This window comes from Peromyscus eremicus, chromosome 12 (genome assembly GCF_949786415.1).
Source record: "Peromyscus eremicus chromosome 12, PerEre_H2_v1, whole genome shotgun sequence".
Classification (NCBI taxonomy): Eukaryota; Metazoa; Chordata; class Mammalia; order Rodentia; family Cricetidae; genus Peromyscus; species Peromyscus eremicus.
The window spans coordinates 15,722,317-15,794,405 of NC_081428.1; positions in this window are offsets into that span (position 1 = coordinate 15,722,317).

The following is a 72,089-nucleotide window of genomic DNA, read 5'->3' on the forward strand; positions in this document are numbered from 1 at the left end:
GTTTTTTTTTTTTTTTTTTTTTTAATAGAAATAAAGACTGATTTTACTTTCTCATATTTTCTAATTTTTTTATCACAAGAAAATTTAGGACATCTCTGATTAAAGTACTGTGTAAATAAAAGGATTACATTTGATAATGAATTTGTAGGGAGTTTCCAAACAAAGACATCATTTTGTTTCTTTGTAATTGCTTTAGATTATATACGGTGATCATTGTTATTTTTTCATTATGATTTCAAGTCAATGTCTCAAATTTATACTCTTTAATAAAATGCATGTTAACAAGTTGTCACCAAAAGAAGAAGATGGATGAGGAAGAGAGTAGGGAGAGGGAGAGGAAGAAGATGATGTAGAACCAGGGCTGATATTTAGTTCTCAATGAGGAAGGGTAGCCCACATTAATGTGGAATTTTTTGTAGAGTGTTGATTTTTAGATACTTAAGTTTGTGAGCTTAGCTATAAACTCTGTTTTCCCATCATTTGAATTGTAAATCTTATATTAAGTCAATAATAAACACAGTGCTTACCTGTTAAAATCTATCTTATTGTATGATGCTCCTTGCCAGAATGAACCCTGTGGTTCATCCGGCTGTGATGATTACAAGGCACCAAAAATGCAAGCATGTTCCTTCGAGACACAGTTAAAAACTCTCTTCTTCAGATAGGAGTCATCCCTGACTTATCTTTGTGTTTTCATAAAAGGTATCTTTTAAAGTCAGAATTATATACTTTTACATTTTAAGGTAAATAGAATGAATTATTTTGCAAGGTGTATGGGGGAAATGATGATCTGAGATTTAGTAATATTTGTTGTCTTCATATTATCATGTGCTGTTAAACTTTTAAGAGAAAACATAGCTATACACAGTTTCAAAGAGCAAAATAGAGAGGGAAGAGGTGGGTTGGAAAAGGTGTTTGAATGTTTGATGTCCATTGTTGATGCTGTGTGTTGGCTTCAAAAGCAGTCACGTATATTTCTGTATAAACTAGGATATTCTACTTCAATTTCCTTAAAACTCACTATTAGAGATATTGTCTCTGAGATTTATGTTTAGGAGTTTTGTTTTGTGTTTATATGGAGTATTCATTTGTTTGTATGTTTGTGTGCACATGTGCATGTAGGTGAACTTGCCTCCTGTGTGTGTGTGTGTGTGTGTGTGTGTGTGTGTGTGTGTGTGTGTGTGGTTGTCTGTCTGTCTGTCTGTCTGTCTGTCTGTGTAGCTAGAGTTTTCTCTCCTGGTTCTGCCAAGCCTTGGCAGTCCCTTAGGCCACTTATAAAATAAACATACAGACGCTTATATTATTTAAACTGCTTGGCCATTAGCTCAGGCCTATCATTGTCTAGCTTTTACTCTTATATTCAGCCCATTTCTATTAATCTATAATTTGCCACATGGCTCATGGCTTACTGGTACCTTATATCTTCCTTGTCCTGGCAGTGGCTGCAGGCAGTCTCCTCCTTCCCTTCCTGTTTCCTCAGTTCTCCTCTCTGTTAGTCCTGCCTATACTTCCTGTCTGGCTACTGGCCAATCAGTGTTTTATTTATTAACACATTTGCCATATAGAACATCCCACAGAAGTCTGTCTCTCTGTCTGTCTGTGTGCAGGCTTTAGGTCAATGTTTGCCTTCCCCTTCAATCCTTATTTTTGAGATAAGGTCTCTAGCAGTCTCCTCATTAATGGAAATCTTTATGGCCTGTCTTTGCGATAGTGTCAACCACTTTGGAATTGAATACTTTGCTTTTACTGACAATGTAAAATATTTATGAAAGTAATTTCTACAACAATTCCTTGCCTTCCATTTCTGCTTGTCTAAATGTTGTTATATTGCTACAAAAGGACCATGTAAGTACAATAAAGGAAGCATGCTCTGTGAAGACAACACATCAAATAGTTACTAAGAGATGTGGAAAGTTTGGTTAGCTAACCAAACAGAAGAGATGAACACTGGGAGTCCATAGTAACCCCAGCTTGTTGTGTGATTCCATCTTGACTCAAGGTCAGAGAGTTCATGCTTCTCTTTGGTCCTTTAGGCTGGATAACAGGGTGTTTGGCAAAAGGTGTGCTTACCAGATGTCTTGAGACTTAAGAAGGTGTTTCCACTTGTTTGTTCCTTGAACCGTGGTATCCTTGAGAGGGGAGAAGTCTTTTGCTACAGCCCTCACCCTTGCTTTGGCTATAAAAAAGCTATGAGAAAAAAACTCGGGACTGCTGTGGTATTGACTCAGAACCATCCTGACTCTATTTTTCTGTCTCTGTCTATTTTTTTTGTCTCTGTTTTTTTTCTCAATTCTCACTCACTATTCAGGACTGTTCAACTGGTTCAGCACTACCCAACTATGAACTGAGTGGCAAACAACTTATAGAAAGGAAAAGTTTTCTTATTATTCAAATTAGGAATGTAAAATCAACTGTCTTTCCTCTGCATGTTCTCATGGCTTAGCAATAGGGCTGATGAACTGAAAAGAGGGGGACTTTGCTAGAATAAAGCAGCTCAGACACCCAAGTTAGAGTTTTCTGAGGAAATCCTTGTTCCTTCTCAAAGCAAACTGCATCTCTATTGTTTCAAAGAAGATTTCAAACATTTGAACCAAAGAATCCTCATGAAATTTTTTCTCAAATATATACAGTTTGTTTTAGCTTTATACTCTCTAATCATTGATTTCTTGCTTACTTCATTAAAATTGTAGGGAACATGGCCCCCTTTTCTACCTTTAGGCTTAAACTCATTTTTGGAGTCCAGCAGGAACTAATTCTAGAAAAGGGTCATGTCAATTTGAGAACACACATACTGTGGCCATTATGCCAAAGGATAATGTCCCACCCTTGCCAAGGCATCTGCTCACTTTATTAGAAATTTATCTCTCCCTTGCCATGTTAATAGTCTCTCACTTCTGATCAGTACACACTGCAGGTCCAGCCTCCTCAATTTATGCCCAAGCCTCATGACTCCCATGGTAGTGCCTTGGCTGCCTTCCCAGACTGTGTTACTGGTGACTCTGTTGTTCTCTTCTTTAAACACAAAGTTAATTATGACTTATTGGAAAGTCTAATGATATTTGATGATCTTGAGACATCATACACTCCCTCCCTAATCTTCTAACAAGTACATCAGAGTCTATGAGATATTATGTCCTCTGCAAAATTTGCTAAATCAAACTTGAGAAAAGCTAAATAGGGTGATGACATGAGCCTGGAGGTAGCACATTTATGAGGGGTCACATGAGTAGAGTAAGAGGATGGCTCATCCACTTCCACATCTCTACTTAGTATTTGCTAAGCTAACTATAGATTACAGTAATAAGCCTTACTGAAGAGGGTCCTACAATATTCCCTAGTTTCTTCTCTAGTTGCTAGGTTACAAACAGATCTATAAAAGATCCCATTCTAGAGCTACAAAAAGATTTATGTATTCATTTGACATAATTTACATCCATGTATGTTATACGTCAGCAAAAATTTGTAATCGAATTTTTACATTTAAAATGTTCCATGAGTATACCTTAAATTTCAGTTAAGATCCCATTCTCCAGTTAGAAAAATAAATTTTAGCAAATTTTCTTATTTGGTCCTAATAATAGCATATAAGTAATGTGTTGCTACCTGGGTGAGGAATAGAGGGACAAAGAGTATTAAGTGATTTCCTTAATATCATTCAATGTGTAATAATGGAAGATTGATCAATCAAGACTGATTGATTCAATATCAGTTCTTTCTATTCAATTTCTGTTTATGTCTTTTTTCTTCGTAAAATGTTTTATTATTATTTTACATCCTGAAATGCAATAAGTATATTCGTTTATGAAAAAAATTTTTTTTACTGTTTATGTGTTGTAGAATGTATGTTGGGGTTATAATAAAACCAGGTTTCTGTTGTGTTCTGTCTTTGTTTCTCAGATCTATGAATTGTAGCAACAACCAATTACATAGGAAATTCTAATAGAAAGAAATAGTAATTACAAATACCCTGTAACTGGGAACTGGACATTAACACCTGAAGAGCCTGCTGTATTATATTTCTCCAATTATTATGGTCATAGTTCTTATTTCTAAAGTTCATCTACTAAATGCTCTATGCCTAACAGGGAAATAATAAACTACTAAATTTACTTACAAACAGATAAATAGATTTATAATCCTAATATGCTACTAACTCAAGAACATGGTTCTTAAATATTCTGCACAAAACATATTTTTCTGATTATTTGCATTTTTAAATTGTGGTTTCTATTACTGATAGTATATATCATCATTCAAGTTTTAAAATAGTAGCTGTGGTGCATATTTGTGAAATGGGAATAAAAGAATAATGATATAATTCATTCATTGCAAACAAGGTGTTGTTTACTTAAAACTTAAAATATAAAATACTAATTCTAAAATAAACTGAAATAAATTTAATAGTGCATGTAAAATGTGATACATCTCCTTGCACACCATTACAGATTAATAGTAATTTAGAGAAATAGATATAACTCTCTTGAAGAATTTCTAGTTTATTTTTCAAATAAAAGTAGGAAAAAAAGAACTAGATTGTACTAAACTAGCAAAATGAAAGGCATGTCAATTTAAGAACATGTGTATGTATTGTAGCCAGTAAGATGAAAGGCTCATATTCCAGGCTTTATAAACCTGGAACCATAAAATTATCAAAATAATAAATAAAAACAGAGTACTATATTTTAAGTGGGAGTTACATTTGCCACCAAATGTAACAGTAATAGTTTCACATCATTTCTGTAAGACATACCAGCAAATAGGTCCACAACAGTAGAAATACATTATTCTGTACGGATGTCATTGTCTTAAAATTAAGCCTTGCTAGTGTCTCAGGTATTTTCCTATCACCCTGGTGGAATATGCTGACAAAAATAACTTAAGGTTCTAATGATTGCCTGTGGCTCAAAGTTCAAGAGTACTGTTCATCACAGTGCTGAAGTCATGGCAGCAGGAATTTGAGATGCCTGGACACGTTTGTTCTCTGTTCACTTTTCCATTTTTTTTTATTCAATCCAAGACCCCATTCTGTTTAATGATCTTCCCATAATGTGCAGGCTTTTTCTCATCAACTTCCCAAATCAAGATAATGCCTCCATAAGCAAGCCACAGAGACCTGTATCCTAGGTGATTCTGGAGCTCAAGCAGCAGCTGAGACTAATCATCCTAGGTAGAAACCATATCCTTTTGGAGATTCAGGGAGACATGGTGTCCCCTTCTGCACATACCCTCTATCCATTTCTTTACTCATTCACTTTTCCAATCTTCAAAGCCCCCATCCTCAAATCTATTATCCACCTATCAATTTGTCATATTTAATAATTCTTGTGATTACAAGGGGGGCCATGGATAACACAGAACAATCTCACCATCTCAACATTCATAACAAAATACACATTCAAAAGTCTATTCACAAAACAAAATTATGCATTTATTGTACAAAAATGAGAACCTGGAACTTTGGGGTACTCCTTATTCTGCTTACCAGAGTGCCATTATTTACTTCAAAATATTCATATTTTCCAGAAATAAATACTATCAAATTTCAAGAATATATTTTTTCAGCATAAAACGTGTAGAACCCAAATCAATCATTTCACATGTCTTAAAATCTTTAATATCAGAATCTGAAAAATGAAAATGTCAGGAAAATTGGAACAAAAGTATGACGCATGAATTAATATAAAGCATAATTTTCTGTGAATATATTTTCACAATTCAATTAGTTCACCATTTCATGCATATTTATTTGCATTCCTATTGGGACATACTGGCAAAAATATTGTTATGAACAAAACCACTATTGCTGACAACTTATCCTGAGCTCTAAGTTCTTTAAAGTTTTTCTTGAGGAAAAGTACCATATCCTTTCATTCCAGATTACTATTTGATTGATTTTTTTAATGTTTATATGAAATATGAAAGACTAAAATAAACAAGATTTGGCACTTACGATAATGTTATTTTTATTATTCAAATTTGGAACATAAAAGAGAGTTCAAGATGTCGAAATTAAACATAAAATAAAGAGTTTTTTGTTGTGTTTTAGAAATAAGAAAATTATGATTTGATGGCAATCAGAAAATGCTATGTGATTTGTCCAGTGAAAGGTAAACCATGAAAATGCTAGGCATATTATGGCCTTTGAAATGATGATTAACCATGAAAAAGCTAATCAAAGACATGAAAATATTTATGAATGCAAGTAAAAATTCAAATGTAATAGAAGAATTTAAAAGTCTGTTCATTAGTATTCACTTTTTTATAATCTTTTACATATCTTTGTCACATTCACCACCATCCTCTAGTTCATCCAAGATACTAACTAACCCTTCCTTAACCACCAAATTTTTTTTTTTTTTTTTGTGTGTGTGTGTGTGTGTGTGTGTGTGTGTGTGTGTGTGAGAGTGTGTTTGCTGTTGTTTCATTTATTTGTTTGTTTTTCAAGACAGGACTTCTCTTTGAATTCCTGACTGTCGTGGAACTAGCTCTGTAGACCAGGCTGGCCTCTAGCTCATGAGATTCACCTGCTTGTGCTTCCCAAGTGTTGTGATTAAAGATGTGCACCACCACCGTCTGGCACTTTATGTCCTTTTTAAAAGATCCTTCAAGCACAATTATGGTGCTCAAATATTCTTGGATATTTAATCTTCCACTCTTCCAGTTAATGGTGATTCTTTTATTATTATTATTCTCTCATATATTACATCCAAACTGCAATTTCCCATCCCTCAGTCTCTCCCCTGCACTTCTCCTCTTGCCCAGATCCACTCTCTGCCTTCTCTCAAAAAACAGCGGGCCTCAAATGGACATCAACTAAACACTGCATGACAAGCTACAATAAGACCAGGCACATATCCTCTCATCAAGGCTAGACAAGGCAACACAATAGGAGGAAAAGGGTCCCACTAGCAATTGCCAATAGGTCTCTGGCTAAGGCTGAGATAATGTGCCCTATTACCTTCTCCAAGCTGCAGTTTAGTCTAGCTTGGCTTTGCACAGGTTTTCTGTATGCTGTTGCAATCTCTGTACATAGATAAATAGGTACTTAGATAGATAAATAAATAGATAAATAGATAGATATAAATATATATTATACAAGTATCATATATATTACATACATATATGTAGCAATATATATGTATATCTGTATGTAATATACATGTTTGTATGTATGTATGTATGTATGTATGAACATATATATGTTCCCTTTAGGAAAATGCATTTCAGAATCTCATATGCTCTGAAGGTAGAATGGTTGTATTTCTCTGTGTTAATCACAATCATCTTTACAAAGAAGTTTCTCAGATAATGAAAGTTAAGAAGTGAATTAATCTATGGGTATAACTATATGTTATTTACATATGCATTTATCAGATTAAAAGTTGTAGGTTCTCTGCTGTTTTCTGAGTAGGCTTACTTTGCTGTGGATATTGCGCTGTATAAATAAAATGCTGATTGGCCAGTAGCCATGCAGGCAGGAAGTATAGGCGGGACAAGCAGAGAAGAGAATTCTGGGATCAGGAAGGCTGAGGCAGAGAGACTCTGCCAGCCACCGCCATGACAAGCAACATGTAAAGATACCGGTAAGCCATAAGCCATGTGTCAACTTATAGATTAATAGAAATGGGTTAATTTAGGATAGAAGAACTAGATAGCAAGAAGCCTGCCATGGCCATACAGTTTGTAAGCAATATAAGTCTCTGTGTGTTTACATGGTTGGGTTTGAGTGGCTGCAGGACTGGCAGGTGAGAGAGATTTGTCCTGACCGTGGGCCAGGCAGGACCAAGAAAACTCTAGCTACATTACTTTGTGTTAGAATTCCCAAAGATTGCTTGACCTTGGTTCACTAGAACATCGTGATTGTGGAGAGATGGAATTTTTTAGGTTGCAATCTGAAATGATCTTGCACTACTACTTAAGTTATTTAATAGCCAATTATTTTGTATCTGCCCTAACATCTTCTGGCTAATAAACTTTTTAGAATATATTGTTAAGCTTAACTAACAATTTTTGCTAGGCTTTCTATTGCTATGAGTAGACACCGTGACCAAGGCAACTCTTACAAAGGAAAACATTTAATTGAGGGGGCAGCTTACACTTTCAGAGGTTTAGTCTATTATCATCATGGTGGGAAGCATGGCTATGTGCAAAAAGACATGTTGCTGGCTACATCTTGGCTTGTAGGCAACAGGAAGCTTGAGCAAAAGAGACCTCAAAGCCTGCACCCACATTGACACACTTCCTTGAAAAGGCCACACCTCCTAATATTTCCATTCCCTTTGGGGGCCATTTTCTTTCAAATCACCACACTGACCTAGAACCTCCCCCAACCCTTCAGCTAAAAACACTACAAAATACCATCTGAAACCTGTAAATAGCCCATCTATCCTGAAGCCCACCTTACTAAGTGCTTTGCCCTATGGCTTTCTTTTATTCTGTGACTATAAAGCCCAGGCATGTGCTCCTACAGTGTAATATACTACTCTGAGAACCCTAAATGCATGTTTTGGGTTATGATGATTCATTTTAATGGTCAATGTGATGAGATTTAGAATTACTGAGAAGACAAATGTCTGGGCTTGTCTTTGAGGGATTGTCAAGATTTGGTTAGTTGAGATGGAGATACTCACCCAAAATGTAGATGGCATCATTCCAAGGTCTAGAGACCAGGACTGAGTATAAAAGGAGAAAGCAAGCTGATCATCATTTGTATTTACGTCTTTCTGCCTCCTGACTGTGGAGGAAACGTGCCCAGTTGCTTCAAGCTCCTGCCACAATAACTTTCCCATTATGAGCCTCAAACTATGAGCCAAAATAAACCCCTTTCTTCATTTTGTTTTTTTAAGTTTTAGGTTCTCTATTACATTAATATTTGGAGCTGGTAAACTCTATAAAATTCTGTCAGAAGAAGTTCCCTTTTACACTTTATAAGACTAATTTGACAGATACAGACCTTTAGTTTCAAATGAAAAAATTATTAATATTCTAAAATGCCATATGGCTCCAGTTTTCAAAGTTTGTAAGATCCACTGAATACCTACTCTGATTCCACTCCAGCTGTTTTTCTTTTCTTTTTTTTGTGATTCTCAAACTTGCAAGTTTGTCTCAGTCATATGTTAATTCATGCATAGATTAAATATACTTTAGGAAAACAATGTTCAGTATTCTAAGCTCACTGAGAGGTCAGAAATACCAGAAATAAACCCCCACTGCCTTCCTATGGAGTCTAGCAACAAAAACTAATTTTCAGTCTTACACACTAAAGAAAGTTCAAAGTGATTGCCTTTACCTAGTATAGAAATACAAATCAAGCAAAAGATGAGATTAACTTCTTTTCCAGTCAGAATGGAAAAATCCACCAAGAGCAAATGTTGAAAGGGGCACGAGGAAAAGACATCCCTATCTCACTCTTGGTTGAAGTAAAAATTAGTTTATTTTAGTTATTACCACGGAATATAGTGTAGAGAACTTTCAAAAAGATAAAAATAATTCTACTCTATGACTCATCTACACCATCCCTTGGAATATGACCAAAGACTCAACATTCTATTTCACAGATACTTGTTCAGCTCTATTTAATTTTGCTCTATCCACCAAAGGTAGGAAATTAATATAACCTAAACATGCTTCAACCAATGAATGGATAATAAAAATTTGGAATGTTATATATCTATAAAGAAAAATGAACTCATAAACTTTGCAGAGCTGGGCGGTGGTAATGTACGCCTTTAATCCCAGCACTTAGGAGGCAGAGCCAGGCAGATGTTTGTGAGTTCAAGGCCAGCCATTCTACAGAGTGAGATACAGGAAGGGCACAAAGCTACACAGAAAAACCCTGTCTCAAAAAACAAACAAACAAACAAATAAAAATAAATAAATAAATAAACTTTGCAGGTAATTGGGTGGAACTAGAAAATATCATATTAAAGGAGGTAATCCACACCTTGGAAGAAAATAAATGCATTATCTCTCATTCAAATACAAAGAAAGTAGAAGGGACCATTGCTGGCATGGGGATTTGGGGAACAATAGAGAGGGGAATAGCAGAATACAAGTGATTTGATTAGTGAAATAGGAAAATTAGAAACTCTAATTAGTGAGGAGGTCAGGAAATATAGAAGAAAGAAGAGGAGGATAATATTGAAATAATATTTGTATACACACATATATTTTAATGAAATTTTCTTATCTAGACCTACACTTGAAATGTTTGTTCTTGTACACACAAAAATGTGTAGTCCTAATGTTTCTTTGTAGAGACATCTGTTAGAGACAATAGTGAGACTATTACAGACAACCATAATAAAGCAAAGTGCAGAGACTGTAGAGTCCAGATATAATAGATAGAGCTCCCTCATGTAATCCTCAGGGAAAATTGTGAAAAATGAGTCAGTCATATTATGAGAGCTAAAAAATCAGGGAGTTTGCTGTGAGTCTAAACCCTACACAAATTATTGTAGGTAACTAGGTATGTTGAGGAGCGTGCACACATGTGTGTCTGTGTGTGCCTGTGTACATAAACACAATATGTATACAAGTGCCTGTGGAGGCCAGAAGAGGTAACTAGGAGACCTGGAGGTACAGTTGATTGTTAGCTATCTAATGTAGTCTGTGATGCTCTAGGAGCAGCAAATCTCTTAATTGCCGTCTCTTTTCTAGCCTTTTAAGTTCTTTTACTCTCTGAGGTAAATAAGATAGGAATTCATACTGCCTCATCTAACTGCCAGAATTTAATTGTAATTAGAAGAAAATAATAGTTGGTTTAAAATATAACTGAGTATATTATAACCTAGAGAATCTCCAAATTCCCCACCATCTCTACCAGAAGATAGCAAAGAGGCACTTTCCAAATAAAAGTTTTACTTAAAAAAATGGATAAAAATAAATCAAGTCACTTACCAATTCCAGGCAATTTTTGTTGATGAAGATGTCACTTCAGTTAGACACCTCCTTTACAAATGTGGCCCTATCAGGACACCATTTGACCAACATCAAATAAAGACATTTAGGAATCTAGAATAGACTGATAAATAATGTTTCTGCAAAACAAAATATGATGTAAATAAAATGACAGTTGTGAGGAAAGTGAGCTATTCTATAGCCTTAGTCATCTGAAAATAAAGAAACTGAAAATATGAACTTTCAAGGCAGAAATATTAATGTGACATTTCTGAGTGGAAACACAGCAAAAATAGACACAACACAAATCATACACTTCAGTTCTGACTTCGAGATGAATGTTGGCAAGTCATTAATCCTTTTAAACTCTCTTTGAAAAGAAATGACATTATCATGTGTAGTCGCTTCACTACATGTTTCTGCAGTGACCCACTGTTAATACAGTCTGCAATGGATTTGTTCTTCCCCTCAGCACCTTTAATGGCTGCTTCTGATTTTTCTACTGTGTCTGAAGCCAGTGTCCTGAGAAATGTATTATTATATGAAAGGTTTCTTTATGTACAGAAATGACAAATTGCCCTAATATCTTACCACAATCCACCCTACTGTAGGTTAACATTAGTTATGGCCATAAATAAAATCACATCTTGCTAAAAAGGAAGAACAATGATGACATTCACTGTCCAGTTGGAAAAATAAATGAGCATTCCCAAAGGACATCTGAGATGATAGGAACAAGAAGGCCAGCTGCTTCTCACAGTCCATGCCATGAATTCAAAATGCATCAGTACAATTGCAAGGACAACTCACTCTATGTAGGTCCCTAGTTTAGAAACTATAAGTGATGAATCACAGCATTTGCATGTGATTTCTTAAACTGTGACATGTACTTCAGAGAGCTCTGTTCCTAAGCTTAAAACCACATAGAGTTTGACAAATTAAATATGTTCTATTCTAAACTAATTTCTCTGTAAATTATACTTGCCAAGGTTAAAAGAAAGTTGATATTAATTATATTATCTTTCTTGTTACATTCAAGAATGTAATTTTCTAAGAGAGGAATTTAAGGAGTTTTAATATTGGAGAGATACAATAAGTACTAAATGGCAATTTAAAATGCCTTGTACTTAAGTTTTTCAAGTGATAAGCATACAAATACAATAAAAGACAATTTTTAATTAATTGTAGGCAATATATTGTAAATCAAATTACAGTCTCATTGCAGTGATTTTAAATTCACTAAGTATGAGCAAACACCCAAAAACATACACACACACACACACACACACACACACACACACACAAACACACACAGAGGGAGAGAGAAACAGATACAGAGACATAAACGGGGAACAGAGATAGAGACAGATAGAACCCTAAAATTAAAATGAAAAGAAAATTGAACAAGTATAGGAGTCTAGGAATTCAAAGACTTGGGAAATTTACAATCAACAATTTTAAATTTTGATTCAATTAAGGCTTCAGTTTGACTGACGTCCATAAACACCGAAGTGAAATCGAGGCTCCTTTTAGTTTTATTTTGCTGCAGTAACAAATATCACTGGAAGCAGCTCAGAATAAAGAAGAATTTCAAAGAGTTACTTTGTCTCAGCCTTCCAGTGGTTCACGTCCATGGTCAGCTTGCTTTTCATCTGTGGGGATGTTCTTAGCTGGAACATCATGTGAACAAAAGTATATGGTGGAGAAACCCCCACATGTCATGGTCAAGAGCAGGTACAGAAAAGAAAACTAGCTCTCCTGTGCTTCCTCTTCTTTCCTTTTGTTTCTAAATTTGTCAACATAGGGCATGTAAATTAATTAGAACATGTACTGTTAAAATTATGTTTAGAGGAAGGGAAAATAGATTAGGAAATATAAGAAAATGTCAAAAATGTACTAATTGAATTGCTATAAGGTAGACACAGACTATATATTGTGTATAACACTTATAGAGGCAGATTTTACACAGCATCTTGACAATCCATATTCAAAAACAGGCAATGCAGAGTGAGAGTCAAGAAAGCCAGTTACTATTACTGATACAGCACCCGTGTGTCATAAGTGTTAAAAGAAATGTTCTTATTTTAGATTTAAAGATAAATCTGAAGGTAGAAGCAAACTATCCTATAGTTTCTACCTTGCAAAAAAAAATGCCAGATGCATTCTTTCATGTCTTATGCATACCTACCGATCTTATTAATATGTGCTACCAATTGTGTACCATGACATAAATTCAAGATCAGTGTTAAGAAATATGGAGCTTATTAAATAGTTCCAGTAATGTAAGCTTTTTTATACATACTTTTTTTTCTCTCTGACTAGTAGATGCATGAGCAAAACCTGTCCAAACTTTGTAGATGCCAAGTGTGAGTTAAACTTGCCAGCAGGCCATATCTGTCAACGTGTTTCTGGCAACCACTTATAATCAATCATTGGACAAAAATTTCAATTAATACAATACAAATTTAAATTAATTAAAATTTATTTTTTGTGTGAGTCTGACTTGCATCTTCAAAGGATATTGTGTGCTAATTTTGTTTTTGTGATAGATAATTGTAAGCACGTACTTAACATTTATAACTATACCCTGGTAATTCTTGATATAAGTCATATGAGAAACAGGACTACCTTGCTGTCCTCCACCCTTGCTGGGTCTGAACAGTAAAGAACAATAATGCTACTTCACCTCAGTGACAATTAGAAACTCCATGTACATCTATAAGTTTTATGACCATTGTCACTATATCTACTGAAAACTATTAACAGTTTACAACTAACAAATAAGTTCCCCTGGTTAATAGATTACATTAAATAGCTAAAAGTGCCTCCAATTAATCTCTTATCTTAACAGATAGTTTCTGATGAAAACATTCGGGTCTTTTGAGTCTTAGTTATGTACAATTAAGGAAAACCAGAGTACAAAATTTTAAAAGCATTCATTTCTCTTTTCTCTTAATAATTATACTTAGCACTTCCTTTTAGGTTATACTTAAAATTTAAGTGTCAAAGTCATTCAGCCAAAACCTAGTTCCGCATCTAAGTATTGCTTTTAAAGTACGATGTGCAGTGGTGACTGCATTTGCACAACTCACTGAGATTATATTACATAAAACACTTAGAACCCCAAAAGTTATAGGTATTGATTTCTGTAAGTAAATTAGTTTTTCTAGTGCAAAGTGTTTATCCATGTGACTGCTCAGGCATTTAGCAAATGGTGTCTTGTATACAAAAATGAAATACACTAGTGGCTGCCTTGGTTAATTCAGCTCATGTAGTTATGCTGTTAACTACCAAAAGAAACTAAGTGAAGTGGAGGACATAATTGCATCTTAAAAATGTAAATATAGTCTCCTGAATCATCCCAAATTTCCATTAGTATATCCAAAGGAAGCACATAAGACCTGATATCTCTGAAGCTATACAGCTGTGTTCTGATAATATTTTCATATGTTTCAACAAATTTCAAGAAAACGTGTGTGTGTGTGTGTGTGTGTGTGTATGCATATACAATTGAATGCAGTCAACCTTTGTTTCATTAGTAATAGACACAAGCAAGCAAATACTTCAACATGAACATTCAAAGTTGTGTTGTGCCATAATTTTGCACCTTTGAATAATAGATACAGATATGACTGTGGGTGTCATTGCTTTAATCAGTATCTTATACTCTATTCACTAGAAAAGAATCACAAGCAACACTTTCCAGATAAAATGTGAAATGTCGACAAAACATACAAGAGTCACAGATCATGATAATAAATAAGTTAAGATAACAGAAGTGGCTACTAAAGACAAATACATTTCAATGTTCATCAGCAATACAAGGGTGCTCCTGATCAGCTCTTTATAGGCTTAGAGAAGTGAAGGCTTTCACTACTGTTGTGGGGTTAAAGTTTGATGCCAGAAAAAGTGAGAGGACTGGAAATAAAAGGCTTTTCCATTTTCTTTGCAAGTCTGGATTGGACTAGAAGTCACATACTTCTTTCCATTAGCATTCTGTGGATAAGATGTAATCAGTTGACCAACCTTCGACGTAGAATAGGATAGGAAGTAGAGAGTAGCTGAGAAGAGAGAGACTGCACAGAATTAAGTCACAGATTATATACAATTCTTTATGAATTTGTTCTGTGTTAAAACTAAAAATAGTTAAGGACTCACACAGCTGTAAGCAATAGGAGATTGTAGAGGAGGTTGAATCAGAAGAGTAGCGTGATCATTTGTGCATTTTAGTTAGATTACTCTGACACCTGTGTGTAGGAAGAAATTTGGGGGTGGCATATTTCTGGAAAATTGCACTTTCAGTCATGGACTAATAGCAAGTCTGAGCAAAGAGAAATTAAGCATAGCATGACTGTTCTCATCTGAATATCCTTGCATTGAAGAAGTGGGGTGAACAGTGGGAAAAAAAAATTGGAGGTCAGACATTTATATCAAACTTGGCAGCTGACATTTGTGTCGAGTATTAACTTTCTGAGACTCACATAAATGAGAAAGCTTAGATCAGGGTTGTTCCCAAATCCCTTATAATCCTACTATTCCAGTGAGTCTTCAGAAGTATCATCCAGGACAAATGAGGGCAGTTCTAACATTGCCCTCTTGACTTTATGAGAAACACATAAAGCAGTCACCCTAGCTCTGAAATGACAATCAAGTTTACAAGACCTGTTACAACCAGAGGTGGATATATAATGAAAGAATAAATTTTTAATTTGATTTTAATATACGAAAAACTAAGAAAGAAAACAAACTGCTATATGATGTTACACATGTAATTTAACATGATATCCTATCTAATTTTTCTTCTAGATCTGGAAGTTGCACTAGTACTTGCAATATGGATTAGTTCTTCTGTCTAATTAAATATCCCATGCTAAGCAGAAATTCTGGGAATATAGTAACCAGTCAATATAGATTCATAACTATTTTTATAAAGTAGATAAGACCATCTCTATTTTCCACATCCCCAATGGAAAGATGTCCAATATATTCAATATATTTTGTAGGTGTTTATATATATATATATATATATATAATTTTTTATTAAAAAATGTTTCCTTTTACATACGAACCCATGTCATCCTGAGTGAGGTAACCCAGACCCAGAAAGACAAACACAAACCTACATTTAGTGACTGATGGAAACAGATGCAGAGATCCACAGCCAAGTACTTGGCCAAGATCCTGGAGTTCAGCTGAAGAGAGGGAGGAAGGATTATAAGAGCAAGGGGGGTCAGAATCATGATGGGAAAAACCACAGAAATAGCTAACCCAAGCTAATGGGAGCTTATGAACTCTGGACTGACAGCTGGGGGGCCTACATGGGACCACACTAGGTCCTCTGAATGTGGGTGAAAGTTGCATGGCTTAATGTGTTTGTGGGTCCCCTGGCAATGCAACCAGAACTTATCCCGGGTACATGAACTGGCTTTTTAGGCCCTATTCCCTATGGTGCAATGCCTTACTCAATCTTGATGCAGGGGAGAAGGGCTAGGTCTAGCCCCAACATGGTATGACAGCCTGTGTTGACTACCCAAGGGAGACCTACCTCTATGAGGAGGGGATTGGGGTGGGATGGGGGTAGGTTTGGGGGGAACAGGTTATCGGTGTTTCTTAAAGAAATGTGGATGAGAGCTACTTATGGGAGAAGAAATGACCCAAAAATAATGGCATAACCGAAGCCCACCCAGAACAGGTGACAGCTCACCAAATTGTGAAAGCTATAGCACACTGTATAGCCTGCAGGCAGCTGATCAGGTTGGAGAATATCCTTTCTATGTTGCTCAGCTGGCCTGAGCTTCTCCCAAGGAACTCATTTGGTCGCTAGGCACTTAGACTTCAGCTTATTCCAGGCTGTTCTGATTGAAAATCTTCTTTACAACTTGGCTTATCTGACAGTAAGTCTCCATAGTCTTTCCTGTTTATATACTCTGGAGGAAAAGATGGCCCTAGTGAACTGAGTTAGTTTCCAGGTCTTCTAATTGCTATTTCAAATGACTTACTTTCTGTCTTATTGGTGATTCCAAGCAAAATGGAGTGTTTCACCTCCCGCTAGAACATCCTATTATTTCATATTTTTGTAAATATCCTGTCCTAAAGCATCCTCTCATTTCACTTTCCCTTTAAATCCTATGTCTTAAGAAAGTTTCCCTCTGAGATAGAAGGTTTCAACCTCAGAGGAATCCGTTACACAACACCAAACACCATTATTTTCCAATAACACCCCATGTTGCTCCCATCCTATTTCCCACTGTACTTCATATCCTCATTTTTATTGTTTTTAATAACCTCTGAGTCAAACTGTTGTTGTCCATACCCACATAAGTTAGATAGAGTCATCCACCAAGGCATGGACCACCTACCAATGACCACATCAACAAAAAGAGTGATTCTTTCTCTAGCAGCAGACACCAACTGCTAATAACTCCATTGCCAAGAGTCATGTCTGGGGCCCTTCTCTATTCCATGCTAGGATTTTTATTGGTTTGATCTTGTATAATTAACCATAGTTAGTGTGAGTTAATCTGGCCATGCCATATCCAAAAGTGAACATTTCATAATTCTCTTTTCCATCTACCATACCTCACATCCTTTCTTCTTCCTCTTCTACAATATTCCCTGAGCTTTTGATTGTGAGAGTTTGTTATCTATTATCAATTCATGTCTGAGCACTCACAATTGTTTATACTTATGACTTTGAGCAGTTATGAGTCCTTTGATTAACAACTATCTATTACAAAAAGAAGCTTCTCTAACAGAAGCTGAGATAAAAATATATATATATATCCAAGGGTATAACCATAAGGCAGTTTGATAGCATGACCAATTATCAAAGTCAAAACAGTAACTTTCTCTCCACTCTACTGCTGTCCTGGGAGCAGCATGTAATAGCACACAGGTAAAGCCAGGGAAAATGTGGTGACATATAGATTAACAGAAAGGGGCTGAGTGTAATTGTAATTAATATAAGCCTCTGTATGTTTACTTGGGTCTGAGCAGTTGCAGACAGGGTGGGACACAGGAAAACTTCCAGATACAAGTACCCATGATCTTTCCAGTCATGGGAGTTGACCAGGTTTGTAGTACCACATATACACTTTAAAAAGTGCTTTGTTACTCCCATTACCATTATGCCACTATTTTAACAATAACCATATATTTCCAGTCAGATTAGTATTGTATCATTGAGGGTTTAGTTGTAAGTTAAGATCACTCATGTCTTTTCTGCCCCAGCAACCTGTATAGCACCCTTCAGCACTCTACATGATAGCCAGCAGGGATAAAAATAATGATAAATTCTATAGATTCAGTAAAGGTCTTTGATAAAATTGAACATTCTTTCACAATAAAAGTTACAGTGTATAAGAAAAGGGTGAGCATAACATAACACCATAGAGGTTATATAAAACAAGTATATATCTCACATCAAGCTAAATGTAGAGAAACTCAAAATATGCCCACTAAGGGCAGACACAAGTCAGGGGTGATAATTTCTATTAAGTATAGTGCTTGAAAGTTTATGTGGAATAATAAGACAATAGAGGGAAATTAAAGGATACAAGTAGGAAAAGAAGAAGTCAAAGCATTTCTTTACTCAGATATGATTCTGTATATAGGTCTTGTAAATTTTCCAAAACAAAACAAACAAACAAACAACTAAAAACTTTTAGAGCTGATAAGGATATTTAACAAAATAGCAGAATATAAAATAAATGAACACAAGACAGCAATAAAAAATACTGAAAATAAAATCAGGGAAGCAATTCCATTCATAGTAGCCTAAAAAAAAACGTACTTAGTCAACCAAATAAAGGGAGTGAAAGAAGTCTATGATGAAAACTTTAGAACACTGTAGGAAGAAATGGGGAAGAAAGAATATGAAAAGGTCTCCAATATTCAAGTATTTGTAGAATTAATCTTACGAAAATTGTAATACTACTAAAATCTATCTGTAGATACAATGTAAATCCAGTAAAAATTGGAGGGCCATCTTTTAAAGACAAAGAAATATTAATTTCAGTATTTAAATGCAGGATTACACATGAAGCAACCTTAAACCAAAATAATATTGCAAAACATACAATCATACTTAATTTTTAAATGTTTTATATAAAATAGTATGTTACTTTTCATCTTTCATCCCTATAAAGTTTCCCATCTATCCTTCTCTTAAGCCCTCCCATACTCTCTACTCTCAAGTTGATAACTTCTTTTAACTATATATATATGCAAATATATTAATATACATCTTATATATTTATCTTCTATATATAAATATATTAATACAGTATTAATATATTTTATGTCTAGCAATCACCCACTATATATTAATATATATTTATATATTAATAAATAAATTATAATGATTGTTAAATAGAAGATAGATAAATGATAAACAGATAAACACAATTGTCCACAATTGTATATAAATATAACCCAGAGTCAATTATTTTGCTGTTGCTGTGAATATAGTTTCAAAGATGATAACTCTACATGGAATAACCAATAAGAGGACTCATTCATCAAAAGACTAACTCTCCTTCTTCTAGAAGTCATTAGGTGATAGGTGAATATGTCTCTTTTTCTAAGGACAGGAACCCATGAAATCTTCCTTTCAACATTAATATATGCACTGTTCTTTTCATTGTTCTTTGTTATGCAGCCTTTTCTAGGATAGATTGTTTGGCGGTTTGAAGGAAAATGACCATCAAAAGGAGTAGCACCATTAGGAAGTGTGGCCTTGCTGGAGTAGGTGTGATTTTATTGGTGGAATTGTGTCAATGTGTGGGTGGGCTTTGAGGTCCTATGCTCAAGCTACTCCCAGTGAGACAATCTGCTTCCTTTGCCTGCATATCAACAAAACAGCAGCTCCTTCTCCAGCAACATGTCTGCCTGCATACCACGATGCTCCCTGCCATGATGAAAACTGCTTAAACCTCTAAAACTGTAAGCTGCCACTTCAACTAATTGTTTTCCTTTTGAAGAGTTCTGTAGTCATGGTGTCTCTTTATAGCATTAGAAAACCTAACTAGACAGAGTGTTTCACAATAGAATACCTAGTACTGTGGTTCTTACCATCTTGTTACCTCCTCCTCTATGATGTTCACTGAGCCATCAGTGCAGGACCTGTGGCTGTGCTCCTCATGATCTGTTGATATCTGCCATGTGTCCTTGTGGTTTTCACTTATCTTACATACCCATAGTAGTACAAACAGCATGGTATTGGCACAAGAACAAATACCTAGATAAAAGGAAAATTGATTCCTCTGATATAAATCTCAGAGCTACAGGTAACTGAGGTTAGCTAAATATTCCAAAGACTAAACAGGAGAAAACAGAACATTATCAAGAAATGATATAGGAAAAAGTACATTTCAGCATAGAAAAAAAGAAAGGAAGAAAGGAAGAAAGAAAGAAAGAAAGAAAGAAAGAAAGAAAGAAAGAAAGAAAGAAAGAAAGAAAGGAAGAAAGGAAGGAAGGAAGGAGGAAGGAAGGAAGGAAGAAAGAAAGAAAGAAAGAAAGAAAGAAAGAAAGAAAGAAAGAAAGGAGGAAGGGAGAAAGGGAGGGAGGGAGGAAGAAAGAAAGAATGAGAAGGAAGGAAAGGAGGAAGAAAGAAAGAAAGAAAGAAAGAGAAGGGAAAGAAGGAAGGAGGGAGGGGAAGGAGTAAAGCAGCAAGGAAGAAAGGACAGAGGGAGAAAGAAAGAATTTTCTCTTTATTTATCAACCTGCTCAAAATATTATTAAGACCTGATTCTGCAAATCCGGAAGGATAACAAGTAGGAAGTAGACTTCAGCTTATTGGCACTCCTGGAGACTTCCTGAAAAGGACTCTGAAGACAGGAAATAAACCACATGATGAACAAATAGGATCTCACAAAATTAAAACATTTCTGTACAGCCAAAGAAAAATCCATGAAGTGAATGGGCAGCCCACAGAATGGAGAAAAATCTGTGTGAGTTATATATCTTTTAGAGAATTGGGGTTAGCATATACAAAGGACTGACAAACTAAATAACAAGAAAATAAATGAACCATTTTTAATGAGCTATGAATCTGAACAGAAAGTTATGAAAAGGAGAGACACACATAGTCAACAGTTGTCAACATCTTTAGCTATCAGGAAAACGTAGCTTAAAAAACCTTAAAATTTCATCTTATGCTAGTCAGAATGGCCATCATCAAATGATGGCCAGAGCTGGAGTGGATGTGTTGAAAGGGGAATCATTATACACATTTATCACAAATCCAAACTAGTGGAGTGACTTTGGAGTGCTCTCTTGGGGGTTCCCACAACCTAGAATTATAACTACCATATGAGGCAGCCTAGACCATTTCTGAGCATATCCCTTAAGGAATCATAATAATTTTGCAGGGAAATGTATAGATATGGAAAAAGTTAATCTGGGTTAAGTAATTCTGGCTCTAATGCTTTGTGCTCTATCTTATATATGTCTTCTAGCTTCAAATCCCTCTTATCTTTAAAATGCAGCATATGTGGAATCCAGGGTGAGACACAATAAGGGAGTTGGAACTATAAAATATATGCAGAATGAAAAGAGAGATGTGTGGATATTAAGGGTAGAAAGTTAAAGCATGGGAGGAAGGAGGAGAATTGTGTAAGGAAGAAGATGATGGAAAGCTTAGCCAAAATGAACTGTGTATGAAATGATGTATTGAAACCTACAGTCTTCAAACCTAAGAAAAATAGATCATAGAACACACTCAACATGAATGGAAGCTGAAGAGATACTCAGCATTTAAGGTCTAAATGGTGACAGGGGGATTTGGATATGGAGATGTGGGAGCTTAGTCAAACTATGAAGAAGCCAGTTGTTTGTAAGCAAATTCAAATACATAACATATAGAATGGAATTTAACACAAGGTCACCACATGAGTGCACAATACTATTCCTTGAGGATGTGGCTTATTAAATCAAAATCTCAGTATTTTCAAAACCTTTCAAAAAAGGTTATTGCTGTTAATGGACAATTTTATTGCACAGTAATATTTATAGAGGCATCATTCATTTTGAATGCTGGACATATTGAGTGTTTTAGTGCTGGCTCAATTGTCTCCCACAACTACTTGGATATTATCCTTAGTACTCCAGTACTTGATTAGCTAATGTCTTGGGTTTCATGCATTTGCTATAATTAACAAGTTATATTTTCAGTACACTTTCTGAAACATTTCCATTAGCCTGCACAAGGATAGACTATCATTCGCACCTGTAAAGTCTCTATTGACTCTTGCTCAGCCATCCCTCTCAGAGGTCAATACTTGTTGGGTTTCCCAGCTCCTTTTCAGTAATGTTTGTGCTTCAATATTCTCCTGTAACTATATTGCACCAAAATTGCCTTTTCACTATCTTTCATCCCTATCAGGAATTCAGTTTCTTCTTCCCCAGTTTAAATCCTACATTTTATTTTGTCTTTACAAACATTCAGTTCCTTTGCTTCAATTTATTTTATCAAGCAAGCATGGAAGAAACCCAGTAAATACTAAATACCTAGTCATAGTGTGTACCTCATTTCCCAAACAACTTACAGTTGAGGATAAATAGAAGCCCACTCGCTGCTTGTGGAGTTTAGAGCTATATGATTTTAAAGCCTATTGACTTGTAAAATGTGTTATAATAGGAGCTATAGCTATTTCAATATTCTATGCATTTTTATATTCTTTCATTAGTTTTCTCTTGCCAAATAGCAAGTCTATCACAAATTTAGCAGTTCAAAATAATACCCATAATGTCTCTGAGTTTTTTGGGTCAGAAGTTAAGACACAGATAAACAAGATAGAATTTTATATATACTTATAACATAATAGTATAATTAATAATTAATTTAGCTTCAATAAAAGTGATGACCAGGAGTGTGTGTGGTGCTGTGGGATGTTCTGTATGTCAAATGTGTTGCTAATTAGTCAATAAATAAAACACTGATTGGCCATTGGCTAGGCAGGAAGTGTAGGCGGGACAAGGAGGAGAATAAAGCTGAGAAGTGGAAGCCTGAGTCAGAGAGACACTGCTAGCCGCCAAGATGACAAACAGCATGTGAAGATGCCAGTAAGCCACGAGCTATGTGGCAAGGTATAGATTAATGGAAATGGATTAATTTAAGCTGTAAGAACAGTTAGCAAGAAGCCTGCCACGGCCATACAGTTTGTAACCAATATAAGTCTCTGTGTTTACTTGGTTGGGTCTGACAGCTGTGGGACTGGCAGGTGAGAGAGATTTGTCCTGACTGTGGCCCAGGCAGGAAAACTCTAGCTACAGTGTGGTGTCCTCTGAGGCTCATCAGGGGAAGAGGCTTCTTTCCAGGCATTTTTTGAAAGACTCAGTTCATTTTGGAATTTCAAATTGAGGTCATCAATTTCAGGAGCACTGGAAGATAATGTGCATGATTATCCCATTTGCCGGTGCAAATTTTAACACTGACTTACTTTTTTAGGGACAGTAAATAAGGAAGACTCTTAGCACAAGAAGGATGTTGTCATGTGTATGAAGTAACTATTCATCATATAAAGTAATCATACACATACTTTGCTTGATTTTGATGGTGAATAGCCTATACTTCCAGGTGTCACAAACTCTTACAGTGTATGTGGTCAAGCAAAGTTGGTTAAGCTGTTGCAATTCGAACAACATATGGGAAGAGGGGTGAAGGACAAAACCTACCCTTCAGTGTCAAGCTTCCAATGTTAGTTTCCCCAACAAGGCTCTACCTGTAAATAGAACATTAAGTTATGAAGAAATCAATGGAATAATTCATTGAAAAAGTTAGAGACTCTAGATTCAATCATTTCCCTGTGGCACATCGCTTAACACTTCTGCCTTGGGGACCAAAAATTCAACACAGGAGCCTGAGGACGATTTCTTGTTCCAAATAATAATAATAATGAAAACTTATATGCTCTATTCTACTTTTAAAGTTAGAATTATGTATATAGGGTATTTTGTTACATTTTATTATAATACATGTAAATAATTACACTAGATAATACTTATATAAATATATTAATAACTATATTTAGATATACTAGAATTACTTTCTATACTGTCATAGATTTGTGATTAGTTTATGTATTCAGTTAGTATAAATTGTATATTGTTAATGCATTGATCAACAAGAGTATCAGAGACAACTCTTTGCAGTATCAGGAGAATAACAACTTTTGATTTTTGAAGAAAAATTAAGTACCATAAAAGATTACATTTCCCAGTATTCTGTAAAATTAATTGTCACCTCTGACTTACTTCTAACTTGTGAGTTGTCAGAATTTTTCAGTATATACTTTTTTGGAATGCAATTATTTAAAAAGAGGAAAAAAAGAGAATTTAGTCTTATCATCACTGCTCTTTCTCCCTGTTGCTGATTGTAATGGAGAAATGACAGTCCAAAAGGAGTAAACATATTATGGCGTGAACTGGAAGCCTCATATTTTGGATGATGCCCCAGGAAAAATGAAAACAAATGTGTCTGAGGTTTGTGGATGTACATAGCACCTCTGGCTTCCACTGGTGACAGAAACACTTTAATTTCAAATGATATGCTTTGTTGACTCCCCATGGCAGGCCTTACCCTCTCTCTGGAGTTGATGAGGGGTGGGGGAGCATTGGGGGGTCAGCAGGAGGAGGGGATTGAGGGGGAACTGTGGTCAGTACGTAAAATTTAAAAAAAATTAAATAAAATATAAAAATTACATTCACTAAACATTTGTCTTCCAGTTAAAGCAAAAATAAGTTCAGACAGATAGCATAAAATGAAAAGTAATGTGAAACATTCAGTGTGATCCTAATGCTCAAGTACCTGTTAGCTGTCATCTATAATATAAAAAATATTGCTTAAAATTATAAAAAAAAATCTATTTTGGACCTCATCAAAGAATAGGTAAAACTACTTTACATTTTATCCTAACCTTGAGGTTATTACTAGATCCTTCAGGGAAAGAAAAACTCCATTGTTTAGGACCTTAATATATTTGTCTATGCTTTAATAACAATAATTCTTTATTTAAAGTCTATTTTAGGTAAATGTTTGTATGTAAAACATATTTTCAAAATAATATTGACTCTTTTCACTGGATAGTTAATTATATGACTTGTTGAGTAATTTATCATTATAAAATGAACTACAGATATATCCTACAAAGCAGTCAAGCAAAAATTCATCTTTCTAAAACCACTACAAATAGCAATTCATACTAATAGCTTGTATCTGTAAACTGAACACAAAATTAATTTAGTATCAGAAAATGACTGTATTCAGCGAGTTATTCAATTCATAAACCATGTAATTGTCTTGCTTTTGGTCTATGCTTTCTTTCAAATAGAGGTAATGAAGATAACTAAAGATGTAATGCAGGGGAAAATGTTATCTGTTGAGTGAATTGCACTTTACACGTAGCTGGCTTGAAAATTAGCAGGTCCTATTTTCCGTGATAATAAATTATAATATTTAAAGAAAGTAAGTGCAGATAAATTACTAGTCCGTTGCTAAATGCCACAGCACAATGAAGTTGTTACTTTTATTCTAGGCAATGCAGTCTTTATACTACCAGTGTAGTGACATTTTAATGTAGAGTAACTTCACTGTTTATAATCTGTTGTCATGCTCATCCAGAGTTTAACACAGTGAAGTTATTGGCCTTCTAGATGAAGTTTCAACTCTAAATAATTGAAACAGTGTTGATATGGGAGTGGTGTAAATGGTTTTAAAAAGTATAATTAAGAACATTAAATATGTTTCTAGCACATGCACATGAAAAATCATAGAAATAGCATGAAAAGGCAAAGTTGTCTGTGTCAAGAAAAATTTCTGTGGATGGTAATTATGAGAGAAAATGAAGAATCATTCTGAAAATGCTGCCCTAACTTACAAAATTATACTGCTCAGTTGGCCATCTCAAAAACTTTGATATTAAAATTAGTTTAATCTTTAAAACAGATATAGTTATTCAAATAAGTTTTCAGCCTAAGACTCCTATTCAAATCAGTTTTTAAAAGTTAATCACAAGCATTTGATCATTTAAGGTATAAAATAATTAAACCCACTAGAGATTAGAGTAAATCATGCTGCATTCACAGGATCTATTACCTACTTATGTGTATTATGTTTTATTTACATGTGGAAAGTGGGTTTTCTGTTGTGAAGATGCATTTGTTTATATAAGCTGTTTTTAATAATGTGTAGCACATGTAGATATCTAACTTCATTATCCCATGGATCTTATCAATTTTTCTAAAGCTAGTGATTTGGATGTTAAGATGGATGTAGCATCTAATATGAAATTCTGCTCTTGCAACTCCTTCCAGAGATTAATGCACACCCTATCTGTCCCTCTGTCTCTCTGTCTCTGTCTCTCTCTCTCTCTCTCTCTCTCTCTCTCTCTCTCTCTCTCTCTCTCTCTCTCTCTCTCTCTCCTCCTTCCATCCCTCCCTCTGGTTCACTTTTTTTTTATTCCTCCAGTTTCTCTGACATCTTCTCCCCCATCGATTACTTTCTTTCCTAACCCATTTATTCTACGTATCAAATCTCAGATCGTCTCTCTATCCGCAGCAACACGTCCTTAGAGGATCTCTTCTCACCTTCTGAACAGCGATCCTTGATGTCTCTTTCATCTTTCCATCCTTCCATCTTTTGTTGTTCACACACTGCTGCCATCTGCCTTGTTCATACATCTCAGGACATCTGCTGTCTATCAGATTCTTTGTTTGCGGCTTTGGGTTCTGTTTTTATTTCTAGCTCATTGTGGAAGGAATTATGGAAATCTATTGTATTACACCACTAAAAATATAGACCCACAGTACTCAGTGTTCTGGGCCAGAGGATGGGCAGCGTCTCTGTCTCTATCTTTGCACCACAGATGTTGGGTGACTTGGTTTCAGTATTGTTTCTTTCTCAAGCGACTTAATCAGTTAAGCATTTTGATTGACAAAATTATGGTCTCATTTATGGTTAGAACCTATCATTTCTTTTTTGTAAATACAGAAAACATCTGTAAACAATCCGTCATACATTCTGTTTTGTTGGAACATGGTGTTTCCAGGAAGTGATTTTTTTCCCTTGAATATTCTAGCCCTTCTCTGCTTTTGTTTGTTTGTTTTTTGTTTTATTTTTATATTTTTGTTTTGATTTTGTTTCTGTTTTTCTCTTGTTTTGGCGTGCCTTACCCAGTTTACTTAGTTAATATTTCATGTTTGGTGGTGTGATATTCCAAATTGTTCTTTGAAGGTCCCCAAGATATGGTTTGTTGAACTTCTGATTTTCCCTTGTTCTCATCCACCGTTGATGAAAATGAGCAGAGGGATTTGTTAATTGAGTCTCGGTTATTTGATGCTTCAGAAATCATGCTTTGAAAACCAGCACCAGTGTTGTTTGTTTTAAAGAATACAGTCATTAATGACACATCATCTCTCAGTCACAAATACCAGAAGTCAGTCTCAGCCCTCTGGCCCAGGGTGGTGATTAGAGATTATAATAATACTGTTGTCCCTATAAATCGCATTTTCAAATCAATATTCCACAGTTCATCTAATGCTCTTTAGGTGTCCACCGCAAGAAGGGCAGTGAGGAAGAGGAAAATGATGCAGTAATCAAACAATGTATGCAGGGAATATCACAGGATCCATGTTATTTGAAATTCAAGAATAATACCTTTATACTTTTGTCATTATTTCAAGCATTTTATGAAAGTTTATATGATCTAAGTCTTCAAATTTTATTGTGAGATTTTTTACGAAATATCTTTAAGTATAATAATCTAAAAAAATAAATATGAATGTGAGCATAGTGGAATGTAGGTTTAACACCAAAACTCAGGACTGAGACAGAAAGATTATTCAAGGTTGAGGCCAGCCTGAGTTCCATAGTTTGTAAACTTGAGCTAATAGGGATACACAATCTCAAAAAAAAAAAAAAAGAGCAATAAATGAGTACTTAAATGCAAAGTAAATGTAAATATAAATATGAAATTTTCTCTATGAGGAAGATGATATTGATCATCTAAAATGCACAGTGTCTTTATCCTTACTTATCACTGGCTTTGTGTAGTACTCTGATATGGCTAAGCAAAGAAAGCCAAAAGGGAAAAAATACATCAGCCTCTATTTCAAAAGTCACTCTATCAAAAGCTTGTATTAAAAAAGACCCTTTAGTTATGTTAGTATTATTATTATTATTTTTATGTTCTTGGATGTTTTGCCAGCATGAATTTCTGTGAACCACATGTGTACACTTCCTGAAGAGACCAGAAGAGGCCATTGTTTACCCTGGAACTGACATTATAACAAGCTAGAGCCTTGTGGTTACAGGGACTCCAACAGAGGACTACATGGAAGAGCAGCCAGTGCTCTTAACTGCTAAGCCAACTCACTAGTCCCCAAAGGAACAATTTACGACAAATAATCATAGTAGCTGTATTTTAAAGTTCTACTTATTTTTGAGAATTTTATGTATATGTATATGTATAATAAAATAGTCCTTAACTGCCCGTTTGACACCATAGATGTCCTTTCCTGGAGCTAGCTTTATAGGCCATTGTCAGCATCCTGAAGTGAAAGGGATTAAAGAATAGAATGTAATGCACAAATCACATTATTTATAGTGTGTGTGTGTGTGTGTGTGTGTGTGTGTGTGTGTGTGTGTGTTTATGTGTGTACTATTAGGGATGTTGCTAGTCACTGAGACCAGAGCTTCAACTTTAGCCACACTAGTCAAATATTCTGTAACATACTTTTTGTTTTGTTTGGAAAAGTACTGTTACTAGTTTGAAAATAAAATAATTTCTTTTAATTTTTAGGTTACACAGTGAATACCAGGTTAAGTAAGGCCTGTTTAAAAAATAACTCTCCCACATCTCTCTCCCTCTGTAGGTATGCACACACACACACACACACACACACACACACACACACACACACGTACACACATTTAAAAGAGGAGATCTGCATTTAGATATAAATTATTTTCAAGACAGGCTATCCATGGCTGTCCTGGAACTTGATCTTTAGAGCAGGTTGGATTTGAACTAACAAAGATCTGCCTACCTTTGAATCCTGAGTGCTGAGATTAAAGCGATGCACCACCACCAGCTAGCTAAATTAAAAATTTAAATGTTGGAAAATAGGCTTTTTCTTTTATGTTCCTTAAAATACCAACTTTTGTAAAGTAAAAAAGAAAATACTTTTTAAATTGACCAAAATGTCTACTAATGATTTAGAAATTATAGCAAGTAAATAGTTTCTAAAATTTCACTTTGTATTCCTCAGGATATTATGAAGTTTTCACTAGAATATTTAAAAAGTTTGGAACTGTTTATTTTCAATTTGCAACAATTATTGCATTTTACTTAAATGCAGTAAAGTAGAATACTGAAATATGTTTCTACAAAAATAAAGTAAAAGTGAATTTCTTAGCTTTGGGTGAAAATTGCTGGCTGGGGCTGCGTTTTCTTCAGGATTTGTTTATTCATTGCTTGAGAAGAAACAACACTGGGAACCATTACGAGCATAATTATTTGGCAGAGTATTTAAACTGCCGATAGAAATTATTTGAGAATTCTTTTCTTGAAAATTTGTTTCTCGAAAATTGAAAATACAAATACAGCCAAATGGCCTACTTCCTATAATATTTTAACTGAACTGTTGATATTGCAAACTTTTAAAATTTAGAGCAGTCTGTTTCCTCTGGCAGAGTTTGCTCTGACATTAGCAGATGTTGAAATCCCTCAGAGGATAATTTTTCAATTATATTTGTTATTTTACAGACAGTAAAATCAATTAAGTGGAATAATTTGAATCTATTCACCATGAAACTGTAACTTTGGACCATATTGTAGTGAATTTTATGAAAATAAAATAAAGATCCCTATTTTTAGGTGACTTTTCCTCAAAAAAATAGAGATAATATGCTATTAGCAAAATATGTATATTAAAACTTATTGATATACACAATGATGCATTTGAAACAATTATGCAACTTTCGTTATATCACTGTTATGAAAACATATATATATATACATGTATGAAAACATATTTGTATATATGTGTATATGTATATATATAGAGAGAGAGACTTTTAATCTTAAAATTATAGTTTTCATATTTATTTATAATAAATTATTTATAGGGAATTTAACTTTAAAAATTGATATATATTATATGCACACTATTACAGAGTGAATGTCAGTATTTTGTTTATATTTTCATTCTGTTTTAATATTTAATGCTTTTGGCATGCGTTTTTATTATATTTTTAAGTTATTTTAAATTTTTCATAAAATGTATTTTGATAATATCTTCACTGTCTGCCAAGTCCTCCCATAACTTCTCGTCCTCACTACCCACTCAACATCCTGATACTTTTCTCTATGAAAACAAAGACCAAAAACATAATGAAAAACAAAAAAAATCAAAACAATACAAGCAAATTTAAAAAAATAACAATACCAACCAAAACCACATAAACGCAGAGTGATGTGTTTGCCAACTTCTCTTGACCTTGTGTCCTGTCTTGGAGTATGGTTGATATATACTCAGTGTCATCCCTTTGAGAAGGCTGATTTTCCCTCCCCCAGCAGTTATCAATTTCAAATACCTTCTTGTTCTATTCAGTACTAGGACTTTATCCCCTTTTCATTCTCCAACTGGGTTTTGTTTTGTTTTGTTTTGTTTTGGTTTGGTTTGGTTTGGTTTGTTTTGTTTTGGTTTGGTTTGGTTTGGTTTGGTTTGGTTTGGTTTGGTTTGGTTTTTCGAGACAGGGTTTCTCTGTGTAGCTTTGAGCCTTCCCTGGAACTCACTCTGTAGACCAGGCTGGCCTCGAACTCACAAAGATCCACCTGGCTCTGCCTCCCGAGTGCTGGGATTAAAGGCGTGCGCCACCACCTCCCGGCTCAACTGGGGGTTTTGTCTGATTTAATTTGTGCATTTTTTTTGTGTGTGAATGCCCCTGCATGTATATTTTAATCACATGAGCTTTGTGTATGTTTTATCCTTTCTGTGGAAATTTTGGATTTTCCTCCATGAAAAAAAAAATCCTTTTGTCTCAAATCCCAATATCTACAGACTTCTGTTCATCTTCACTGCTGTCCTCGTCCAAATCTAAACTCCTATATTCTTTATCCTAACATTGGTTTGAAAATTTTTTTTTAAACTCTTTTCTGAGTATTGAATCTAGGATAATACTTTGTAATCATCAACCTTCCTGGAAAGATGTTTGAGACCCTCATGAATGCATATATATCAAGCATACAAAAAGAACAGTCAGAGGCATGTATGTGGTTTACATATAACTATGCTAATGGTGATGTTCAAGGAAAATGTTCAAAATTGTTTATATCCAGAGTTGAGATTTTGCACATATAATAAACCATTTTCTTGACCATATTACACACACAAAAAAAAATCAGGTTTTTTCTTTCTATAATCTCTTCTATTAGTGTGAACTATTTTAACTTTTCTCAGTTCTTCCCTTTCCCAGGCTGGGATACAAGAACTACCTTCAATATGTCCTGAGCAATAGATCTGTTTTAAAATGTGTAACAAATGCTAATTGGTTCATTTGAAAGAGCTACAAGCATTGTGTTCTCATTAGAAGACAATTTCAGCTTTCCCAAGTGCATACTAATCTCAGGGAGGTCTCTCACTTGTCCTCTGGCATTAAAAAAAAAAAAGTCCTCTTAATGATACCAATTAAGAGGTGTGAATGTCATCTCTACATCCTTGTTCTGTTTTAGGTCAATAAGTCCAGGGCTCAAAACAAAGTCATGACCTGGTTCAAGAGTATATACTATTGTAATATTACATAGAAAAGGCAGATACTTCAATATATCTTAAATATTTTGCAATATTATCAATAAGAATTAACACATTACTGTACCATTTTAATTAATACTATGTCTTCCCTGTTAAAGAAAGCATGTTTTTTTCCCTCAAATCATCTTTCTTTGATGTCCATAGTTAGTCAATTGTGAGTTTAATGCTGAGATATTAACTTTTTTCAAATCCATTTAAACAGGCAATGTGATTCTTGTAACAGTCTTTGATTAATCTTGTAAGTAATGCCACAGACAGCCATTTATTTGTACTTTTCTTCTGACCTCCCATCTAAAAGAGTCGATTCCTCCCTCCTTACTGTTTACATGTACTCATTCAGCAAGAGTTTGTCACCTCTGTTTGGATCAACTTGTGCCATAGTGCCATTCAAAATCGGTTCTGCTCAATGAGGCAGTAAAGATCTATGGCTGGGGAGTGTACTTAAGTGAGAGCTGAGCTGGAGTATGCAGCATCAGAAGCAGAATCATTTTGTAGGAAGTGTTCTAAACCTTCAGCTTTCGTAAGAAGTATACCCTCCTTCTGGGAAGACCCACAATGACTTTGATCATAAAATTAGTGTCCTAGTGATGCTTGAGCACGAACAAATATAGCACAAGTTTTTACAATTAGTTTTAACTAGCTTGCATTAACTGAATTTCATAACAATTTTGTTAGTAATAAAAAAGGATAGCTTCACATGAGTAAGAACTGAAGTTCATATACTATTTTAATATTTGTTTACTTATTTTGTGTATATGTGTGTAGGCATGGCCACGTGTGCTACAGTACATATGTGGAGAACAGAGTATAACTGGGGGAAATTAGTTCACGTCTTCTGCCAAGTGGCTTCCCAAATCTGGTGAGCCATCTTGTTAGCACCTATTGAAATGTTTTAAAGAAAATACTGAAAATAAGAAAAAAATTGCATTAGGGTTCATATTTATTTTATGTAGTATTAAATTCAAAGGTATGATTTGTAACAAGCATAAAATTAACTGTTACATGCCGTGCTGAATTTCCACTTAGTTCCTCATTCAGCTGAACTATGTAGTTAGTTCTTTAAAGTGGTTTTAAAATTCAGTAGAGCAGAAAATCAACCTTTCAATACTCTTGACTACCTTAGGTTATTGTTCCTCTCTATATGTGAGCAATTGAAACCTCACCAAACTTTCACTTTTTGTCACCACTAAGGATGAAGAAAGAGTATCGTACCCTACCTACCCCAAAATTCTCAGAGGCTTTTTCATATTCAGGGTTGTTGCTCAAACGCTAAATGGTCTTATAATAAAAACTCAGAGCCAGATATCGGGATGAATGTTGAAAGATCATAGGAAACAAGCCACATCCACTTCTCACCTTGCCAACTCCTCAGCTAATCCTGTCTCCACAAATCCTCAGCAATACTCCTGAGTCCTCAGGAGAAAAAGAGCCTTTAGTTCCTGTCTCCTTAAGACTGATATGCCTTTCTCCACCCAGCCATTTCACTTCCTAGCTCAGTCTTCCTAGTTCTAGGATTAATGGCGGGTGTGCTTCCCAAATACTGGGGTTAAAGGCATGTGCCACCACTGCTTGGCTCTGTTTCTCTCCTAGACTGGATCAATCTCATGTAGTCCAGGGTGGCCTTGAGCTCACAGAGATCTGTTTGGATCTCTGCCTTCCCAGTGCTAGGTTTAAGGGTGTGTGCCACCACTACCTGACCTCTACGTTTAACTCTGTGTTTGGCTCTGTCCTCTGATCTCCAGGCAAGTTTTATTTCTTAGATTACAAATATCACCACACAGGGTCTTGCTTGCTTAAAAATAAATTGAGCAAATTAAACATAAGCAAATTCTTCAATATCTGTCTAAAAAGCCACTATAATCTTGTCATATCAAGCTACAAATGAAATTTTACACACAATATTTTTTTTTAATTTTTACTTATTTTATTATTTTGTGAGGGAGGCACTCATACAAGCATGGATGGAGGTCAAAGAATAATCTTGGGGAATCAGCTTTTTGCTCTTTTGTTTTTGTTTTTTCTTTCTAATATGTAAAGTCCCAGGATGGAACTCAGATGTCAAGATTGGTGGCAAGTGCTTTTATCTTCTGAGTCATCTCATCATCTCATACTCAACACTCTTTAGCAGAATGAATTAAAAATATAATGTATTTCCTAAAGACACTAGCTTGTTTTTCCATTATTAAAGTGACATCTTGAATGCTATTGAGATGGCTCAGTTACTAAAAATATATATTATTCTTGTGGATGATCAAAACTCATTTTTTCCAACACCCACACTGGGTAATGCTCAAGCACCTATAACTCTAAATCCAAAGGATTCAACATCCTCTACTGGCCTCCCTAGATACCTGTACTCTTCTACACTAACCCTCATAAAAGAGACACAGATATAAAAACAATTAATGTGTTCAAGTCTATTCTTCACTTTTTCTTCTATCAGGTTCAGCATGTCTGCTTCTATGTTGAGGGCTTTGATCCAGTTGGACTTGAGTTTGGGGCAGGATGACAGATATAGATCTATTTGCAATCTTCTGCATGTGGACATCTAGTTATGCCAGCACCATTTGTAGAAGATGCTTTTTTTCCCATTGTATAATTTGGCTTCTTTGTTAAAAATCAGGTGTCCATAGGTGTGTGGATTTCTCTATTTATTATTTATTTAAGGTGTGGGTCTTCAGTTTGATTCCATTGATCCTCCTGCCTGTTTTTTGCCAATACCACCTTGTTTTCATTACTGTAGCTCTGTAGTAGAACTTGAAATCAAGAATTGTGATGCTTCTGGAAGTTCTTTTATTACATTTTTTTTTTTTTAGCTTTCCTAGGTTTTTTGGTTTTTCATATGTTCATTTCAGCAGATGCTCTAAAAGCATTTAACAAAGTCCTTCACTCCTTCATGATCAAAGTTTTGGAGAGATTGGGGATGCAAGGAATATAACTGAACAAGCTAAATTAATTATAAACATAATAAAAAAATCAATTCTTAGTGGTACTTCAAAATACCTAGCAGTCTCATCTTACACCAGTCAGAAGGGCCAAGGTCAATAAGACAAAAGATAGCATATGCTGGCAAGGTTGGGGGAATCCTGTGGTGGTTGGAGTACAAAGTACTAGGGGAATCAGTTTGGCAATTTCTCAGGAAGCTAGAAATAAATCTTCAAGATCTAGCTATACCACTATAGGGCATATACCCAAAGGATTCTGCATCTTACTACAGAGAAACTTGTCCAATCATGTTCATTGCTCCTCTATTCATGATACTCGGAAATTGACAACAGAATAGATGACTGTCAATGGATGAATAAATAAACAAGGTAACTTTATATAATGGACAAAGCAATTACAAATGAAATCATGAAGTTCCCAGGTAAATGAAAATAAACAAACAAGAGAAAAAGAAAAATCATCATTAATGAGGTAACTCAGACCCCAAAAGACAAATACTGCATTTATTCACTTATGTGTGGATGGGGATGTCTGCTGTTTAGTCTTCTATAAGCAGGCTTTCATTCATATTACCACAGAGAACAGATGTAGAGTAAGGAACTGAGGGGAGTATTGAATCACGCTAGGAAGGGGAAATAGAATAGTAGGTATGCATGGGTGAGAAAGACTGGGCCTGGAGAATCCAATGGGGAAGAAGAAGAAACAGAGGGGAGAAGGAGAACGTATTGGGAGGACAGCTGAACCTAAGGGCCTTTTGAACTGTTATATGGACTTAATGCGCTACTAGAACTTTCTTAAAATATATACATTTATGAAGGTGATTGAAGAAGAATTGTCAAATAATGGGGGAGATTTTGCCCCAACTGGACATCTATTATCACCATGTGAAGCTTCTAGTCTTAAGAATGGGTTAAACTTAAATCACCTCCCACAAAAAAAAAAAAAAAAAAAAAAAAAAAAAAAAAAAAAAGTTACTTGCAAGGTTATTGGTTGCTCTCCACGTACTGAGAGCAAGGCCATATTTCTGAAGACAATACCTATGTAACTCATTGAACATGGAGAAGTCTGGCTAGTACCTAGCTTTCACCCCTACTGTCTCATGTCCATGGTACTAGAATGTACTCTGCACTTACTAAAGAATAAAGAAAATATTCATAGTATAAATTCTTTGATCTACTCAATGACTTGCCAGAAAGACGTTCATGGGCAATAATCGTACATAGCTTGTGGGATAAAACAACCATTATCTGATTGGATTTAAGGCCCACTCCATGAAATGGAGCCCAGCCCTGACACTTCTCAGGTGTCCATGAACATGAAACTAAATAAGCCATGGACCTTCATGAAAACCAATTACTACTGGTCTGCTCAGGGACTTTAGAAATAAAAAGATCCCTAAAGGATCTTCTATTATAACAATAGATCAACATCTCACACTGCCTTCATCAGAGAAGCTCCCTCCTGGTTGAAAGGAACTAACACAGGGTTCCACAATTAGAAAATATGCAGAGAGTGAGAGATCTTAGGACACTCAAATAATTGGGCTATCAAACCAAACACACAACTTTCAACCTACAATTTGTCCTGCCTACAATGTGTGCTGGGGTGAAGGTGGTGTAGAAATAGTGAGAGTTCTCAAGCAATGACTGATCTACCTTTCAACATATAGACATATAGACATATGCCACAAGAAAGAGTCCACTCCTGACACTGCCTGCAGGCAAGAACCCAGAAACTGAATAGTCCAGAGACCTAGAATAAAATCCAACAAGACAGACAAAAAAAAAAAAAAAAAGAAAGAAAAATTAAAACAAAACCAAAAAAACAGTCAATGAAATGATTGCTAATGATATTCTGCTATATTCATAGATGGGTGTCTAACCAAATTTTCATCAGCGAGGCTTCATCCACCAACTGATGGAAATGGATGCAGAGACCCATGGCCAAACATTAGGTGGAGCTTGGGGCATATATTTGAAGGGGCTGGGCTGAGGATTATATGAGCCAGAGGGGTCAAGGACACCACAAGAAAACCCACAGAATCAACTAACCTGAGCTCAGCGGGGATGATAGACTGAACAGACAACCAGTGAGTCTGCATGGAATTGACATTGGCCCTCTGCATATATGTTATAGTTGTATATCTTGGTCTTGTTGTGGATCTCCTAACAGTGGGAGCAGTGGCTGTCTGTGAGTCTTTTGCCTCCTTTGGGGACCTTTTTTCTCTTACTGGGTTTCCTCATCCAGCCTTATTAGGAACAAAGGTGCCTAGTCTTACTGCAACTCTCTGCATGTTTGAGTGATATCAATGGGAAGCCTCCCATTTTCTGAAGAAAAATGGAGGAGAGTGGATGGGGTGGGGGAGTGGCGGGTAGGACTGGGAAGAGAAGAGGGAAGGGAATCTGTAGTCAGGATGTAATATATGAGAGAAGAATAAAACTTTAAAAATATATGAAAAAATAAAAAAAAATAAAAATAAATCTTGAAAGATAAATAATATCTTGGGAATAGGAGTGGCTTAGTGGCTAAGTGCACTTGTCCAAACACTTGTTTTGAAAGTTCACCTCCAGGGTAAAAGCCTGGTGTGGCTGCATGAGTGTCACTACAGTGTTTGGGTGGTAGATAACGAGAGGATCTCTGCGGCTGCTCACCAGCCAACCCAGTTGAAATTCATATGAGCTCCAGCTTCAGTGAAAGCCCTTCCTTGGCTCAAGGGAGTAAACAGGAGAGAGCTTGAGTATCATACCCGATACCTTCTGACCTCTGCATTCATGCCTACACACAGGTTTTGCGATGTGTATGCACATTGACATTGTACATATACCCATATACACATAGGAATGTATTTTTCTCATACAATTAAACAAAATAAAAGTATTTTAAAAATCATGTGAAATTTTCTCATTGCTTATTAATACATTTCATCCATTTCTTCAGAAATGTTGAATTTGAAATTTATTCATGTACATTTTCTAATTACATCTACAGAAAAACATGCCTATGTATGTTCATAAGCAAAAGCTCATATATATGATGTTTATGATGTTACACATACACACACATATATATACATATATATACCTTTACTTCTTAATCACAGACCATATTTCTTAATTATCTTAATATATGAATATGTATAATTTATACTATATTTTCTATTGCTTATGCAGTATTCTACTATCTGAAATCATTACACACTCTAATTATTCACCGATAATTTTTAGCATATGATCTGTCCAATTATTACATAGCAATGTACACGATGTTATAATATATTTAAAGGAAGAATATGTCTATCAAAGCACATTTGTACGTACATGTATTTTGTCATTTTGCTTTCCATAAAGTAGATTGTAATTTAGATTATCACTTTTATATGGGAAAATGAAAAAAAAAAGATTTTTCTTTGCATCCTTTAAAACAATCATGTGTCTTTGGCACAAAACTTTCATCAAAATATTTATTTTTATATCCATGGACAAATGCTGCTTGAAGAAACTTGTTGATACAGTGAATAGTAGTGAATGAAGAGACTCAATGTTGCTCCAATTGCCTAGAGTGAGTGGATATTGAATGGCTAGGCATGAATGACACTTATACCATCCTCTTTAAGGCTTGGGGAACATCAAAAGAGCAGAATGTATAAGATGGTTAATAAGGAGAAGTATTACAAAATACTATTTTTAGAGCCATACATAGGTATTACTTTCATGATCTCATAGCAGGTTTGGAGTGCTGCAAATGACCTGCTCATGATCATGCCTGCCATCAGTCAAACATGGCTTGAGAAATAATCAGAGGACCCTAGCCCTCCATGGTTAACTAATAGATACTGGTGGATTCTTGCGGAAGGCTATTTATTAAGGTCAGGTATGTACACACCAATGAGCCTACTATACTACAACTGGTAATATTAGAACCACAGTAACAGGGATTAATCCTGGTTAAATTCACTGAGTTACAACACAAAGTAAAAAGGCATGAATTCAAAAGGAAAAAAAAAAATTCATAGGAAGGAGATGAGATCCATCAGGGTGGAAGAGGGGTAACAAAGAGTCAAGAAGTGTGAAGAGTATTGATTCCTTTCTCTTTCTAGTAAAGCCAGATCTCTCTCTCTCTCTCTCTCTCTCTCTCTCTCTCTCTCTCTCTCTCTCTCTCTCTCTGTCTCTCTCTGTCTCTCTCTCTGTCTCTCTCTCTGTCTCTCTGTTTGTATGTGTTTATGTGTGTAGCTCCTTCTCTATCACAATGCCACCATATGTCTTCATGCATTACAGTTTAAATCTTAACAATATTCACTGCATTAAATATTGCCAGAATGTCCCTATGTGCTAAGAAAAACAACATGGACAAAAAATTATATTTTTTAACTTTTCAATTATTTCCAAATGCAATCATTCTCTCTTGTTTCCCTCTTACTCTTTCTTTGCTCCCCTTCTCTCTTTAAACATATATAAATATATATATATCATAAAATAAATAATAACATAATAAGCAATAATACAAAACTATTGCATATTTTTGTTATAGTAAGATCTTTTTGCATTCTGGATTAATTAGCAGAAAACAAGTACTTGGGCTAGATCTCTCTATCTCCCTCACTCTCATGCCTGCTCGCTCTCTCTCTCTCTCGCTCTCTCTCTCTCTCTCTCTCTCTCTCTCTCTCTCTCTCTCTCTCTCTCTCTCGCTCTCTCTCTCTCTCGCTCTCTCTCTTTCTGTCTGTCATACTGATGATTGAATCAGTGGCTTCATGCATACTAAGCAGGCTAGCTACTACTGACCTATATCTCCACTTCCTTTTACATCCTGTAACAGTTTTTTGTTAAGTTCAGTTTTAATCCCTGCCACCTGAATGTCACTGTATAGTCCAGGAAGATCTTGAAATCTGTGGTCCCCCTGCCTCAGATTCTCAGGTACCTGTAATTAAAGACTTGCTTGAAACCAGGTCTTATTGTTTCTAATATGTAACTTTTAACTACGTGTGTGGGTGTTGTTGTTTCTTGTGTATATTATTTGTATGGTGCATGTATAAGACTGTGTATATATGGACACCAGACCATTCAGTGGCTATATGTCCAATGTCATCTTCTGTCATCTCTTAACTTGTTGCCTTAAGACAGGGTTTCATCAACCAGTAGCTCACTATTTTGGCCAGTCTGGCTGTCTAGAGAGCTCTCTGGCTCACATGATTCCATTTCCTTATACTAAAATTTCAGAGACACTGCTGCTGTGATCGGCATATTATGTAGATGCTGGAGAGTGGAGCTCAGCAGTTCCTGTTTGTAGAAATGCTCTCATGTTCCACAAACATTCTCCAAGCCTTTTTTTAATCCACTAAAGAGAGAGGAAAGGGAGAGAGAGAGAGAGAGAGAGAGAGAGAGAGAGAGAGAGAGAGAGAGAGAGAGAGAATTTTCCCCTAAAATTGGGGAAATATTTTAGAATTTTGTTATCTCCAGTACTACACACAACTCTTGTTGCCATTTTGCTTCAGTATTCATGGAAACAAAACTATGATTCATATTTTAATTCTCATACAGTCAAGTGAACTCATTGGATTTTAATACAGAAAGTTTATTTTAAATTTGTGGGATGAAAGTTTTATAGTGTAGATGAAAATTTTTGTTGCTATAATTGGTTTTCTAATGTTTTGTTGAAGAGTACTTCATTAATGTTCATAGGGATTTAAAAATATCTTTTGAAATTCTAATTGTTAGTTTTGTTAACATCATTGTACTGCTTGTATAATTATGAAATACAGAATAGTTCCTCCTTTTATTTCCTGTAAGAATTTACAAAAAAAATTTAATATGTTCTGTTTCAAATATTGTCAAGATATAAATATAAAAGTATAAGCCAGATAAGGTGAATTAATTATTTTCACTTTCTAACTTCCAAGCAAGAAAGGGAAGGGCATTACCCATACTCCTGAGCTGCTAGATCAAAGAGAAGTCCAGCCAATGATGCTAAGTGAGCCTGGCAGTACAAGAAAGAGAAAGGAATCAATACCCTTCTAGCAAATTCACACACAGGAAATACTGGCTTTTACTCCATGGAATAAATCTTAATTTTATTTCCAAAGAAGCATCACAAATCAGATCTCACCAACAAGAACCATCACAACCAAATTAAGCATGAGGCAAGGGAAAATGTTTGTGTCCAATACTGGCAAGTAACATCCCATGACAGGAAAGAGTAGAACCCAGAAATGCTGTTTGTCCTTTTGGGTCTAAATGTCTTCACCTCCCTAACAATATTAGTGGGCAAAAAGTACAAACAGAGTAAATCATGCCTCAATAAGGAGTCCATTTCCAAGGGTGGACACTTGTATCTACATTACAGCCCCCATTGGGAAATTGCCATCCCAAATAGAATTATAAGTGGTCGGTGGAGCTCTTAGTAGAACCAAACAACCATAGGAGACTAACCTAGACATATAAATGCTCTAAATATAAACTGATCAATGTATCTACCACTTGTAAATGTAGACTAAAACCTATGAGGGAAACTCAAACAGATCCTTTATGTCTGTTAAACTAAGAGGCACATGGCATGAGAAATATATTAAAATGTAATACCCACAAAGTAGTAAAAGCTCACACATAAAGCTTCAAGAATCAAGTTCAAATTCTTTTGAAACACATAAAAAATTGAAAACACTGTAAACATTACTAGTTAAAAACAGATAAAAACACAAATTATAGAAATATAAAAAGTTCAGTAGAATAAGTTGAAAAATCTTTGGTAGGACTCTATGTTAATGTGGAGATAACAAAAGACTGAATAACTGAACTTCAGACTGATCATTGGAATTTACTCTGTCTTAATAATGGAAAGGACAGAGGTTAAAAGAAAAATCAACTGAGAGTCAAGGATTTCTTTGACAATCACTTAAGATTCAATGTTCTCCCCATGGATGTCCAACTGGGAAAATTTATTATGATTCTTGAGCTCAAATGTCATATGACTAATCTCTATAACAAAAAGTAATATCTTGCCTTTCTATGCAGAGACTGACAGAATTTTGGAAGTATAATATACTCATTTGATACCAGACTTTCTCTTGGTGTGTCAACACATAGTATTGTCACACATTTTACCATAAATATCTAGCAGAAACCATGTTTTGTGGACCATACCTTGCTGAGAAATCTGAGCCGATTACCTGACTCCATTACTTGCAAGTTCTACTTTCTAATCAACAGTAGAACACAACCTACTCCACGGTTCTTACATTATACAATATAATATCTGAAATGCTGCACTAGGATTTGTTCCTTGCTGCCTCTTAATGTATCTTCAGGAAATGGGTAGCTTTCCTGTTTCAAAGTCCAGTCATTACAGCACATGGGCTCTCCAGGACGAGAAAGCACTTCACTTAGTGATTAGTTCTTCACTTTTTGGTCATGCACCAGAATCACATGTAGCATCAATTATTAGCATGCTAATAATTCCTCCAATGAAACCTAGGATTGTGTATTAAACATATTAAACTCCACCAGTCTCTAAGGATTATTCACTTTGCAATTATTTTTAGGTATTTGTTGAAACACTCCATTTCATACATACTTATGCAGGAATATTAATATTACATTATAAGGCAGCCATTATACCAAGTGGCTTAGAAAATCAAATGTATTCCTTTGAATTTTGGAGATTAGAAGTCATAAACGAATGTGATATCTGAGCTACACTGGTTCTTTCTGTTTCTAGACAGAAACTAAAATTTTCTGTAAACTTTGCTACCTGTTAGCTTATAGAAATATGAGTACACACTCCGCTTTTATATTTATAAGATGTGCTTGCATCTGTGTCTCTGCTTTCTCATTTTAGATAGCACAAATTCTGGGATTATGACCCTGAAAACTTTTTGACATGGATCTTAGTTTCCTTACTTTAAAAACTTCTTGATTAAACTTGCTACTATTGTAGTAAAGATTTAAAATTTTTTCATATGTGTGTCCGTACTAATAAAAAACTGACACACAGTTTCTATTTGTGATGTATCAGTACTCCATTTTAATTCTATTTGTTTTTGTTACATCTATTCTGAAGTTCTGTGGTTAGATATATAGACATTCAAAATATTTTATTTTATTTTTATTTTTTAGTATTCAGTGTCATTCTGAAATGTTTCTTCATTGAAAAACTAGTCCCATGTGGTAGATATTATCATAGAAATATAATTCATTATAACAAAGGCACTGCCTAATCAATGAATTCATCCAGGGATAGATTTCTAATTTCATGGTGTATTGGGAGCTGTTCAAACCATTTGGATTTGGAGCCTAGTTGGTGGGAGTCAGTCACTGCATGGGGCACACCCTTGGACTGCGATGTATCTTTCCCAGCACCATTTCTCCCATTTCTTTTCATGATCGTCCATTTCCACTTAGCTTCCAAACAGTGGAACTATCTCTTGACCATGTACTGAAAATTCTGAATCCATGATGCACTTGTTTTCTTAAAATCACTTCAAATATTTATCACAAGAACAGAAGTAACAACAACCAACAAAGAGTAGACTCCAGAAAACATGACTAACAGTATGATTACATCTTCATAATGATTTAGTATTATTATTATAAAATACCTTATTCCTCATTCTTCTGGAAAGCCTGATTGCTTATCGTGATACTACTGCCACCAGGCTTTCTTTGCTTACTGTTTTATGATATATCCTTTGGGTTTTTACCCAGTTGTATCTTTAGTACTAATACAGTCTGGTTGCTTATTGCTCCTATGCCTAAATCCCAGCATTTCTGTGTTCTTTAATGCCATGATCTGGAGATCAATGAGTTCCATCCATTTTGAATAACATATACCTTTCATGTCCTCAAAGTCTGTTTCATCTCCCCTTACTGTTCCTTTTCTACTTAGCAGCAATTACTCTTGTATAACTATCATATAATCCCTCACACCATTCATAGCAAGCAAAGGCACTTACAATAGGAAGCCTTTCCTAAACCTTCACAGCTATGATTTCCTGTTGTTCTGTTCTGAAAATTACAGGATAGGTTCTGCACACGCATCTCTGTCTCTGAAGTTTAGTAACAACAAGATGTTTTGCAAAATCCTAGCTTGCTGTATTATTCATAGGGAGCATTGAAGCTAAGAAGTTAGGGTGATCTTGAGATTTATATCTTGAGTACATTCACTCATGATTAATTATTTTTTGTTAGTCTTCATTGAACTAAACATGGTTATGTAGATGTAAACAACCGTCTTATTAAATAAGAAACACAGAACCAATGCAAAGAAGAAAGCCAAGAGGTCAGAGCTAAGAGCTAAAACCTTACCCTTCCTCCTGCAGTGGTCCTACCTCTCCGAACTAGAGCTACTTTCTGTGTTAAAGTCTTTATATAGACTTTCTGTTCTGCCTTCTCATTGCTTGTAAACCCAACCACATGACCGCCTCATCACTGCCTGTCTGTACAGACCTCCAGGTCTTCTATGGTTGGTATTGAGATTAAAGGCGTGTATATCCAATGCTGGCTGTATCCCTGAACACACAGAGACTTACCTATCTCTGCCTACCAAGTGCTGGGATTACAAGTGTAGGCCCAGCTTTCCTATGGCTTGCTAATAGCTCTGACCCCCGGGCAACTTTATTTATTAACATACAAATAACATTTTAATACAAATAAAATGTCACCATATTTTCCCTTTTCTATTTTAATAAAAAGAAAAAAGGAAAAAGCTTATAACTAACATAAGGAAAACTACATACAAAAGTACAATAACTATATACAATATATACAAGTAATAAATACCTAAACAATGTCTAGTCCATTTGTATTTGACAAATTCAGAGAAAATAATTCTGTTATCTATCCTATTGTATCTAATTCATTTTCTATCATAATTAATCTTCAACTATAACTAACTAATCTTCAACTCCCTCAGAGACCCAAGAAGGAAATAATATTAGCTAACAAAAATAAAAACAGGAAGTACATGCAAGCAACTTCCAAAAAAATGTGAGTTCACAGAAACAGCCAGCTGCTTGGACAGTCATCTGAGGTTTCTCCACAGTGTTGGGGCATCATCTTCAGCCTATAGGCTTAGCATATCTGACAGACTCATTTGTGAAGTAGGATATACACAAGATCAACAGTTCAACCTCACATTCGGTGAGAGCAGTCCATGTACCAGAAACACCTGAATTCCACTGGTGTCATATCATGATTCAGGATTTTAAATTCTGGAAATTGTTGATGTTTTTTGAATTCAGCTGTCCATTCTTCTTGGCTACGTGTGTATGTGGCTTCATCTCAGCATCCCGTTCTTCTCTACATCTCTCTATTAAATGCCATTCTACTATTGAGAGATGTGAGCTTAATTACTCTTCAAGAATAACTGTTTCAGCTGCTGTTCCCTTGCACATCAGAAGCCATCGGCCAACTACTGCCTGTTCAGCTGCCTTCAAATTTTCTAACATGGTTGTTTACTGTGTTGCAGAAATTTAACATCTTAAAACTGATCCTCCAGGGGGAGCCAAATCTTTAACCTGTGCATATAGCACATCTGGCTCTCTGAGGTTCCAGTGACCAAGAAGAAATTATACACAAAAATCTTACTAGGATATGTCTTAAATGTTTTTCCTTATTTAACCGTACTTTACATTTTCACCTTGTTGAGAAGATGCTTTTAGTTAAAGGGAGATAGCATCGGGAAGATGACAATCTTCTCAAAGTCGCAACTGGGAAGATAATCTAGTTTCACAGAAATTCAAGGCCTCAGACCTTAGAAGAACTATATTATGTATAAATACATTTATTTTATTTTATTTATAAAATATATAAATATATTTTATATATTTATACATATATATGTATAAATGGAAATGCATTGTTGAATAAAGTCTTTCAATCCGATTGAGGCTATGGTTTTATAGGTCTCATTGAAATGTTTCCTGCAATACAGCATAAGCAAGGTAAAATATGGAGAGTGTGTGCATTTGTGTCTGGCTGTTTCTTTTAGTTCAGAATATTTGCTCCTAGTCCTTTGGGGGTTTTATTTTTTTATTTACCTTGACTGAATTATACCTTGTTTTCTTTTTAAACTGCAAACTACTCTCCATGTTTACTTTATTGATATCCCATTCCAATGTTTATGTGTTTGTTTTTACTTATGCTTTGGTTAGTTTGGGATTTTTTTTTTGTGGACATTGGATTTAAGGTTCTATAATTTAGGTTAAAGTTAAGTATAAGAAAATTTAAATAAAAATGTTTAAATCTGAGCAGATTGAAGGCTGCTAAAAGGAGCTAGTGTAACTCATTGCTTCCAAATAGCTAGTGATAGATGCTAATTTGAAGTCCTTTTAACTCACATTCTGTATTTCTCCCATGTGCTCACTCTAAATGCAGTGCTACTTAAGTTTCTCCCCTGTATCAAATCTGTTAGTTGCTGACCATAACATAAAGTGCAGAGATAAGTTTCCAGCAACATATGATGGAGCCCTTGTGTATCCATTAACCTCATCTCTCACCCTCTGCTCTCGGTGCTTCAGGCATTCTGAGAAGGAAGTTAAATTGCCAATCATCTGTTTTCTCATAACTTTTTGACTTTGTTCATACTCCTTCTTAGTCTATAATTCCACCTTCAGCAACCTCCATCCATTTCTCTTTATATTACTCTTTGTCAGCTTTCACTTTTAAAACTCCTTTGACCCCATTTCTGCCCCCAAGCAGTATGTAGCTCTCCTTTGCCATTCTCAAGTGTACTCATAGGCATATATAATATAGTGAAGATATATATATATATAGATATATATATATATATAATAGAAGAAGGTATTTTTAATTTATGAATATATTTCTCTTGCATCAAATGATTCATATTTCCATATGAATCAACTCATATTATTTTATAATTCTCAATGGCTGGAAAATAATTTTGATTATTCATATGTCCCTAAAACCTGCCAAAATGGAAAAACTCACAGCTGAAGATCAAACATAGTCCAATTTTTAAGTCTACTAGAAGGAAATTAATAATTAAACAAGAAATGTTATTTAATAGTCCATGATTTTCTTCTCAGGTATAAGACGAAGTATGAGAATATAGTCAGATGGTGAAAAATCAAATACAATGGCTCTTGATCTAGTTAGTTATATATTGTTGTGATTAACATCCTGACTAAAAGCAACTTGATTAGAGAAGGGTTTATTTCACCATACAATTGTAGTCCACCCTAAAGGGAAGTCGGGACAGGAATTCAAGATAAAAACTAAGACGTAGGAGCTGAAGCAGAAACCATGGACAATGGTGCTCAGTGGCTTGTGCCCTCTGGTTTCAGTGGCTTGCTTTCTTATATCATGCAGGATCACCTGCCCAGGAGTGCCATGACTCACAGTGAACAGGGCTCTTCCACATCAACAATTAACCAAGAATATGCCCCTACTGTGTTGTCTACAGGCCATTCTGATGGAAGAAATTCCTCAGTTGACATTCTCTCTTCTTAAATGACTCAATCTTTCTGGAAGTCAGTTTCTTCAGCTCATTCAGTTGGGCAGAGAAATATGCCTCTTTGCTGTGGATATCGCTCTGTATAAATAAAGTGCTGATTGGCCAGTAGCCAGGCAGGAGTATAGGAGGGACAAGCAGAGAAGAGAATTCTGGAAAGTGGAAGGCTGAGGCAGAGAGACCCTGCCAGCCGCCACCATAAGAAGAAACATGTTAAGATATTGGTAAGCCATGAGCCAAGTGGCAACATACAGATTAATAGAAATGGGTTAGTTTAAGATATAAGAACATCTAGCTAGAAGCCTGCCACAGACATATAGTTTATAAGTAATATAAGTCGCTGTGGGTTTACTCGGTTGGGTCTGAGTGGCTCTGGGACCGGTGGGTAAGAGAGATTTGTCCTGACTGTGAGCCAGGCAGGACCAGAAAATCTCTAGCTACACCTCTTTGTGAAAGCTGGAACTTTTTGCCAAGACAACTTTAAATTAGCAACATATTCCAGGTAGGCAAAGCTCTCCACCCCTCTCCCCCAGCATTCTTTTATAAATGTGCTCCTTGCTACATGCATTGTCTGGATCCATTTGTGAGTCAGAGCATTTCCTGTTTCTCAGAACAAAGGATTAACTATTATCTCTTGGGTTACCCTGTAAATAACATGCCATGGCAATAGGACCAGCTGTCTTCCTGCTGGTCCAGGCATGAACCTCTAAATTAGAATATTGGTAAAAATTCACATCAGGGCAACTCTGCTCAGTCTAGCTGTGTAGAAATGACTAGTGTAATCACACACAATGTGCTTTGCCACTAGTGGAAATTCTCTCTAAATAAAGCCCAGTGTATTTGTATGATGAAAAACTAGTAATGTGTTTTGGTTTCTCCCACAGAACATACTTGTCATCCAACATGTGCCAAATTTTACAGAGCTTGGTACTGTTTGTAATTGCTGTTTATTTTTGGCTTTATTTTAGGCTTAGAAGTGATAGAATTTTACTGGACCATTTTTCATATAACGATAACTATAATTAACTGGGAAATGTGGTGTCAAAGCCTGTTAGACATAAATGAAGAAAATAGTAACCCCTTTTGGACAGTTCCCATCATTAACAGTAACTATTCATCCTTGGAAGCAAATACAACTTTGTATACTACTTCAGTTGAACAATAAATAATAGGGTCTTCACCTTCAAGAATAGATGACTAAAAGAACATTGTGTTTTATTAGTTCAAGAATCTCTCTAAAGTATATATAACACACCACTTAGAATACAAAAAACACCTGCATAATAAATGAGCAAACTGTTGACAATACATAGTATCATCAATTCCCTGCTTGCTGATCTGAAATTCAAAATGTGTTGCTGGTCATAAAACATGCTACCTGAGATAATTTGACTTAGTAGTTTATTTGAAAAATAAAAAACGAAGAAATGAAGTTAGGTATAAGAAAGAAATGAGCTATGTTTAAAGGAGACAGGGATGACAAGGAAAGGGAGTATATAATATATAGAAAACGAGATACATGTGTATATGTATGAAATTTTCCAAAAATAAAATTTTATTAAACATCTATGAATAAATTTGTATCCCTAAAAAATATATGTACACAGATGATTGGACTGAAAGTATTTGCTGAATTCTAATATCAAGACATTGAGTCTCTAAAAATTTCAATACTTTATCCATGGACTTAAACTGTGTTTTATGAAAAAGAAAATTATATGAAATATAATGCATGTGTAGCTAATATCCTTAGTGAGGCATTAATCTCATTCACGAGAGTGCAGCCCTCACTAACTCCTTTTGTTTATAACCTTCCCTTAAGGAACTCCTCTGATGGTATCACATTAGTGTTTAGGCTTTGACATGATTTTGGGTGAGCATAACATTCAGTCTCTCAGAGAGTAGATGCTCTGGTACTAAAACTCATGCCTAAAAGTCTACTTGTGTTCTTTCAACTTTTAACCATAAATTATAGAGGCTTTCCCTGGCTGGCCTCCCAGGGGTATGAAGAGACAATGTTTTACAATCTCTCAGAAATGCTTCAGTCATAGACTCAGACTCCTTTAGCTTGCCATAGTCATATATCTGTGTCACTGGCCCTGAAACCTTTGCTTGGAGGTTTCTTTGTCATAGATCTTTGATAAAAACCCTTCCTGGAGACCTACTCTTGAGGAGACACTGAGTTCTTAAAGATATTATCCTCTACCCTGAATCAGTACTTAGTGATTCCACCCTAATATTATCTCCCCTTCCCTGTTTAATTTTATAAATACATAGGTGTCTTTATGTCTCCATTATACTCCAGAGAAGGAAGCTAAATAATAGGCAAGCATTAAGCCTAGGCTATATTCACTAAAGCTATCATAACAGGGTTGATCATTTACTTTGAGCTAAACTCAATTCCTCTGCTGTTATTAGTAAAGACTTAGGTGGCACATTTTTTTTTTTACAGTAGTGATTTCATATATATATATTTTATATATATATAATTAGAAACTCAACTGAAGGCAATTTATTTAGGACCTTTTCCTGCAAATAGATAATGTTTTGGCTACAGACATTGGAATATGAGTAAGAAGATATTTGATATATATATAAACAGAATAAAGAAATAATCTGTGGTAAATCTTAAAACCTTAGGGATCACCTTATACATATATGCTAATAGTTATTTTAAAGATAACTTTGTATAAGGGGGAATGCAATATAATTTCGCATGGATTGAGTTCCCAATGATTTACTCTAGGCATTAATAGGTTGCTCTAGGGAAGGAATACAGAGACAAAGGCATAGTAAGTACAAGTGTGGCAGAGCCTTGGAAGTTAACATAATCTTGAAGTCTGTCAAAACAATAGTAACACTCAGTACCATAATTCTAACATGCAGACAGTAGTCTGTATATAAAGCTAAATATAGCTTTCAAAATCATTTCCTTGCTTCTCATGACACATTGTCTCTCAAAAACAACAAATGATAGGTAACACAGGCAGGGGGATCTGGATCTGTCCCTGGTGCATGGGCAGGCATCTGGGAATCTGGTGCCTATAGTGTGATGCCTTGCACAGCCTTGGTGCAGTGGGAAGGAACTTGGACCTGCCTAGGGTCTGTGTGCCAGGCTCTGCTGACTCCCCATGGGAGACCTTGATTTGGGAGGTGTGAGGATGTGGGGTGGCTTGGGAGAGAGGACTGGAGGGGGGAATCTGTGGTTGTTATGTGGAATGAGTACAAAATTTCTTAATAAAGAAAAATGAAAAAAAAAAAAAAGAAAATCACTACCCCAACTCAGGTACTTAGGTTATTTAAAGAGCTTCCTTGACAGGACAAGGAAGAGAGGATAGATGGGTTCATTCTGCATGAGTAGAGAGGAAGTTCTACTGCATGGGTATTTTGTATATGTTAACTTCTTGTGTACCATTTTACACACTTTAGAACAAGAATGGATTTATATGAGATCTCCATCTATATGTGGTTCTACTGAGTATCCCAAGCAACCCATCTTTGATCTCCTTCTTAAAAGTAAAATGCTGAGGTGGCATAATTTAACACTTCCCTAGAGATGTCAGAAAGTCTGGGGTGAGCTAAGTGAGTCTATGTGACTAAAACTACCCAAATTCATTAGTTAAAATTTGTCCTGAGGAGAAACACAAAAACAGAAACAAAAAATAAGGTGCAAAATGTTTTCTGTCTTTATGACAGAAGCCACTGGTTCAACAGGAAGCCATGATCTGACAAAAGTAGAGACTTATCTCCTTTGTCTCTTATTTCTAATATTAACTCTTATGCTTAAAGAAATAGTTTCTGGTGGTGGTTTTACATCCCAGAAACAGAAAAGATCTGATAGTTTTTAAGATGCTATACACTAAATGTTTTTGCATTCCTAACATTCATTCTTTTAAAAAAATGAATCCCCAGCATGATGATTTTAAGGGATGGGAAATATTGAAGAGGGATTAGATGGTGAGATTTCTTTTCCTTTCTACAATGTGAGATACAATCAAAAGATACATGCCAGATCATTGTTATCAAAAGATCATAACTATCATAACATTCATTCCAACTCCAGAACTATAAAAAATAAATTTCTGTTCTTTTGAAGTCACAAAATTTGTGGCATTTAGTTGTAGGTTCCTGGATGAACTAAATCATATTTTTTCTATAGTAATTAATCAAAGAGGTTATGACTTGAAAAGATGATAAATACTTTTTAGCAACTTTTGGCTTTTTTTGGAAGACATTTCAAACACAGGTGTGAAATATTGAAGAGTGGAAAGAAATAGCTGGCATTATCTCAGTGCTGATAAAAGTTGTGTTAGAGTTTGGTCTTGCCATAGTATATAAGTATATATTGGATGGAGTCATGGGCCTTCAGGTCTGCAGTTATCAGGGATGTACTCCTCATGTCAATATGCTTCTGCATAACCCTCAAATAGAGATCCCTAAAGAAAATCTCAGAAAAGGCACTTGAGCTTTCTCTAGTTTATCTTCTTTCCCACTCTACTGCAGTAAGAGATAGAAGGCCTGGCCATCACACCCAATACTGCATTAGTTAGCCACCCCTTATCCATCTCAGCTCAGCTTGCATCTGCGCAACCATATTTCTCTCATTTTTAGAGACTTTCTTTTCCTTCTTTTCATGGGGAAAGAATTTCAGAAATCTTTTATTGTTAGAACAATATAAACTTTACTCCCTCAGTGACCTCTCTACATGGATTGCCAGCTTGCCATAAGTCTACTTTAATCTCAGCCAATGGGTAGACATTCAATGTTCAGATCAAAGACACCCAGAAAATAAACAAACAAGCAAACAAAAACAAAAACAAATCAAAACAAAACCAAGAACTCAAATTGCATTTGTTAGGTAGCAGACTTTCATGTTTTGCTACTAGATGACAAAATGGTAATTTAGCAAAGACTTTACTATTTCAGAAAAGCGATTTGTCCTTACTAATCATCACAGACTTTGTTTTTAGGGCAAATATACACTTATCGCTAGAAAATGAATGAGTAAGGGGAGTTGAAAAATTAATTATCTTTTTGTATTACTGGTAGGAAATTTTTCAAATTTCCAACTGACAAATCTTAAATATTAGTTCCTGCTAAGGTAGGGTTTCATTTCCAGTGTAAAATGGATCTTGGAAACTTCCTCAATTATGTTTCTCCCTATTGAGCACATATAACAGTCTTGAAAACAGTGAAAATTCCACAAACAGCATCTTGGAACACATGGTTAGACGGCATCAATCAAAATTAATCCCAATGATTATTATTAATGATTTCTAAAGAGTGAAAATGTAAAATGACGAGGGATCAATCTGAATAATATAAGAGTCACTTCTTTCGTTGTCTCCTGAAGCATTGCTTTAAACGAAGTTATCTGTACTGTGTCGTGTAGAGAAGCTGGGGGTTCTCTGGCTAAATATATTCCTTCTCACAATGATACAGTAGGTGTTCTGTTTAACCATGATTGTAGACAGAGAACACTGGAGAGGAGGGAAAAAGCACTGTGGGATGTGCGTACTTGTTTCTTCGTCATATTCAACTTGTTGGTAGGAACAGGGATTTCTGGAACACGGACAATGGTGAAAACAAAATACTACAGCAGTGCTGATGTAAGGCTTCTAACAATCATAGTTTGGGGAACATTGTCCATTAGTTCTACATCATATGAACATAATCACATTTATAACATGCCTATATATTCACCTTACACAAACACATGCAAGCATATTAGTACAAGACATTATTTTCCCTTAAAAAGCTATAAACACTATGGGTGGTGGTGGCACATACCTTTAATCCCAGCACTAGGGAGGCAGAGCCAGGCGGATCTCTGTGAGTTCGAGGCTAGCCTGGTCTACAGAGCAAGATCCAGGACAGGCACCAAAACTACACAGAGAAACCCTGTCTTGAGAAAACAACAACAAAAAGCTATAAACTCATATGTAATAAATTAACAAACCACTCATATTTGTACAGTGTTTGCAAATATTTGGGTCAAATGGGAGACTAATTCAAATTTGAAGTAATATGACATGCCGGATAATTAATTTTAACATATCACCTATCATTAAGTTAACTGGCTGTAATAGTATATGCATTTTCACATTTTCATTTGACTAATGTGAGAAAATTATATAGCAAATTATTCAGACACATGACCTGACAGTTTGTGATTAGTTAACAAGTGTTATTTATCAATGATGAGTGTCAGTTTTCACCCTCTGTGAAATGCCCCAAAGTAGAGTTGTTATGGGTTCTTTATCATCTTCTGCAATGCAGTAATGACAAAGTAAAATATTTAAATAATTTCTCGTGGCTATTCAGTGAGAAAAATTAACTCTGACAGCAAATCTCTGTGGTATACATGCAGTTTCCACTGATAAAGCACTTTCTGACCTTGGCAACTTTTCATCATCCCCAGATTTTTGAAGCCACATATTTCAATTGATAGATTCAGTAAACTAAAACTATTCCTATTGAGGTGGTGGGGTGGAATTATGTAATTCTGAAGTTAGAGGGAGTTACTTGAAAGTGTTTCAGTGTCAAATTAGAGCTGTAATAGATTTTGACAGAAACTAGCCCTGTGATAATATATGCATGTTAGATGATGCTATTTTGAGCATATCTTATGTACTCCCAGTTCTAAGTTGTAGGAAATCCTATCTTTAATTATTACTAAGTTTGCTCTTCTTATTGGATATTTATGTTATACTATAATGGTCTTCACTGTGAATTAATATATTAATTAGTGAATTAAAATAAATTATTAGCATTTATATTAGTAATTATTTGTTGTCAATATTTAGAATGTTCATCCATTACTTCCCACATGATACATTGTTTCCGTGCAGTTCTATATACTAAATTTAAATAAGTGATCAACAGGATGAAAGACCTGCTTTATTTTATGGGACAGCATACTAAGTACATGTGAAGAAGAAGGATCTTCTGTGCTTCAGGAACAGCCTTGATGTAAGCATAAATCTAAAGTGTCTCTGACCTCCTTCTACACCCACAGGTTGAAACAAGCAATTACATTTGTCTCTAAGCAATGCTTGTCCATCAAGTCCTTGACAGCTCAGTAACATCTTTATTATCACTCTTGCTTCTTAACCTTTTCTGTTTTCCCCTTTGAAAGCACTCGTACACACACACACACACACACACACACACACACACACAAATAGCCGACTTATGGATTAATAATACATTTCAGAATCCCCAAATATTCTGCCCACTTTGAAAGTATGTCTTCATAGAAACGAGTTGCATCAAAAAACCAAAACAAAACAAAACACAAAACGGGATTGTAAAAAAAAATATATTTTTTTCTAATAGAGTTAAAATATTTTTTGTCCTTAAGCTTCTTTTACAATTTCACATCCATGTACCGATAGAATTGAAACATGAACAATTGTGCCAGGAGCTGTATGGTTTTCTCATCAGCCTTACTAGAGAGCAAGGTACCCACACTGTGTGACAGTTACCCCCAGGTTTACTATCTGCTGGCAGATGCTAGCTGAAATGGAAATGTTCCCTGAATTCGTGATGTGGTTATCTTCTCAACTCTGCAGCGCCTTTCCTCCTCAGGGAGTTATGAGGATAAGAATCTCTCCTTCTTACAACTAACATTTTAGAGTGTGCGGAAGAGCTTGTCTTTTGCCTCCTCTGTGGAGTCATTTATCTCCTCTGAAGCACATTTTTGTTATTTTTGTTTTAAAGAGCAAGGTTGGGGTTCACGCAACCCATTCAGTTATCAGGGTCAAATGCAATTGTTTCTGTCTTTCAGGGTTGGTACCTTCTCCACTTGATGAGCGGTGGTAAATGCTCTGCTTGGATTTTTGGCTCTGCTTCAGTTCACTTAGGAAAAATCATTATTCATTGCAATGTACACTGTGAGCATCATAAACATGTAGAGAAAATTACTCCTGCTGATAATATCCCAATTAGATGAACTGGAAAGGAGCTGGTTGAAAAGAAACAGGATATTTCTGAGGAATGCCTAACTGCTACAGGCTTCTGCTGTAGCACTATTTCAAAGTAGAATGTCAAGGCACTTGTATAAATTTTCTGTTTCTTAACCTTGGCTTTTTATGATGCTTTTGCCTCTCTCTTCCCATGTTTTAAGAGGGATAAAAAATGTTGTTATAAACATGGAATTCTTTGAATATACCTTAATCTTAGTAAAATTAATAATACCACTGCTTTTATCAAAGTGCAGAATCAACAAAAATATTTCATGTTTGCAACAAGACTTTGAAGCTGATAGTAGTTTTGGTAGCTTTATCTTACATCACAGGAAGGAAGAACAAAGTTGAAATATTTTCTCAATGGCAAAGAGCTTAAAGATGTAGAGAGGGTGACTTTTCTGATTCCTTTGTGACTTATGACAACTTATAGAGGTTTTTTCATTAGAAGTCCTTGACATTGACATACATTCTAGAATGGTCACACATGTACTATTTTCCCTGCATATTAAATATTAAAAATATTTACTAGAATACTGGATTTTTAGAGTATTTTTCTGTTCATAACTCTATGATTAGATGAAGATTAAAAAATGAATAATCTTATGATATGTTATTCATGAAGCATTGCGACCAAAGTTCCCAAATCCATGCACCACATGGGCAGGTAAAAACTTTCATACAACATGTGAGTTGGGTTGTGTGTATGTATGTTGTATTTAAAAAGAAACAGCAAAATAGAAAGAAGGCATCACAAACTTTGATTCCTGTGTCCTTAACACATCCTTGGCTCCACGGACTTCCACTGGAGCATGGGTGACTCTTCAGAATCTACAAACTTGGAAAAAAACACCTGCTCTTTCCTGTCCTGGAAGCTACTAATTACCAATGGTTTCTTGTCAAGAGGTTGAACTTCATACTCACACCCCTTCTTCATGATGGTGAATTTTTTTTGATCTGACTTAGACTTACAAAGGTCTTGTGCTGTGGGATGGTCTGTATGTCAAGTGTTTTGCTGATTGGTCAATAAATAAATCACTGATTGGCCAGTGGCCAGGCAGGAAGTATAGGCGGGACAAAGAGGAGAATAAAGCTGGGAAGTGGAAGGCTGAGTCAGAGAGACACTGCCAGCCGCCATGATGAAAAACAGCATATGAAGATGCCAGTAAGCCACGAGCCACGTGGCAAGGTATAGATTAATAGAAATGAATTAATTTAAGCTGTAAGAACAGTTAGCAAGAAGCCTGCCACGGTCATACAGTTTGTAATCAATATAAGTCTCTGTGTTTACTTGGTTGGGTCTGAGCGGCTGTGGGACTAGCAGGTGAGAGAGATTTGTCCTGACTGTGGGCCAGGCAGGAAAACTCTAGCTACAGTCTTGTACATGTTGTCACAACTTCTGTAACTTCATATATGTAGCTGCTCTGCTATGTTCTGAAGATCTTATTTCTTTATGATGACATTCCACCTCTGGCTCCTATAATCTTTCTGCCCACTCTTTTGTAATGATCCCTGAGCATTTGTAGGAGGGGTTGCAATGTATGTTTCATTTATAGTTGAAAACTCTTCAGTCTCTTATTCTCTGCTACTTGGCCAATTATGAACATTTGTGTTGAAAACCATCTACTACGAACAAAGCTTTTCTGATGAGGCCTTATTCTATGGACATCAAGATAAGCCATTAGGAATTGGTTTAATACCATGAATGTACCAAAATGGTAGGTTCAGTCTTCGAGTCTATGATCTTTCTAAGCACAAGTTCTTGGCATAATAATAGTCCAAGCCATGGGTTTCACCTTGTGGAGCAAGCTTAAATCCAATTAGAAAGTATTTGGTCATGCCCTTGACATTTATGTCACTATTATGTCATAACTGCACCTTGTGAAGCCTCACGTTATTGTGGGTCACAAAATTTATGGCTGGGTGAAATTAAGGATTACTTTTCTCCTCTAGAAGCATTCTTTGTACATTTCAGCATTGGGATAGATTGACAGAAGGTCTGAACCTTCCAGTCCAGTACCAACTTGATGTCTTCATATTCTATGACTAAAACAACTGGTGTCTTCAGCAATAAGATCTTACCATCCAGCACCACCAGCCAACCTGAGACATTGGCAATAACCTGTAATGTTTAGAAGTAAAGCATAGCTACAGACAAAATTAATTTGATTTCTAAATCTAACTTGTTTCTGCTACAAATTCGATCATACAAGACTCTTAAATTGAAACAGAAAGAGAATGAGAAAAAAGAGAAAAGAAGGAGTGAAATAAATTTTAAAAATAAATCCACCATGTCTCCTTCCAAATGTGACAATACTTACTTAAATGGGCCGGCAATTGTTAAAATCATTCTCCAACTATATTAATTAATGTCATAATTTACCCTTAGAATATTTCCTTATTTATAAATAGCATCCAAATTTTGGAATCAAATATACTGTATTTCAGTGTTGTTATGGACTTTCCTTTTGCTTTGCTTTGTTTCCTTTACAACATCAAACCAGTTTACAAACATCCAAACTCAGTAGGGGTATCTAAGCTGAGGAATCAGCAAGAGTTCCTGTTCCACAGTGAAGCACAGTATCCCCTTCACCATGGCTGCCAAATGAGAGACTCAATAGCTATACATTGAGATCATCAAATCTGGAACTTACAGTCTTCCTGGAGCAACTGACTGGGGAAACTGAAAAAGTCAGTCAGAGCTCCAGTTGTGAATTCCTAAGTGGATTGCACTCTCTCTCTCTCTCTCTCTCTCTCTCTCTCTCTCTCTCTCTGTTTCCTTCATAAATTAGTTTCAACTACCAGTCATACAATGTTTTCACTCTAGTCTACTTTGTTGTTCTTTTGTCTTCCTGTTACAGAATGAAAGGGATAATCCCAACCCTAATAAATGGGCCGTGAAGGATATTTGAAATAAACAATCTGATGTTAGACACAGTGGAATCTTCATTATCTTCAGATTAAAGAGGAATAAATAGCACCTAACAACTTCCTAATATACTTTCTATTACAAATTCCCTTCACTATTTCTCTAGAAGTATAAAATTTGCATGTATGATACTGAGTATAGAAATTGTATGGTGTTTCATTGATTGGAATCACTTTTATCTATTTTTTCTATTTAGGAAAATATCATCATGTTTGTTTTGACACATAGAGTTGTTTTCATAATCCGCTATACTTAGAACTCACTAAGAATGAACATGTAGGCAAGCAAATTTAGGCTATCCAAGCCGATGGGATTTAAAGTTACTATTTCTTAACAGCTGTCTTTGACATTGTAAATCAGTGTGGCTTCATAGAATGTATTTCTCAGTTATTCTCATATGAAATCGGCCAGGTACCAGAATAAGAACATGTTTTACCTACCATCTAATGCCTTTCATTTTGTAGAGTTAGGTCAAAGATAAAACTAACAGCATTCAAAAATGCAATTTCCATCATCAATTGTAGTCAAAGACAAACACTTTAGGCATTACCTGGAAACATTGCAGGAAAGCAAATTGTCAGAGCACTACTCAACAACCTTCCAACTCATAAATTCTGCCAGCAGGCTCCAATAACACGTGTTTAACAAGCTTTTCTGGTAATTCTTCTACACACTAAAATCTCAGAAACACTGCTGTCAGTGGCAGAATTCTACCTCAGGCCTCCTTGCAGTGCTGATTTCCAAATAGCTTGTTTCTTATGCTCTTGACATTCTATTCCTGCCTTCAGCTCTCATACCTTCAGGATAAGAATTATTGCTGTGCTTAAAAAACCTTATATATAGTTTCGCAATCTTACTGTCCCAGCTATGCCAGAAAATCAAGTATTAGTACCTGATAGCATCTCTCAGCTTCATCTAAATTTCATTGAATCCGGTTGATATTTCAGAATGTGTGGGATGATGAGGGGAACTTGTCTAGTTTTACTGTAGATGAAGTTTTCATGTCTATTTTATTGTGATTTATACTACATTTAATGTCTGTCAAACAATTTTGGAAACATGTACCAACTCCCTGTCTTCCCTGAAAGTCTCTCAGTGCTCCGCATATTTATTAGACACTAACACCTAATGGAATGTAACTTCTCTCCCTTAAAATACAAACTTCCTTGCAATGTCATGGTTTCAGGTCCACTTGAGAGCTGTTTCATGGCATCATTATCTCCACTGAAATGGAAATGGTACCGAGGGGTTATTGCTCTAAGAGCAGAGAGGAATAACACCTGAGCCAGAAAGTAAAGTAGGCTGTCCCCCAAGCACTGGACAAAAAAAAAAAAAAAAGAAACTAGTATTTTATGAATGCACAGTACAAGGCTCAGGCAAAAATACATGTTTTAAATCTTGGCTGAAATTAGTATCACATGTTGGGTTATCGTTGTGGCTTTAAAAAAAAAAACAAATAAAATCAAACAAACTGAAAATAGTTTGCTGGAGAAAAACTGAAGAAGAGAGTTGCTCCTGAGGTTAGATGGCTAGAGATGTGTGCAAAACCATTATTAGTAGGAAAACAATAACAACAATAAGGACCTGCTCTTGCAGGTAGAGCAAAGAGGGATGGCTCTAAGTGCAAGAATCCAGTGGAAAACTGTAAACTCAGATGCTAACCAGCCACCTCTGCAGTCTTCTTGTTGTACCTTTGCTGTCTTTTACCTAGAAACTCTCTGTAGTACTCTTAATTATATGCAATTTTTTGTAGCTAGAGTTTTCCTGCCTGGCCCACAGTCAGGACAAATCTCTCTCACCCGCCAGTCCCACAGCCACTCAGACCCGACCAAGTAAACGTAGAGACTTATATTGGTTACAAACTGTGTGACTGTGGCAGGCTTCTTGTTAACTGTTCTTACACCTTAAATTAATCCATTTTTATAAATCTATACCTTGCCACGTGGCTCGTGGCTTACCAGCATCTTTACATGTTGTTTGTCATTGCGGCGGCTGGCAGTATCTCTGACTCAGCCTTCCACTTTCCAGCTTTATTTTCCTCCTTTTCCCGCCTATACTTCCTGTCTAGCCACTGGCCAATCAGTGATTTATTTATTGACCAATCAGAGCAACACATTTGCCATACAGAACATCCCACAGCAATTTTTCCTTATTTCTGAACTAAGATCTTCACAGACTTTGAAATCTGAAAAAAAGTCAGTATTTCTCAATGTTCTGTAGTATACATCAATTTAATAAACATATGCATATGGTATATATTTATATCAAATATATGTATATATAGACACCAATACATTTATTTTAAATATATCATTATTCCATATGAATTCATCATTTTTTTCATTGAGAAAATTATTGCACTTAACTTCTTTGCTATTAAATTGTTCTCAGCTTTTCATCATGGATAAGAGAAGAGCATGTGAGGTACTACTATTCCTTGAAAAGTTGTTGGTCACTAATGAGCTGCTGGGAGAGTGGGAGACATTTTCTCCAGTGCTATAACCAATGCTATGTGGTCCAAACTCCAGTAAATACTCCCCATGGATGCTTATTCCAGCTACCCTAACTAAACACAGTGGATCGTACACATAAAAGACAAGAAAGTGGGATGCAGGCTAGTTGAAAGAAAACAGAATAGAAAGAACAGAGATAGGGACAAGGGCAAATACTGGAACATGAATCTGATTTTAATACATTACACAAGTATATGATATTGTCAACTTAAATTAAATATGAAGAGCTTATTATTTATTTGTTTATTTTTGAAAATAGGTATTTCTCTCATACAATATATCTTGACCACTGGTCCCCTTTCCTCCACTCTCCCAGCTCCCTCACTTCTCCCCTTTGCCCCAGGTCGACTCCCCATCCAGTTCCTTTCAGAAAAGAGCACGTCTTCAAGAGACCACAACCCAATGTGACAAAACAAGGTACAATACAGCAAAGCGAAAACCCTCATATCAAGGCTGGACAAGGCAACTGAATAGGAGAAGTGTTCCAAGAGTAGGCAAAAGAGTCAGAAACAAACCCATGGTTAGGAGTCCTACAAAATACCAAGCTAGCAACTGTAGCATATACACAGAAGACCTGGTGCAGACCTCTGTGGGCCCCCATGCTTGCTGCTTCAGTGTCTGTGAGCCCTGTGAATCGTGTTCTCCAAGTGCCCTTCAGCCACTCTGACTCCTACAACCTTTCTTTCTTCTCTTTGACAGGGTTCAAATATCATTATAAAAAGTCTGTTTTGAAATGAACACTCATGTACAAGTTACACTATACAATTATTCCACACATAAAAGCACTGATGATCACTAAGATAGGAAGGAAATAAAAATTCACAATGATTTTCAATACTGCATAGTTCTGGAATTGTGAGTGCACAGGACCACAACTGGCACTCTACCTGAATTCCAATCCACATGATTCTACAGAAGGTGCTTTAATGTGGTGATATTTTGTCCCCCAATATATTGTGCACCTTAATAAACTTATGTGGGGTCAGAGAACAGAACAGCCACTAGATAGACATAGAGGCCAGAAAACAATGGCACACTCACCTTTAATCCTAGCATTCTGGAGGCAGAGATCCATTTGATTCCCTGTGAGTTCAAATCCATGCTGGAAACAGCCAGGCATGGTGACACATGCCTTTATTCCCAGGAACTGATGGTAGAAAGCAGAAAGGTATTTAAGGCATGAGGACCAGGAACTAGAGCCTGGTTTTAAGCTTTTAGGCTTTTAGCAGCAGTTCAGCTGAGATCCATGCAGATGAGGACACAGAGGCTTCCAGTTTGAGGAAACGAGATCAGCTGAGGAATTGGTGAGGTGATGTTAGCTGTGGCTTGTTCTGTTTCTCTGATCATTCAGCGTTCACCCCAAAACCTGGCTCTGGGTTTGTTTTTATTAATAAGACCTGTTAAGATTCATGCTACACTTTAATCCATTGACATATCACCCTAGCCCTGAAAATTGAACTTTTGAGAAAATTCTTCACATTAATCTCTATTTTTTTTTCTTTCTGATTTCAGTAGCTTTCAGATATCCTTTAGAAGCATAGAATTATCTATGTGTACTCAGCCAACACATAGACGCTGATAAATGGAGAGGTGGGTTTAATGTATCATTGGCTACATATATCGTTTTTATAAAAAGTGAGGGGAACTGTTATATTTAATATGTAATAGCAGCAGTTTTGTTTTATTTCTGTTTCTTGGTAGAGAGTTAAAATATAGGTTTTACTATGTCAAGTTTTGACATAGGTTAAGAATGGTTTAATAAAGAAAAATACTGAGTGTTCTGTGTTACATGAGTCGGTCAAAGAAAGAGGTCATCTCCAAGATAAATTGTGTGAGGCCTGTGTGGTAGCAGGAAGTTCCAGCTTCTGGTGGACTTAACCTTGAATAGCCCTTCAAATGTGTATATATTGATGGTTACACAAAGTTGTTTTGGGGGTAAACAAGTTTCTCATATCAAAGTCCCTGATTTAATCTAGAGGTTTCCTGAAGGAATGCATCACACCCCTGCCACATTTGCTTGTATTGTGTACTATTGGCACTACCCAATAATTTTAGAGCTCCAGGTGTGCTAGGAGCATCTTGTGACTAAAGTCATGCAAAGGACATAAAGCTACTTCAGAGAAATGACTCTACAAATCACATAAAACAATCACTAAATTCCACCAAGATTTATTCAAGGTCAAAGTACTCCTTGAATAATATTCATTCTGATGTTTACTACAGACAGTGAAAAGCAACTATTCTGTTCTAGTGTTTACCCTTGATACAGTGACTCTGCTAGATTCCTACAACAGAAAATAACTTAGATGCAGGGATTATTCAGTGGGAAAAAAAAGATGGAGAGAAAATCGTAAAATCACACACTAATTAAGATACATAAGATGTTATATATTCTGTGCATTTGTACTGAAACATGCTTAGATGAGGATTAGACATGGAAGAAAATGTTAATATCCAGGATAATCCACTGTAACAGAACATTGTGGAGGTAGATGTTAAAAGTTGTCTTTTATTACATATTTTATAAAATTTGGGTACAATTTCTTTTTTGTAATGTTCAGTTATTATAAGTATTATTATTATTTGTGTGCAGACATGTACAGTGTGCATATGATGGAACACATGTATTAGTTGAAGCACAACCCTGTAGATTTATCTCTTTCCTTATATTTGTGGGCACTGTGAAATCTGCGTATTGAATTCAGGTCATCTAGCTAGCATGACAAGGGATTCTTTCTCAGAAATCCAGACAGGTTGAGCCAGCAATGCTGGCAGAATGACTGGCTGAAGTTTAGTCCTTATAGTGTAAAATCTGCACTAGCATAGTCTAGAGCTGTCTGGCTCAGTAGCTGCAGCCAAGTATTACATCACTAGCTTTCCTGATTCTTAGGCAGATGGGCTGCACTGGGCAAACTTTCTTTCTTGCAAATGCTCTGTCTTAATTTCCAGAATGACATGAATCAAATTCTGCAACAAGTCCTCCATCATAGATATCTCTCTATATGCTATAATTTCTCTTATTTGTAAGAATCCTAGCAATTAGATAGAGCATCATTAACTGCCCTCTCTGTTAAATTTAACATTATATTGAAGACTGAATATGTAGAAATTCCAGCCAGGCCTGGAAAGATAGTTAATTTCCTCTTGCTCATATTTTAGTCATCATTAATAAACTATGACAGAACAGAGTTATCATTTCCAATCATTTTCTCTTAATTTTTAACATCATTGATAAACAAAGTTATCATTTTTACTCATTAACCCCATAACCCAATTTTTAAGAATCTAATGGCATATGACAGCCTGTTCTCAGGCTAGTAGCTTTTATGGCTACAAGGACACAATCTTCAAGCCAACCCAGGCATATTACCATGTTCCAAGCAGTGTATTAACTCTTAATGGTCAGAGTGTCCAAGAAAAATCCTCAGGCCAAAGCTGCTGCAGTTTTTATTTAAATTCTGGTATAATACTGTGGTATTGTTTTCCCCTAAATACTGTGCATGCTAATAAACTTATTTGGGGTCAGAGACAGAGCAGCCACAATATTAAACATAAAGGATAGGCAGTGGTAGCACACACCTTTAATCCTAGCATTCCAGAGACAGAAATCTCTCTGGATCTCTGTGAGTTCAAGGACACATTGGAAACAGCCAGGCATGGTGACACACGCCTTTAATCCCAAGAAGTGAGCCTTTAATCCCAGGGAGTGATGGCAGAAAGGCAAGATACATAAGGCGTGAAAACCAGGAACTAGAAGCATTTTCCCTGGTTAAGCATTTGGCTAGTTAAGCATTTGGCTGGTTAAGCATTCAGGCTTTTGAGCAGCAGATCAGCTGAGATTTATTCTGGATGAGGACTCAGAGGCTTCCAGTCTGAGGAAACAGGACCAGCTGAGGAACTGGCGAGGTGAGGTGGCTGTGGCTTGTTCTGTTTCTCTGATCTTCCAGCATTTACCCCAATACCTGGCTCAGGTTTGTTTTTTATTAATAAGACTCTTTAAGATTCATGCTACATAATACAATGTTTATATTTTATATTTTATAGAATTTGTTTATATGTCTAATCCTGACATTCTGTTGTTCTTTGATCATATGGTATCACAGTGGCTCTACATGTGCTAACTTTTCTAAGAAAGGGAGGTCCTGATGTCTCATTCTTTGATCGTCTTTTCATTCCATACTTGCTCATCAATATGTTTCTGTGTAGGACTGAGGTAACTTCAACTAATCTAACTGTATGTGCCACGTAATTGTCTGAGTGTATAATGGGAAGAGGCTTGCAATACGAACTGTGGCCAACTCCTCTAGCCCACCGAATCTTGACCTTTTGAGTTTACTTTGTTTTGAATATTTTGTTCCTGCATAAGTACAGGGACAGATGTTTCAAGAATGTTTCAAAGCCTCATAAAGAGACCTTTGGATTCTTTGTGTGTCACATCCTCCAAGGCATAAGGAAGATCTTCAAGTAGAATAAAAAAAAAAAAAAAAGCAAGAGGGGTAGAATCTTCAGGAATTTCCTGATGAGGCTTAGAAGCAATATTGCAGGGAGAAGACATAAATGATTCATACAAAATTTTCCATCAATCCAATATCCCCCAAATTGTACAAATATTAAAAATTCCTCAATTATGTAACAGGTGGAGATGAAAACCAAAGGTGACACAGCAGCCATCATGAAGCTGAGCTTAGCTGGATTTTGTCAACCAACTTTGATGGTTTTATGACTTCTGTCATCCCCATCAGACATGGCTGTGCCAGGCCATACTCTTAAATTAAAACTGATTCTTCCTCCCAGAAGTTATTGATTCCTCCATAGCTCTTCCATTAGGGCTGGAGGCTTATAATCCTTCCCCACATCCATGTTAGAATGTTGACAGCTGTGATCTTGTGCAATTCTTGTGCAGCCAATCACAACTGCTGTGAATTCATCAGTCCAGAAGTTGCATCATGGACAGAAGACATGGTTTTGCTCTAGTCTTACCCAGCTTCTGGCTCTTATGATCTTTCTAACCTCTCTTCTGAAGGGGTCTCTGAGACTTGGGGTAAGGGAGGTGTGATATAGTTATTTCAGTTGTTGTTGAGAATTCCACTGAATGCTGTTTTTAATTAAAATATCTTCAAAGATTTATGCAGAAATAGTAATTTACAGGCCATCTATATATCAGTTAGTACAGGCAACCTGATTTGAAATTAACCATTCCAACCATGAGAAAGTTTGCTCAAAGATTTTTTGAATGTGCAATAAGACACAGGATTAAGCCACATTTAAAAATAGGCCAGCAAATCATTTTTATTTTATTGTTGTATGTTTACATGGTCTGTGAGAAGAGGATTGTACATGTCAAGACACTTCTGTGGAGGTCACAAGACTCATTTTTATGGTTATTTCTCTCCTTTCTCCTTTAGTGCAGTTATGGAGATAACTCAGTTTGCTTGGCTTGCTTGGCAAGAGTGTTTACTTTCTGAACCATCTCACCAGCACTGTCTTAGGTACGTCTCTACTGATGTGTAGAGCCACCATGACCAAGACAATTTATAAGAGAAGTCATATAATTGGGAGTTTGCCTACTGTTTCAGAGGGTATGTCCATGATCATCACCGTGGGGAACATGGGAGGAGGCCAGCAAGCATGGATCGGAGACAGTGGCTGAGAACTTAACATCTGATCTGTAAGTTCAAGGCAGAGAGAGAGGGAGAGTTTAGGCCTGGTATGGACGTTTGAAACATCAAAGCATGCCCACAGTGACACATCACCATCAACAAGGCCACATCTCCTAACTCGTCCCCAAACAGTTGAACCAAACGAACCATTCAAATATATGTCTGTGGGATCATTCTCATTCAAATGGCAAACCCCAATTTGTTTTTAATTCCCTATGTTATCTGCAGTGTGCTCTATGTTACAAGGAACACCAGGCAACATCAATTACGAGAAATGTATTGACTGTGAAGACAATATCCAACTTTGTGAAAGAGCCACAGAAAACAAGGAAAAAGAACTGTTCAATATGCAAAGATAAAACAGATCTTAGCAACTAAAAGTCAACCTAAAAGACAGGGGGAAATAGATTGTTCATCTTGAAGGATATGTGATATAATGAAATGTCGTCAATTTGTGGTCACACAGTAAAATGTGTCTGTATGTACCTCTAAAAGCCTAAAATCGTTTGTCATGTCTTTATGGCAATAAAGTATTGAAACAATGCCCAGGAAGCACACATGTAGAAGACCACAGCCATTCCTTCAGGAGAATGTTTTTCTCATGAGCTTACAAATGAGATGTTTATAGCTGGATTTCCTATGTATTTTTTTTTGTTATCAAATAATTTTACTCATATAACTCTCCATTAGCTAATTGCATACTAGTCTGGATGGTCTTGGCTGAGATTTCTGAAAAAGCCTAGCCAGGACATGAAGTCATGATAATCAGCAGATGGTAAGAAACAAGCAAGATTGTCCAAGTTTCCTTCAAGTTCACATCATGTTTTACCAAATTCCATTAAAGAGAGAAGACAAGGACTCACAAGAGTGGGAAAGCACCGCTTTTAGAAAGAGGATACAAAGTCAAGGAGAAGGGAGGAGTCAAGTCAGTAATCCATCCAGACTACTGCAATTATACAAGGCTGGGCTTTAGAATGGCACAGAAAATCAATAAATCATTTATTATGCTCAGACATGTTAATACATTTCTCTCAGCAAGTGGGATGTTGCAGAAAAGAAAAAATGAAGTAAATATTTGAACACAGAAAAAAGGAAACAGTAACCTTCTTCCAGAGAAAAAATGTTATGTTTGCCCTTGTTTTTTTTTAGGCAAGCTATGAGTTTAAATCTAACAAAAGTAAAAAAAAAAATGGGTACCATTCTCCATCTATCATAAAATTATAATGGCACAAAGGGTTAAAAAGCAACTGTAGCTGAAGATTTTCCTGTGCTTGCCTAGCACCAAGGACCCCACAGCCGCTTATAAAATAATCACTCAGAAACTTATATTAATTAAAACTACATGACCTAATGACACAGGATTCTTGCTAGCTAGATCTTACATCTTAACATAACCCATTTCTATAAATCTATACCTTGCCACGTGGCTTGTGACTTACAGGTATAGTTACATCTTGCTTCTCATGGCAGTGGTGCCTGGAAGCCACTCCTGACTTAGCCTTCCTGTTCCCACAATTCTCCTCTCTGCTTGTCCCACCTATGCTATACTTCCTGCCTGGCTACTGGCCAATCAGCATTTTATTTATCAACCGAATCAGAGCAACACATTCACAGCATACAGAGCGATATCCATAGCAGGCAACTATGAAATGGAAGTTATTTTTCAATAACCTGCTTGATAAGATGACAATATACAAAATAGAATAGCAATTTTTGCGATAAAGGCAAAACTAACTAACAAAAAGTGACAGAGTATCCACAGAGCACTGGCCTAATATATGTGAGACTCTGGGTTTGATACTTGTGATGCCTAATCTTGGTACATAAAAATCTACTAAAAATGAAGAAGTTGTGCATGCACATGAGGGATTCAATTGATTGGAGAATTCAAGATGAGAAGACCCATGCAAAATCTGAACCACAACTTCTGATGGATGACAGCCCATAAAAAAAAAAAAAAAAAAACATGGAAGAAGGAAGCTTTTGTTATTTGACTGCTTGTCCTCACTCTCTACAGCAAGTTTATTTACCTTGTTGCTTATATGTGCCTTTACAGGAATTAGAACCCACTTCTTCAAGATTCCAACATAAACAAAAATTATTTAGGAATCTGTTGGTATTCCAGCAACATATTTGGGACTGCTGATACATCTTGTCTTGTGAATCTAGCAACTACTAGATTCTTAACCTTTTGGGACACATCAATTGTTGTAATACTGCAAACCATGCTAATAAATCCTGTGTGTGTGTGTGTGTGTGTGTGTGTGTGTGTGTGTGTGTGTAGATTATATAAGTTATGTTCTTCTACAGATGCTATGGATTGACCCTAGAGACAAGGAGATGTCAGGCTAGCATAGTACCACCAAACTAACCCTGAATACAACTTCCATGTATTATAAATATGTCAATGCTTGTATTATTTGAACTTTGTCTTATGATGTGATTCTATCTAAGAAACCATACAAATTAACTGAATTCCAACAGATCATACTTTGCATATGTGCACGTTCTTGGATGTAGTGTTCTTCCATTTTCAATAAATCAAGATTATCACTGAGATTGTTTATTCAACAGAGAGAAGACTGGAGCTTTTGTAATTATCAGGTTGGCTGATAATCAATACTAGACTATAAACACTGATGTATGCTAGGGCTCAAGTTCATTTTAAATTGTCTGCTTGGCTGAGTATTGACCATGTTAATAGCATAACTGCAGCCCCTTCCCCCATCTCCGGTATTTCTGTTATATACATTTAGTTCCAAGTGTCTGGCTCATTTGCTCTTTATGAATGTGCGAATATTTAGACAATTATTTCTTCATTAATAATGTCATTTCCATTTATCTCTATCTACAACCATGATGTTTTCATGTTTTCTACTTCTTATATTTTCATTTATTTTTCAATACATTACCCCTTCTTCTACTTTTTAATCCACTCACTTCCTATTTGAATTCTAGATGATTATCATTTTTTCCATACTTTATGCTGTATTCTTCCTAATTTTCACATACATTCAGTTTGGAAGGACATCACCACATATTTAGTAATATGTCTTGCTTGAATATTTTAATCACTACCCAAACTGCTTAATCATTTCTATGCTAGTTAAATCCAAAACAAGCCATGTGTGGTGATACATACTTGTATTCCCAACACTCAGAAAGTATGAACTTCATCTATAAACATCAGTATTTGGTACATTCAAAGTAGGATGTTATACAACAATGTTGCTCAGAAAAAAAGCTAATCTTCATTATTACTACTATTATTTATGAGTGTTATTCTAGCATGGGCTACAAAATAACACTTTCTAAAAAAACATGATTTAATAAGTCTAGGAATAAGCTGAAATTTTTATCCATTTGCAGAAATTCTCTAGAAATGTCGAATACCTAAAAGCAGAGAATTTCAGTTGAAAATTTAATTCCTACTTCCAAACACACAAGAACAGAAAGACCAGATTCCACACATGTGTATTTTTGCTTTATTCAGAGGTGAATGAAGATGAATTTGCATAATTGTTAAGGTACAGTAAAGGGATATGCCCTCTTGCTTGCTTTTGATGTTCTATGAGTTTTTCAGAATTTCACAGGAGTCCTATATTGAAACCATTCTTATCTGTCCTTTTCTCCACTCCTGCTCCTCTACTGTCCTGCTAACTCCCTCTCAAATTCAAGATCTGTTTTATGTCATTAATGTTACAGATGTGCATATTAATATTTATGAAATGTATGTATATATGAACCCAACCTGCTGTCCATTCAATGTTGCCCAGATATATTTGTTTCTAAGGATAGGCACTAAGGATTTTATAGCTAACTGGGGAACTTGTACCTAGAGAAGAGTGATTCTCCCACTTTTAGCAGCCATTAATTTCTGCAGCTCCACATGTAAGTACTAAAGACTTGTGAAATTCATCTAATTTTATGTTTATGTTAACCTTTTTGTTAATAAAGAATCCTCTCTGTCACTTTCTCATACAAATAAGATTATAGCCTCTAGCTTTCTAGAAGCCTTATATTCCATATATAAATTTTATGGGGAGACAAAGTAGTTTTCACTTGGTTTATAATTCTCTCTCTTTGTGAATTAATTTTAAGTATGAGTATTATATTAACAAATTACAAAATCATCACAAAATTAAGACATGGTGGTAAAAAAAATAATGTGTATTATAATAGGAAATTGTGTAACCATCACAAAATCAAGGCACGTGGTTTAAAAAATGGATGTACATGGTAATAAGACATTACACAACCATCACAAAATTAAGGCACATTTTCCAAATCTCAGTGTCAAGATACTGCTTAAACAGTGAGATGGAGGTCTTTTAACTGTGGAGAGTGGATGTTGCTTTACAGAGTGATATATGAAAATAATCTGGAGCTACTTAGATCTTTTTGTCTTAAGTACATAAAAAGATGTATGGTAGAGAAAGCAATATATCAAGGTTTATATGAACAAACCTTGTGGCTTAACAAGTTGTTCATTATTTCTCTTTCTATAATACAGATATCATCTTTTTTGAGTTCCATTGTAATTCATACATAAGTTCATGTTCCCCCAACTCTACTACACAGTTCTATTATATACAATCCAGGTTCTCACTGAATTATAAAACAAGATTATAATTAAAAGCATCAGTGTTACTTAAACTATTGTTTATGAAAGGTTATTAATGTTCAGTTGAAACTGTAGTTTCAGCATACCAAAATATCTAAGAGCAAGTTTAGATGCTAGTTTCAAACAGTGAATCTGCAGGTATGGCATTTTTTTTTCACAATTTTTGAGAAGTGTACTTTATAAAAGAATTACCTCTGACCCTCTTTTCCCTCAAACAGGCAGTTGTAGGTGTAACCAACCGTCTTATTAAATAAAAAACACAGAACCAATGCAAAGAAGAAAGCCAAGAGATCAGAGCTAAGAGCCTTACCTGTCTGCTACAGCTAGCCTCTTCAGCCAAGAGACCTACTTCCTGTGTGTTTGTCTTTATATAGACTTTCTGTTCTGCCTTCTCATTGGTTGTAAACCCAACCACATAATTGCCTTGTCACTGCCTGTTTGTACAGACCTCCAGATCTTCTATGGTTGGTATTGAGATTAAAGGCCTGTGTCTCCAATGCTGGCTGTATCCTTGACCACACAGACATCTACCTATCTCTGCCTACCAAATTCTGGGATTAAAGGCATGTGCCACGAACACCCAGCTCTTCTATGGCTTGCTATTAGCTCTGACACCCAGGTAACTTTATTTATTAACATACAAATAAAATCACATTTCAATACAAATAAAATATCACCATGGGCAGTGACTGGACAATGATAGAAAACAAACAAACCAATCAACAAACAAACTAGAAAGAAACCTAAAATAGAACATTTTAATGGAAATAGTGCCTTCCAAACTGCTTCAATTCTAAAACACTGATATGTGACAAAATACTCCTTCTTTTGAAACCCCAGATTGTGTCTCTTTAAAATTGAGATCAAAATATTACTAATTTAGGTAAAGTTTTATGAGGACTAAGTGAAAACAGTTAGTAACTACAAAACTAAATTTAAAATACTCAGCTTTTAAGTTTCATATTTATTATAAATAACTAGAAATGATCAAATTCACAAGCTCCATTGAAAAGGTCTTCTAAAACTAATTAGTGTGTAATAATTTTAAATGATGCACTATACCCAAGAAATTAACTTCTTCCAAAATTACCCCACTTGTAATCAATGTTTTCATTTCTGAGGAACCTTAAATTAAAAGAAATTCTATCTTTAATTTATTTGTCAGTATGCAATATGTATCAGTTTAACAAATATATTAAATGATGTCACATAATAATAATAACATTGACTGCTGACATTTTAAAATACTTGGGAGAAAGGAATAAATAACTCTCCCAA